General features: G+C 42.1%; 2 protein-coding genes across 3 annotated transcripts; both read left to right on the forward strand.

Annotated features, from left to right (window-relative positions):
- The first annotated feature begins 9070 nt into the window (after positions 1-9070).
- rab11fip4b (RAB11 family interacting protein 4 (class II) b) lies at positions 9071-47959 on the forward strand. The gene is made up of 13 exons (XM_079499046.1): positions 9071-9631; positions 25471-25712; positions 26785-26973; positions 31203-31337; positions 32538-32573; positions 34295-34394; positions 36009-36112; positions 37888-38028; positions 39332-39413; positions 41779-41916; positions 42295-42453; positions 45674-45817; positions 46012-47959. The coding sequence occupies exons 1-13, from the start codon at positions 9575-9577 to the stop codon at positions 46126-46128; spliced, it is 1644 nt and encodes a 547-aa protein (XP_079355172.1). The 5' UTR covers positions 9071-9574; the 3' UTR covers positions 46129-47959.
- Positions 47960-48716: 757 nt separating this feature from the next.
- On the forward strand, positions 48717-56014 carry LOC306922328 (uncharacterized protein). Of its 2 annotated transcripts, none has more exons than XM_079499846.1 (6): positions 48717-48841; positions 49766-50231; positions 50779-50873; positions 51007-51142; positions 51893-52020; positions 54167-56014. In XM_079499846.1, exons 2-6 carry the CDS (start codon positions 49831-49833, stop codon positions 54340-54342), a joined length of 936 nt encoding a protein of 311 aa, XP_079355972.1. In that variant the 5' UTR covers positions 48717-48841; positions 49766-49830; the 3' UTR covers positions 54343-56014. The 2 variants fall into 2 exon arrangements, with proteins under 2 accessions (XP_079355972.1, XP_079355973.1); XM_079499847.1 differs by lacking the exon at positions 54167-56014 and adding an exon at positions 52812-53188.
- Positions 56015-70447: the final 14433 nt, after the last annotated feature.

The following is a 70447-nucleotide window of genomic DNA, read 5'->3' on the forward strand; positions in this document are numbered from 1 at the left end:
CGGCTTCTACCTTACTTCAGCCACTCGGCTACATGTGGTAATAGAAGGAGTATTGGTTGATGTCTGGCAACAAGAAATGTTGTTTATAAGTCCTGTGCTCACATGATTTGCAGGGGGAAAAGGATTTCATACTCAAACATGTGGAAAATACAGTATGGCTTTACTGAGCTGCTGAAAACTCTAGTATATCATACAGTATATTAACTCAACTGTTTGAATGTGGTTTTGTTGTGTATGTGTATCTTTCTGTCTACTGTACATCAATCATTTTGTCTGAGCATTACGCATGGTTATGTGATTCTTTTAAATGGTGCGTGTGTGTGTGCATGCGCGTGCCGTGCATGTCCTTTACGTCTAAGCTCAATAGAGGCCATTTCATCAACTTGATTAATTATATTACTGTAATTGTGCCATGCATCTTTCCATAATTTTTTGCTCTCCAAGCATGTAAGAAGTAATCAATATCTCTATAACAGCATGTGACTTCCCCCCATGGGCAGTATACTAACCCAGCCTGGTTCATTGTACTTTCATACAGCCACATACAGCCAGTATAGGTCAATATCTGACACTCTAGTCTAGTTGCATACCTACAGTATAGCCTGAGGGAGTACAATATGCAGTAAATGGATTTGATGTGGCCCACAGACACAACGTGGCACGTTGCACAAGCTATTGTGTGCAAAACATTCAAATGAACCACATTAACCCTGCAGGGGTGCCTGCAATGTGATGCGTCGTGAGTAGTCGTGATAGTGTATAGGGAATAGGGAATAAGTAGGCTAGTTAAATCACTCCTCAAGGCTCAAAGGAGAAAAGGCAGCCTTTTATACAGTGACAAGGCGAGGCCAATGACAGAAGTGGATGACATAAACAGAAATATCACATTATCTTCTTCATGGTTTGCAATTTTACCTTTTGCTGGTCTTGAACCTTTCTCCTTGCTTCGCAGTCACGTTTCAATTCACACTCTTTGATTTATTTATTCCCTCTCTCTACCCAGACACACCCAGAGATGTTATAGGAAGGACAGTGTTCCTTGCTTTTAGCTTGCATTTAGTCTCATTTCACCCCATATCGCTCCATTTCTCTGCCTGTATTTGTCTCTCTTTTCTTTGTCCCCCCCCTCTCTCTCTCTCTCTCTCTCTCTCTCTCTCTCAGAACCATCTGTCTAACAGTAGAATATCTGTACAATGAAACTATAAGTATACTGTATACACTATAGAATGTCTACATAATAATATGCTATCATGCTTTGAAGAAGTTGCAGGTGCCCGGTCTGTAGCCGGCCGTGGGCTGGGGGGCGGGGGATCCGGGGGCCTCTGGCCAGTCACTTGGTGGCGGGCTGGGGGTCACCGGAGCTTCTGTCTCCTCGGGGTGCGAGCAAGGGCTGGATGCAGGCCGGGCTTGTGACAATTAATGTTGGATAAGCTGTATATTATGAGTCATGTCTCCTGCTGTTCCCTGCCTTGCCTTGTACTGTCTGAAAAATGCTGTATTTTTTAAGTTTGTCAAGCTGTTTTTCTGTTTTTCTTTGGATTTCTTTTATTGTCTCTGTTTTTGTTATGTATTTTTGTTTTCTTGCATTCACATTTAGTTTGATTTCTGTTTCATTGTTCATGTTTCATTTTTTGAAATAAAAAAGCCTTGTATATGCCTGCTATAAGGTCATCGAGTCTAGGGCAAGTTCTATGGCAAGTTCTACGGGCTAAGGTGGAGTGTGGGTTTTCAGACTACGGCGGAACATTGGGAGTGAGTCTGCAGTTCTGATCACAATGGGAAGTTCATTCCATAGTTTTGGAGCCAGAACTTGAAGGGAAAAGAGTCTGGGACGTGTGGAGCGTCTTTTTAGTGAAGGTTCTGCCAGCCTCCCACCTCACAAGGGCTGTGTGCCGGCACTGACAGTACATGCATTGACATTAAATAATACACAATACACAAGAGAACAAGGAATCTTGCACACAGGTGCAGGGGGGTCGGGGACCGACCAGGGCATTGTATTACTTTAAATATAGGACTGTAAAGGTCAATACATAGCAGTAAGCAAATAATGGCAATCCCCATGACAAAATACACATTTCCATTGTTCTGTAAGTGAACCAGAAATAACCAGAAACAATTAGACCAGACAAATTGCATACATGTGTCTTTGAAAACTACTGCGTACAAGTATCTGAATCATGTGACCCAACATTAACATTCATATTTAACTCTGAGAGTGTACAAATGGAACCACATGGATTTAGACACTTAATCACTTGAACCCTAGCATCCTGGTCAGGGGATCTTCCTTGTTCTGTCAAAATAGGCAAACATGTAGTGAAAACAGGAGATCGCAAGCTCACAGAACATTGTGAGCACATTGACAGTTAGCACAGTGATGTGCTGCTCATTATCATTATGCACATTCAATCCTAAATGAATTAAATTAAGTTACACGATCAGTTTAGGCTTGGCAGCTCTAATATGAATTAAATATTAAAGCACACATCTTCTGGCTCCACAGATGCCAGTGTAAAAGTGTGTCAACGAAGTACAGAATAACAAATGTCCATGGTGGTTTAGGTTGAGAAGTATCAGCCACACATGTGCTCGTACTTATACACTACTGTTTCTAAGAGAATATTCTTGTGATCAAGAATGGCATCCCTATAGGCTGCCTCATACATACGAAACCTTTTGGTTTTGCTACTCCTTTTCCATCACTTTCTCTATATACTTTATTTCTCTGCATGCCTCTCTCTGCGTAAATGAAGTTCACAGGAATCAAATAATAAAATATGTGAAAGTCACAGCTCAGTGATCTGATCAATGTATGCAATCATCTTGACTAGATCAGTCAGTGACTTATTGGATACCCAAAGCTCTGACTGGTGAACAGCAATTCAAGCACATTGGACAAGTCTTGAAAGCATGCACTTGCAATACTGTTGCTCTTATCTTCATTAATGCACTGGTTGTCTCCACCAGGCCGATCTGCGTGAAACGTTGCATGCACACTCCCTAGAGGCCAAGGACAAACCGTTGACCTGCATTTTCCGCATCTGCCTTTTATAGCGCCACCAGGAGGCCGACTTTTGTAAAACACATTTTTTGATATTACTCCTCCAGATTCGGTCCAAAAATCTCACAAATCGTTACACAGTATCTCTATGGTCATGTGCTCAAGTCGGATCTGTCCGATATTTCATATTCCATCCTAATTGGCTATAATTGGCTTTCACAGTTTGCAAGATTGCCCTGTTTTGAACAAAAGCCTCAAATCATGAACGCAGCATGCAATTTACGTGAAATCTTTCACACATTTTCTTACTAGGCTGAGGAATATATCCCACCCTTTTCACATTGGCCTGTTATAGCACCACCAACAGGTTGATTTTTGCAAAACACATTTTTGGAACAAAATGCCTCAAAAACATGTTTATATTAATCCTAAACATTTCACACAGTCCTATCCTCCTGGTGGAGACCTGTGCCCAGAAGGGCACTTTTTCTAGTTCAAGAATGTTTTTGAAGTAAGGCACAGTAAAATAATTGACTGTATAAGTTTGTACATGAATTTGTGTGAATTGTGCATGCATAATCTCACACTCTTTATTACTTACAGTACCTTCATCTAACTTTAAAATTATGACAGGCAGTTACTGCCGTCAAAATATTAATCCCCAGTAAAAAAGAAAAAAGTGAAATAGACACTCGTGCTTACACATTTAGGTAACACATGCTATGCATCCCAAATAAGCTGTATAATGTGTTATGATAAAGTTCATTATTCTTTTTATAATCATGACCTTTTTATAATAATTTAACATTTAACATTTATAATAATTTATTATAAATGTTTGAGAAAATTATATTGTCTTATAATATTTTTTATAATGCGTTATAAACATGGAATACATAGCAAGTTATGAAGTATTATAATACTTGATATTATAAGTCATTATAATAAAGTTTATAATGTGTTATGATTAAGGTTATAATGTGTTATGATTAAGGTTATTATGATTATTATGATTATTTATGAGCACTTATACATATAATTATACATGGTTATGAAAAGATTATAATGTCTTATAAGTGTGTTCATAATGTGTTATAAACATGGGAAGCATCGCAAGTGTTACCGGGGGCTCTTGTCTTAGGAATGCAACAAAAAGAAAAACAAATATCCATGACTTCAATGGGGTGGGTAATCGATAGGAAAACTATTCCTTTTAATGCCTAAATGTCTAAAAGCCTGTTGAGAAAACTGTGGCCCTAGGCCCATATAACTCTGTGTTGCTGCTTGAATGAGGCAGGTAGACATGAATAGAATTGCAAATGCCTTCTTTGAAAAAGGAGGGGGGAGGGCCAGCCCTCTAACAAATTACACATAAACAAATTGCCACAGGCCATTGGTTGACCCACTGCCAGTGTCTTTGAGAAGCGATTGTGTGTGTGCGTGCGTGTGTGTGTGTGTGTGTGTGTGTGTGTGTGTGTGTGTGTGTGTGTGTGTGTGTGTGTGTGTGTGTGTGTGTGTGTGTGTGTGTGTGTGTGTGTGTGTGTGTGTGTACATGCACGTGCATGTGTGCACGCACGTGAGAAAGCGCGAGATGGGGAAATAAGACTAGGAGGGGTGCATTCCTTTCTACATAATTAGTTTTCATTTGGGTCCCTTAGCAAGCAAGGATCACTTATGCTGACCCCCTCCCTCCCGTTCTCTTCCTATTTCCTCGTAATTCCTTCTCCCTCCTTGCTTCCTTGTTCCTTCTGATGCACAGCCACTAACACATCAAATGTCAATTCTTTATGAGTGGATTATCCATCACATAACCTAGGAAAGACTGAATATGGTCCCAGGAGAGAAAATCATGAAGTTGCCAATAGAAAAAGAAGAAAAAGCTCTCTGCATGGATACCAATGAACGTGGGAAGATAGAGAGAGAACACAACAACATAACATAAGCTCGGGGCAAAAGAAAAACGAGAAAGCCACTGACATTTCGCTGTAATTTTAGGAGGATTAGGTTGGACCGTTGGAGTGATGATAAACCTGAGGGAAATGGATTAGCCAGCTTGTATTGTGGCAGAAACATAGATCTAGAAATGTTATTGTTGTGTGGAATGACTTACTAGTTACTACTATTTGTAAAGGCCTATTCATAGTCCAGTTGTCGGTGAAGAAGTGACCACCAAAACGGTGGTTAGTAAAAACAGAGATGTGTTGTGTGAGCGGTGACCACCGTGGTGTGATGTCATGTTGTCGTTTTTGGTGGTCACCTCTTCACCGAAATAGGCCTTTAGTGGCATGTTACCTACGGCAATGGTTCTCAAACTGTGGGTCGGGACCTCCAGGAGGGTCCTCACATGATATTGGTGGGGTCCCCAGGTGACAGTGAAGTGACTATTTAAAACCTAAATAAAATCACACCCGAGTGAAATGAGGGGTGCTCTTCCCGTCTAGAGTTTGAATGGACAGGTAGCAGTCAAAAGGGAGACGTCAAAGAGGAAGGACGGGTGGGGGTGGATCAACATATTATGGAATGTCAGAACAGGTCAGCTCCATATATGGAGATCTAAGGGTTTGAGGTTTGAGGTCAGATGCTGGCCGGTTCCATATATGCAGATCAGATGTATTCTCCATGGCTATCCAGGGTTTCATGAGGTCAGTGTCGTGATCTCATACTGTATATGGAGACGGCTATATATGGTGGCGTGACGTGTCACGAGGTGTGATGTCACGAGGTGTGATATCACGTGACGTGACCATATATGGAGGCGTGACACGAGACATGACACAATGCGTGACACGACTGACTGATGGGATATGCAGGTTTTCATAGTAAACCGTGAACTACAGTCGCAATAAAACCTGTCAAACATTGGCTAAATTGTCAAATTATAATTAGAAACAGGTAAACATTGTGAAAATAGCAGATCTACAAGCCTCACGCCTTGTGAGCTTGTAGATCTGCTATTTTCACAATGTTTATCTGGAACTGAAAATAATGCCTCAACTCAGACAATCCAAGTGCTTGTCATGGTGGGGGGTCCACAGTTCAAATATGATTATTTTGGGAGTGTCACAGCCTGAAAAGGTTGAGAACCATTGACCTATAGTCCTATACTGTACCTAAAGTTGGCTAGGATGACTGTGGTAGATGCACAAGGAGGGGCAGCTAAAGAATGACAGAATGGAGAAACATATAGATGGAAACATATACATGGAAAGCAAGGAAACTTCTATCCAGTCTTTACTTCCAACAGCCTCATGGCAATTGATTGTGCTGGCAGCAGTGCTGCGTGCAGTGTTTCTATAGGGGAGTCAAATCCTATAGTATAGAGTTTAGTAGGTCAGCAGCAATATAAATCTATCTGTGGGAAAGCCGATAGTGACAGCATATCCAAGCCATTGATAAAACCACTCAGAGCCATGCAGGAAAATTACCAACATCTATTTCCATTTAGAAGCTGCCTTCAATCACCCCCCTAGAGAAGGTATGGTTGAGATTAGACTGCCCTTTAAATGTCCATAGCAATATCAGAGCAGGAGAGAATTTGAATTGAATTTCTAGTTCAAGAATTTGGTGGCAACTTGCAAGACATAAAACACAGTACACGTGCTATACAGTTAGATCACCTAATGGTGCATTTATATAGCGCCTTTATTCAAGGCGCTTTACATAGATCATGCATTACATTCACCCTTCACGCACACACTCATACACTGGCGGAGGAAACCATGAAGGCACCAACCTGCTCATCGGGAGCAATTAGGGGTTCAGCATCTTGCGCAAGGACACTTCGACACTAACTCTAGAGGAGCCCGGGATTCGGCCGCTCTACCATATGAGCCACTGCCACCTACTGTAGTAGAAGGTGACAGAAGCTCTCCAGGATTGGTGTGAACAAGGTCATAGGTCTGGACAACACTAACCAATTAAGGTGGACCGCTAGCAGCTAGAAGCACCCCTTCAACCTCTCCTTGAGGCTGAGGAAAGTGTGCCAACTCTGGAAGACATTGCATTGTCCCGGTACCCAAGAAAGGTCACCCCAGTGCAGGCAATGCATGCTCTCAGTGACTACGGACCCAATTATTCTGACATCGCACTGCACGGACATTGAGAGACTGAATCCCTTGGTTATTGTGACTCCCTTGACTCCCTGCAGTTTGCGTATCAGCCAAAATGATACGTATCATCTACCTGCTCCACAGAGCCAACACTCACCTGGAGAGGCCACACAACACTGTGAGAGTCTTGTTCTTTGAATTTCTCAGCGCCTTCATCAGCATCCAACAACGCCGGCTAGCTAAGAAGCTCTCAGTGATGCAGGCTATACTCTTGTGCAGCCCTCAGTACGTCACCACAGGGCTATACCTGTCAGATGTGCTGGTGAGCAATCGTGCTGTCACTCACTCTTCCTGTTCACCCTGCCTCTACACCTCTGACTTATATGCTTTAACTATGGAATGTGGCACCGGTAAGAAGTTCTCTACTGCAGTGGTTTCCGAACTTTTTAGCTCAAGAGTAGACCCAAAACAGAATTTTTGCCCGGGACCTAAACTAGTGAAATAGCAGATCTAAAGTTCACAACGCATCACTTAATTTGTGCCACACTGTTGCGTCATTTTGTCACTCATGTCAACCTGGGGTATTTCTGGTAATTTATACATGGCCCATTTGCCATTTGAACTGCCCTGCTCATGTCACCATTACACAGAAAGTATATCTCTGTTGACTGAATTTTACTGAAATGTCCTAATAACATCTGACCCAGGGCGCCTCGAGACGTCTCCAATGTGATAAGATGACCAGTCCAGCGGGACAATCGGACACGTGTGTGATAACAAATTGTTTGTATAATAATTCTGTCTTTGTTTATGATTCATGGCGTCTGTACAATATCATCTAACTACAGTATATGATAAACATTTCCCAATTTCCCCCATAAAACAACCAGCACTTTCCATTGTAAGCTCAGAGAACACTTCATACTCAGAGAGAATCTTGTTGGAATAAACCATCCTTAACCTGAATCCTGGTCAGCGTCGTCTCCATTTTTGGCTGTGCGGTAACTTCAGTTCTTATTCGTAATATTTAAAATGTGATCTTGTATTATTTCACACCTAACATAGATTGTTCTGTGGCCTATATTGTTAATTATATTCACTGCACGTTGACTGCACATCTGTCCATATTCTCACTGTGGAGACGGCTGACATTGTACAGCAATACATCCAGTGTACCATATGTACATATCCATGTATGGATGATAGATGTACAGTTTGCCCAGGTTAAATACAAAAAACCCTACCTATTCCATTTCTCCCCCTTTCCAATTCCAAGTGCATTTGTCTTATGTAACGCCGACTCTACTATTCTAAAGCCCCCTCAGGTATTATAAACTATTTTCAGCAATGGTATAATACTTTTGTCAGTGGGTAGATCTTGTTGAGCTGGTCATTTTGAAAGTAGCTCTCAAGTCTAAAAAGTGTGGCCACCCCTGCTATACACTGTAAGGAAAGATATATTAATAGTTTATAGTTCAGTTTATTATGCTAAACTGTTACCTGGTCAATGCAAATGCTACTTATTAGGTCTTATATTTATTTTTAGTTCTTACTATTTTATCTTTGTATTCTCTTTTTAGCCTGCCGACAGACAGACAGACAGACAGACAGACAGACAGACAGACAGACAGACAGACAGACAGACAGACAGACAGACAGACAGACAGACAGACAGACAGACAGACAGACAGACAGACAGACAGAGGCAGGTAGGCAGGGCATTCAACATGCAAATGTGGCCTGAGTGGGCGGCGGCCAAGCATAGCGGCCAAGGGAAGAGTCTGCAGCTCCCAAAACCCGCCCCCTGAAGTCAGTTGCTAAGCAACCACCCGAGAGGGAGGAGGGAAGGGGGAGAAGGAGGGGCGATGAATTCAACAACTGTTGCCTCTCTGATCAGTGCATAGACTGTAGTGCGGCGAGCACTGTGTGTGAATGCGAGTCAACCGGCGAACGAGAGAGAGAGAGAGAGAGAGAGAGAGAGAGAGAGAGAGAGAGAGAGAGAGAGAGAGAGAGAGAGAGAGAGAGAGAGAGAGAGAGAGAGAGAGAGAGAGAGAGAGAGAGAGAGAGAGAGAGAGAGAGAGAGAGAGAGAGAGAGAGAGAGAGAGTGTGAGTGAGTAAGCAAGCGTGTGTGTGAGTGCGTGTGTATGTGTGTGTGTGTGTGTGTGTGTGTGTGTGCGTGCCAGAGCCTGTTCTAGTGTACGTGTGTGAGTGTGTGTATGTGCGCCCAGGCGGCTGCAGTCTCTCCCCGGTTGCAGTTGGGAAAACCCATCCCAGCCAGTGCAGCTGGTTACAGCGATACAAGCGGCTCTCCTCCGGCTAGGCATTCTGTGTTGTTTGTGGTTTGGGACTACAATACCAAGCCTCAGGAGTCAGGACTTTACCCTTTGGACTATCTATCCCTGACAGACACCTCCTCCTCCTCCAGTCAACTGAACACCTGTATGTGGCGTTGTGCGAGCAGCGTGTGTTGTTCGCAGTGGACTTAGCCCTGGTGGACGGGGCAAGTGGATGACTTCAGCGAATGTCTGGCGGAGAGTGGAGGCAGGGGCACCATGGACCCCCCTCACTAGCACACAGGGTAAGAGAGACCACTGGCTGCCTGCTGCAGTCCGGCCGGCTAAAAGGGGTCGGGGGAAGGGGGTGTCAGTGTCACATTGGGGGATTATAACGTGGAAAGAGATGGAGAAGTGAAAGAAGTAAAGGGGGGGAGAGAGAGGGGTCGGGGGAGTGTGTGTGTGTGTGTGTGTGTGTGTGTGTGTTTAACCATTATATGACCCCAGCTCACCACAACACCAGGCTGGTGGTGTGTGTGACCACCACCACACTGTGGTGGGCTGATCTTTTCTACTTTTAGTGTTTCTGATAATGTTGTAATATTGTCCCTTTTCAATGTCTGTCTGTTGTCTCCTCTTCCTCGTCTCCTTGTCTATCTGCGATTCTATCTATGTAGATATAGTTGTGTGTTTCTCTGTGTGGCTGTGCTGCTGGTGGTGGCTGCAGGGTTTCCGTCTGACCTCGGCTCTCCATCTCTATTAATGGGATTAATTGAGCGCTACCCTGCATGAGGACAGGGAGCGGATGGGATAGACTAGACTAGTGTATAATGGGGAGAGAACAGGAGACTGAAGGAGAAACAGATGGAGGAGGTATATAGGGACAAACCCCAGGAAAGTGAGAAAGACAGACATTTAAGCCATGACAAATCTCTGCTCTGGACCATGTGATGTCTGTAACTTTGGTTCTGTGTCCAATGGCATTCTGCCTGGATATTATGATCACAACTAATGAGCTAAATACTGGTAGGTTTCAAATGCAAGGAATACTATTGACGTGTTGTAAAAGCACTGTGATAAAACCCTGAGAATAAACATGTTTCAGGAAGACCTTAACCCAAAAAATTATATACCCAGTAAGATGCCCTAAGGGCGAGAAGACCTAAAGTGCCCTAAAGAGCAAGGTCGCATGCACACATCCGCCTGGGTGACGGCAGACTGCTGGGCGAGTGCTGGCACTTTGGCATGGGGGGTCAGATCAACATATGGAATGTCAATACAGGTCGGCTCCATATATGGAGATGATCCAGTCTTCTTCATGTATCCAGAGTTTGATGAGGTCAGTGTCGTGATGGAGACGGCCATATATGGTGGCGTGACCAACTGTCCAAATATGGAGGCGTAATGTCACGAGGCGTGACCATATATGGAGATGATGGGAGATGCAGGTTTTCATAGTAAAAAGGATATTGGCATTTTAAATGTTTTTAGCATACATACAATACATTAATGCCATTGGCATAAATATTGAAGGAGTGATGTTTTTAGTTTATTGTTGACAGTTTTCTTTTTTTATTTTGCACCATATTTTAAAGAACAATATGCACTTAAAATGATTTGGTTATTTCATGTCTGCTGTGCTGTCTAAGAAGTGACGTTTTGAGTCATGTCCATCAGTATCACAGTCCAGACTCAGAGTTAACCGAGGACAGTGGCCTCTGACCAGATCATGTTACTTAATCCATTTTACTCATTGGCTTGTTATTGGGCAAATATGTCATTAATACTACTTGTGGTAAACCCTCTGGGTTATTTACTTACTGTAGTACAGATTTCGATGTATCCAAAACAGGATTTAGTTTTTAGATGTATCTAAAACTGTGTGCAGAAATGCTGCCCTTTTGTCTGCCAGACAGTATACTGTATTTGTACCAGGACTAGAATAACTAGATTATCAGCGCTGAGCCCTGGATAAATGGCAGCTAATCTGCATCAGTCAGAGATGGGAACCTCTCTTGTATAGTGTGTGGGTTGGTTCTTTGACAGAGAGAGAAACCGGAAGACAGAGGGAGTGATAATAAGAAATCTAACATAAAATAATATACATTATGCCTATCCTCCTTGCATATCTGTTCTCTTTGAATTGAATTACTTGACCGTGGCTGTGTACGCACACAGCCGGGTCAAGTAATTCAAAGAGAACAGAACTGTGTGTGTGTGTGTGTGTGTGTGTGTGTGTGTGTGTGTGTGTGTGTGTGTGTGTGTGTGTGTGTGTGTGTGTGTGTGTGTGTGTGTGTGTGTGTGTGTGTGTGTGTGTGTGTGTGTGTGTGTGCGCACACACACAGAATTACAGAAAACAGTTACCACCTTCAAGTTTGTCATTGAAATTAAGAGATGTAGTATTTTGAAGGACCCTAAACACTGTCAAACATCATGTAGGCTTTAATTTAGAGTAGTTGTAAAAAAGTGACAAGGCGTTGGAGCTTTTGTCCAAGCCTTTTACGATAATGTCTGAAACAGACAGCTGACGACCACCAGCTGAGGGTCTGCCCCTCTAATCCTCATTCAGTGGATGGCAGCTAGAGGCCTGACAAAGTTAAGAAAAAGACAATGGACTTTCTGTAAAGAAAGACAGACGGATTCTTTTCAGTGGACAATTGTTTTCATTTTTCCTCACTGGCGTCATGGAGGACAGAACAGAACACACTGCAGCTCACACTTGGCTGTGAGACGATGGCCTTTTTTATTCAGCCATATTACCGGCTAGCGTCTGCTCATCTTATTTTCTCCTTGTTCTATTGTAATTTACCTAATGACAAGGGCAACAGTCACAGTGGGCAATGTGTTAAAATGTAACGTGTCTTCACATTTTTAATTCTTACAAAACATTCCATATCACAGTGGTTCCTTCCCAGACCCAAAACTAGTGAAAATATGCATTTATTTGGGGGGGGATTGGGGTATGAAAATCTTTGGAAAAATAATAATTCAAAACAAAACAAAATGTAGGAAACCAAAAATAAAGGGGTATTTACTATTTACCCATAAGAATTGGTCTGTGACTCACACTGGAAAACAGTGCTTTATCAAATACAAGACTGCAGATTTGCGTGGCCAACACTGCACACACACATGTATTAATGTTTTAATGATGAAAACAGAACTGTACAATTTGACCCAACTGACGACTTTGGTTTGACTCTGTCATGCTAACATTGACTTTGTTCCTGAACTTGTTTTGATATGAGGGAGGAGTCTGTTGGCTGTTGTTTGAACAGGACTAGTTGTTGCTCAGCACTTGTTGCTCTGTGAGGGACCAGGGGGTTGACACCTTGAGGACAAACGGATGGATAATAAACACAAACACACACCAGGGTGTGTGACATTGGTGTTGGGTGTGACATGTTCCCGCAATATGACACTTAGTTGATTCTGTAGCTTAAGCTTGGGATTTAGTGAAATGTGAATGCACACATAGGCTCGAGATGTACAGCACTTGAGTGAAGAAGTAGCTCCCACAAACATGTTTTACAAAACAAATTCTAGTCTCACACGTGGGGCGGTGTAAAATAACACACCGATAGATGGATGGATAGATTGATCTGGTGTCATCGCAGCATGATTCTATTCTGTGCATGATGAAAAACAGAATAGCTGCAAATCCAGCAAGTTAAAGAAAGTTAACTTTTATTAAGCAATGAACAGTCGGATCTGCATTTGCATTTATCACAGCCCCTGTAACAATGAACAATTGAACATGCAACATCATAGCACTATTTGTATTGTTCAATCTGAGAAAAGAATCACAAAACATAATACCATGACACTGGTATTGATGTTTTCTCGCACACAACATTCGTGCACACACGCACTCGCGCACACACCACACCACACACACACACACACACACACACACACACACACACACACACACACACACACACACACACACACACACACACACACACACACACACACACACACACACACACCCTTACACTTGGCTGTATTGATGGATTGTTCTTGGACACCATACACTGTTGCCACTGTCCTCGAGTTTCCCTCTGTATGCACCCTTGTACACCATTATTAATTATGCTCCATTCATCTGTCACGTTGTGAGAGACCATGTCTGGGTGAATAAACATTTACTCTCAAACACACCCTGCGTACACGTACACACACACACACACACACACACACACACACACACACACACACACACACACACACACAAATCTGCAATATGACCTTTTTAAACAAGGCGTGCATTTCAAGCTCGACACACACACACACACACACACACACACACACACACACACACACACACACACACACACACACACACACACACACACACACACACACACACACACACACACACACACACACACAGTTCAGTTATTATTTCACCCTGAGGGATATGCTATGCTACATGTGCTTCCACTCTCTACACAGGTTTCATAGAGAATCCCTGTAGTGGTCCCCAGTGTTCCTCTGCTGTCCTACATTGTCCATTGTTCAGGACAACATTCCTGGTAATCCAAGTAGTATAACTACCTGTTCCCCACAGGACTCAGGTGGAAATGTCCATTAACCACTTCAACCCTCTATACTTAAGTTAGTAAACTGGACATGGGTTGCCTCTGTTCTTGGCCTTACAGTAATTACTTATTCATTGTATGACAAATAGCGAAAATAGACTACATACAAGCTCAGAATCAGCTCAAATCAGCAAGCACCAATACTGAATTCATGTTGTCATCAGCTGACTGAGATATTACATGAAAATGTAATTTTATATGAATGTACGTACGTAGGTTGTAGGGCTTATAGGTCTGACGGAACATTTGTACTGTAACTGTACCCCAACAATACCCCAGGCATGGAGCACTATGGAGCAGATGCAAGATTTGATACCTGGTGATTGAATCACACCTTGATGTCTATTCTTGTATATATTGACTTAACTGTCCAAGATTGTTGATTGACACATTGCACAATGAAAATTCTGTTTCAAGGAATCCCTTCAAGGAAGTATAGGAAAACATCAAAACAGTATTGATTGGTATCAACTATCAAGCTGAAGCACCTAACAGTTACCTAACAGTGGCTATGTGCCAAAAGAAAACAAAAATTACATTCAATCTTTGTGACATTCGGCCACATCTAATGAAGACACAGAGCTTGTGTGAAAATGTAACTTATGTATAGTAAGAGAGTGGGTATGTAGAGTCGTTTGAGAGCTGTCATTTAAATTTCTTTAAGTATCTCTGTGCCAGTGGAGTGGCGAGGGTGTACGCACTGTACGCGTATGCCCAGGCTGAACGTCTGTCTGCCTCAGCTTAGCTGTCAAAAACCAATGTGCTGACAGTATTTACTGTGTGAAATTGTGGCCGGATTATGAGTCATTAGTTCCTCCTATGTGTGTCTGTGTGATTGTGTCGGGGTCAACTATTGCTACAGGAGGTGAATCAGCAGACAAACTGTACATAGACAGACACACAACCCACACTCGTAACTAACTAGACATACATGAGTGTATATATACTGTACATAAAATATAAATGCATGCACTTGAAAAGAGAGCGATCCGAGAAGAAAAATACAGTGCTGAATCGATCAGTCTGTGAGGCTAAGGTTTTTTATTCAGTGGCCAAAGTATTAATGTATTTATAGTGAAACACCACACCTGTCTGTACAGTAATTCAGTAAAACTAGGGGAAGCCCTATAGTGCCCACTAATGTTGTACTACCATTCACTGATGTTGATGTATTGACAAACCCACTTATTGAACACATGTGTTGTATTTACTGATATCACTCTTTTCATTTAGTAAATCCTCTGATGGCCCCACGAGATCTTCTGAGGAACCAACTATGGCCCAAACCGCACCAATACAACTCAAATCATTGGTATGGTTTGGGCATTCGTCGCAGCGGTCTGACGTCCCATAGCACTTCGGCGCATGTTAGTTACATTGAGTTGCAAGTGATTCAATTCAAAGGAGCTTTATTGGCATGAGAAAACGCTAGTTTCCGTCGTGTGTGTGTGTGTGTGTGTGTGTGTGTGTGTGTGTGTGTGTGTGTGTGTGTGTGTGTGTGTGTGTGTGTGTGTGTGTGTGTGTGTGTGTGTGTGTGTGTGTGTGTGTGTGTGTGTGTGTGTGTGTGTGTGTGTGTGTGTGTGTGTGTGTGTGTGACTCTATAGATGGTGCATTAAAGCTGACTGGACATTTTATAGTTGAACATACAGTAGTTGTGGAGAGAGCACTTAAGCTCTTGAAGAAGAAATGAGACAGTGTGGGAGAGATGGAGAGAGCTGTTTTGACAAATGGATGGAGAATGCTACTGCAGAGAAGCATTTCTTATCGGTGGAGTCCAGGCTGACATAAAATGATCTCTCCCTCCCCCCCCCCCCCCTTTTCTCTCTCTCTCTCTCTCTCTCTCTCTCTCTCTCTCACATTCAATTCAATTCAAAGGAGCCCTCTCTCTCTCTCTCACTTTTCTCCATCATTCTCTTTAAGTAAACATTGTTTGTCTGTCTGTCTAGGTCTCTTTCTCCCTCTGTCTATGTGTCTCACTCACTCGCTATCCCAACCCAGAGTTTTCGTATTTTCTTCTGAAATGCTATAAATCAAAGCTTCGTCCATTGAATCAGATTGTTTATTCCCTTGGCTACATATCTAGCCCACCCATTGCATAGCTCTGTCTGCCTGTCTTTATTTACATCTCTGTCTGTCTCCAACACTTTTGTGTAAGCTGGGATGTTGAGGTAGGCTGTCCATTTGAGTATAAAAGCCCTGCTAGCAGCCCCTACACCGAGGCTGGACATTTTGGCAGAAGCACGGTGCTAAAGGAAAAGCTGTGGGCTCTCCAAAATCACTAGCTCATCTTATAATCCAGCCAATCGTTTTGGAGAAATCTTGTTTGAGAGTCAAATGTGATCCGGTGGAAATTCTGGCCTAATGGTGATGTTGGAGGAAAGGGTCATGGGTCACCAAAATCAGTAGCAGTCATCCTCTGGGGGCTATGAAGCTGCATAGTAATTAACATCCAGCTAACAATTTGTGCGATATGAGGCGATACAAGTGTTGTAGTTTTCACAAACCCAAATTATGCAGAAAATTGTTACACCGCACATTTTTCCTGAAGTATGAAATACAATAGCAATACAGTACATAGCGTAACATTATAAATTGTAGGACATGCCACATTGTTTCACTTGAGGTGGTTTTCTCTCTTGTTTTCTGTGCTTTTGCCATGGCTGGGCAAGTTCAAAAAGCCTCTTCTCTTCTCCACTAACATGGATTGATGATGGCTTGAAATGCATGGCCATCCACATCATTCTCCACGGGGCCAAGGGGGCAAATTAATGATTCGTTCAGCACAAAAATTGTATTGACCCACAGCACTCAGTCTGCACTGAGATGAAGAGAGAGGTTCATCGTTTTAATGTTGGCCGTAAGAATCTAGCTCAACTGGATGATATGAAAGGAGTTTAACACTTGAAAAACTGTGTGTGTGTGTGTGTGTGTGTGTGTGTGTGTGTGTGTGTGTGTGTGTGTGTGTGTGTGTGTGTGTGTGTGTGTGTGTGTGTGTGTGTGTGTGTGTGTGTGTGTGTGTGTGTGTGTGTGTGTGTGTGTGTGTGTGTGTGTGTGTGTGTGTGCGCACGCTTTACCATTTGCAGCAGCAGTGTAGGGTCACGGTAAGAAAGAAAGGTGAACAAAGCACTGAGAATAGTTTGTTTGTTTGCCCTTCCAGACTGCGTGAATCTAGTTTGCGTCCGAGCATAGGCATGGTGGGAAATAAATAATACAAGTACGGTATGATACAAGAGAACAAGAAACACTTTATTTAGAACACACCCAAATCAAATCTCGGACGCAAACTAGATTCACACTTCCAGACTGCCGGAGTCTTTAACACAACCTCTAATCTGCCATGGATCTCAATATACTCTGAGCAGATGGCCATTTAAAATTGAAATGGCTCCACGCTCCATCGTTGCTAACTTCAGGCTGTTAGAATTGGCCAGCATCATTAAGAGGTTTCCCTGATAGAATGTTTATTGCGACCGAAGGTCTTCGATATCTCCCTTTTGACTGATACCTGTCCATTTAAACTCTAGCCCCAAAGTTATTTGTTTAGCCGCGCCTGGTAGCCGGCGAAAACTGGAGTTCTCAACAGGCCTGAAAATTAAGGCCCGGCCCTACCTGTGCCCTCATCAAACCATGTACACTCAAGACACTGCCAACGCTGACATGAAGACTCTTCTTCATAGTTATGATTTGATTTGGCTATTGGTCAACTGATATAGTCATCTGAGTACGTACAACAACGTACAGTATTGATTGAGTAATAATTCAGCGTTTCACCAGGTACATTTCCACAACTTCCTTCTGCATTACTCAACAGCTGTGCATTACTCACTATTTGCGTTTCGGTTGGTTACACAACATTAATCATTAACATAATCATGGTTCATCCCTCACAGAACTTGTCTGTCACACTATGAAAGACAAAAGGTACCATAGACAGCGGCTAGTTGAAGGTGAGATTAGTGATTCATTATTATTTTTAAAGATGCACTGCGAGGTTGTCGCTGATGTCGCTGTGTGTGTGTGTGTGTGTGTGTGTGTGTGTGTGTGTGTGCGCGTGCATGCCAAGCATTTGTGTATTTTAGATTATTTGATGCATTTTAATCTTTCTAAAGGTTTCCTCCACCTTTCATGCAATCCATTTGTTTTCTTTTCCTAGAGTGAAGGTCCCATGCTCACGCACGGGTCGCACGCACACTATTTCCCTCTTCTCTTGTTTTGTCTCTCCTCCTCTGTTCCTCTCTCAGCTGCAGTGGCTGAATTATAGATGTTTCACTCATCCTTACCCCGTTTGGTTGGCTCAATTTCTTTTTTGCTGTCTTCACACACACACACACACACACACACACACACACACACACACACACACACACACACACACACACACACACACACACACACACACACACACACACACACCAGAGACAGAGTTTGCTGAGCACACATGCTCTCTTTCAGCTGCTGATGAGCTTCATAAAGCTGTAAAGAAGAAAGACGGGCTTCTCTTCAGAACAATAAGGTTAATAAACAGGGTCGGATGCACAGGCTGCAATCGATTGAAATGATTGTGTAATAATTGCGAAGCCACTGCGACACTATCTTTGTATTCTCCACTGATCGCTAATTTTTAATGATAAACTTTTTAGATTTGTTTTTTTTAGACAAGCACTTTGCAATCTTGTTTTTATAATGATATTAATCAATGAACAGCTAACCTAGTCGGCTGGCTTGTCTCTAAGCAACATTAGAGCATTTGGAGAGTAGTAATTTCATTTACACACACACACACACACACACACACACACACTGCCCTAGTTTGGGTAAGGCATCGCATTAAAATCCTTAGTGTTCATTTAACTCCAAGTGTCAAACTGTGTACATTTCTACACGCTCAGAGTTAAACTAACACAGCAGAGAGTTGTAAAGCCCGGGAATGGTTTTCCCGGACTACTCATCCATTCTGTCTCTCCTCTTCTCCATGCCCTGCCCTTGGTATCACCTGGGAGGGAGCGTAAGAGAGGCAGAGGAGAGCAAGAAAAGGAGGTTAGAATCGGGGTCTTTTAACTAGGCCAGACCCTGTGGGGGATCCCTGTTAGGGCTTCATATAAACCGTTGTAAACCGCTGATGGGTTTTAAATTCTATTTAATCTATTAAAGATATGAATAAGGGATGTGTTTTCACACCCTTTAATAATGATGTTGAAGCAGAAAAAACAGCGTATAAAGGTTTATGTCTTCAGATAAGGCAGGTTGTACCATTCATTATCATCAAAGCATAATGGATGGATCTTTTCATCACTTTTCACTTTTCATCACACTTGAAGTGGATTTTGTTGTCCACTAAACGTGGGCTCTAAAGACGGCTATGTCTGTCTCTCTTCAACAAACTGTGACAGTGTGTGTGTGTGTGTGTGTGTGTGTGTGTGTGCGTGTGTGTGTGCGTGTGTGCACGTGCACGCGTGCGTGCGTGCCGGGACTGCGGGTGGGAGAGAACGGGAACTTCCTGTCTGTATCTGTTCGTTGATCACTTTACACCCTAACAAGATATCTTGAAATCTAGACGCTAGATTTCCTTTGAATTTACTGCGCTCGCTTAATGTGCTCCCTGGAGGATGATCCCTAACCATAATATTATTTGTGACCCCATAGCCTTTCCTCTAGCACTAGCTCTGCTTCATAGTGTTAAGGATGAGATGTCCTTAACGCTATGGACCAGAGCTATAGCACCAATATCAACTTTGTATACAAAATATCTCATAGTAGGCAGATTGCAGGATGAACCCTATTAATTTTGGTCGCCAACCTTTTCAGCCCGTGACCCCCCCCCCCAAAAAAATAAATAATCATATTTGTTTGAACTGGGGACTCCCAAAAATAATATTTGAACTGGCATTACATTTAGTTTGACTTGATCCCACACATCCACAGGTAAATATTACGATGGCCTATCTAGTCTACAAGCTCACAGCGACTCGCAACGTGAGGCGTTGTAAGCTTGTAGATTGGCTATGTTTTCCCTCTTTCTTATATCATTTGACGATGTGGCCTATATTTTACCAGTTTTTATAATATACTTTGTTGATTACGTTTGATGCAGTTATGGCCTTATTTATTTTCATTTTTTGTAGGTATTGAAACGGTCCTTTCTTAAAACTCCTTAAATTGGCACTTCACTGTCATCTGGGGACCCCTGCAAAATCATGTGGGGGACCACCCTGGGGATCTGACCCACAGGTTGAGACCCACTCCTCTAGTGCCACCTTTCTGCCAAAATGTCATTTTGGCATTGTGTGTGTGTGTGTGTAAAAGCTGCTACATTTAGTTTCGTGGCAGCTTTTGGGAAGTTCAGAAATGAAAATCAGTTGAGCTTTATACAAAACAAAAATGCCGTTTATGTTGTGCCTTTATCCAAAGCGTGTGTTATGTGTTACATTCACCCAATTACTCGCCAATGGTGGAGGCAAATGTGTATGGCTGCCTCTAACCTACTTATACAGTATCTGGAGCGGTTAGGCCGGGTTCAGTGTCTTGCTCAAAGACGCTATGACATGCAGCCATAAAGTGCCAGTGATCATTCAAACCTTGGGATTCCATGACAGCCTCCTGAGCTTCTGCCGCCCTTCTAGGTTTTTGTTGAGCCATCTGTGTTTGTGGTCTAGCCCAGAAGTCATCAACACAAAACAATGTTGTGGCAGTTGTAGCTCCCGGTCATCAGGACCCATGGTGGTTAGATCAAGTACACACACACACACACACAACACATACTCACATTATGTGTATGCACGCATGGCACACACACATAAACACACGCACGCACACACTCAATCATCACTCTGTTCCCTCTCTTGTCAGAGCGGCTCAGGAGTCACTGGCAAGGATCCAAATGAACTAATTCCTAATCCACACACACCCTCACGCGTCACACACACACACACACACACACACACACACACACACACACACACACACACACACACACACACACACACACACACACACACACACACACACACACACACACACACACACACACACACACACACACACACACACACACACACACAGAGCTGGGGGATGCCACCATTTTCCTGCCAACTGTCACTTTGCCGTTAACAGACTTCTTAGCAAAGCTTTATGAATGCAGGGCCTTAATGATAGTGTATGTACATCATGTGTCCTACAGTGTGACATTGTAGCATTCATACATGCGCACAACCTCACACACACACACAGCAACAACTGTTCTAGCATATCAAGTGAGGGAAAATCCCTGCATCTCTCCTTGCCATGAGATATTTTATGCACCATGCTAATGTTGTTATGTCTATCTAGCTCATTTCTCGTGTACATAGAGCTGGAGTAGAGATTACCGATGATGGTGAACCCGAATTCGGAGAGCCCTACCTAGCCCACCGGTTATCGTTTTTGACTGATGTTTTGTCAAAAGGTTTTGTCAAACCTATTCTAATCAATTAGCGAAACTATTTTATTTCAACACTAAAGCCCTATTACACGCTGCGTTGTGAGCTAACCTATACGTTTCAATATTTTGAAAAATAAATGTAACAAGAATGATATGCACCGGGAGGCAGGTTGAATGTAGACACATCGGCTGTCGATAACAATGTTGTCCAAAAAGGCAAATACCGGCCAATGTATACTGTACACTGTACAGTATGTTCAAGGTTCAAGGTTGTACTTTATTGTTACATCTTGTGTACCGGGACATAAGAGTAAAACAGTTTGGTTTCCTTCAGACAATGCAGCAGCATAGATGACAACAGCAAAAACGATAGGATAAAGAGTGCAAAAAAGAGCAAACAAAGAAGAATTAAAGTATCTTAGTATCATCATATGTATCATTGTATGATATGTATTATACATGATGTATGTATCATCATATGTATCATTGTATGATATGTATTATACATGATGTATGTATCATCATATGTATCGTTGTATGATATGTATTATACATGATGTATGTATCATCATATGTATCATTGTATGATATGTATTATACATGATGTATGTATCATCATATGTATCATTGTATGATATGTATTATACATGATGTATGTATCATCATATGTATCATCGTATGATATGTATTATACATGATGTATGTATCATCATATGTATCATTGTATGATATGTATTATACATGATGTATGTATCATCATATGTATCATTGTATGATGTATTATACATGATGTATGTATCATCATATGTATCATTGTATGATATGTATTATACATGATGTATGTATCATCATATGTATCATTGTATGATATGTATTATACATGATGTATGTATCATCATATGTATCATTGTATGATATGTATTATACATGGTGTATGTATCATCATATGTATCATTGTATGATATGTATTATACATGATGTATGTATCATCATATGTATCACCAGGAACCGCTTAATGGAGATCAATGACAGGTCATCGTAGAGGTTTTCGCTTCTCTTTCTGTATATCAATATATCAGTCAGGCTCTAGTAGAGAGGAGGGGAAACGGCTGTTTCTGTTCTTCACACTGACTGTCATTTAATTTGTAGGCCAGGGAACACGGAGGTACGGGGAGACCCCCTGGCTGTCCTGTCCTGGCTGGAGAATGCTAAACAGACCTTTCTGCTTGGATTTGTTCTCTTTGGCTCTATGCCCCCCAGACCCCATGTTGGCTTGTTTTAGTAACACTGGGCCTCAGTGTGTTGAAAGGGTAATTATCGTGTGTGTGTGTGTGTGTGTGTGTGTGTGTGTGTGTGTGTGTGTGTGTGTGTGTGTGTGTGTGTGTGTGTGTGTGTGTGTGTGTGTGTGTGTGTGTGTGTGTGTGTGTGTGTGTGTGTGTGTGTGTGTGTGTGTGTGTGTGTGTGTGTGTGTGTGTGTGTGTTCTCTCTCTCAGTGGGAGATATAACAGTAGTTATACAGAGTTTATACCCCATTTGTTTGTGTATATTTGTACACAATACAGTTTATTGCTCAAACTTTTATTGTTGGACTACTGTCTCGAATACCTTCTTACATAAGTTACTTATACTTTGATCCCCGGCCCGGGTGAAAATTCTTCTCTGCTTAGTTTTGACCCTTCCTTCCTACATATTGTACAACCTGGAGTCCTGGACTAATTATTTAACTTGAAGCCCTTACGGGTCTGTTTGTAACTTTCTATCATGGTGTGGCTCTATAGGAGACGAGCCGCGTAGAAGAGGGTCTGTTTCAAGAATGAATCAAAGAATAATATCACTGTCACTCATACAGATGTAAGGATGTCTCTGTGTCTCTGTAGTCTGACTCTGGAGTGGAGTCCTACGGGTCAATACTTACAGTGTGGCTCTTATCTGTTGGCTGTCTAGAAGAGGGTCTAGTGTCTCTGCACCTAGGGCCCTATTTTCACGGTGCCTTAACCCCTTATCCCTAACCTTCTATGCCTTTTTTTTTTTATTACTATTTTGGGAAAAAAAACATTTTAAAATGCTTCCAATAGCAAGTTTACTTCGACACGTTGTGAGCTTGTAGATCGGCTATTTGAACTACCGTATTTAAAAATGTTTTTAAATAGTAAAAGTAAAAGGAGTTTAGGGATAAGGGGTAAGTCACCGGCGAAAATAGGAGCTCAATAGGCTCCAATGTAGCCTAACAGATTTCGAGTCCCGATCCCGACTGCCTTTGCTGTGTGTAACTCCCCATCCCTTCTCCCCCTTTTCACCTCTCTCCCTCCCTTTCCCCCATCCTTTTCACCTCTCTCCCTCCCTTTCCCCCATCCTTTTCACCTCTCTCCCTCCCTTTCCCCCATCCCCTCCTTCCCTCTCTCCCTCCCTTTCCCCCATCCCCTCCTTCCCTCTCACACACTCCTTACCTCTCTCCCTCCCTTTCCCCCATCCCCTCCTTCCCTCTCACACACTCCTTACCTCTCTCCCTCCCTTTCCCCCATCCCCTCCTTCCCTCTCTCCCTCCCTTTCCCCCATCCCCTCCTTCCCTCTCACACACTCCTTACCTCTCTCCCTCCCTTTCCCCCATCCCCTCCTTCCCTCTCTCCCTCCCTTTCCCCCATCCCCTCCTTCCCTCTCACACACTCCTTACCTCTCTCCCTCCCTTTCCCCCATCCCCTCCTTCCCTCTCTCCCTCCCTTTCCCCCATCCCCTCCTTCCCTCTCACACACTCCTTACCTCTCTCCCTCCCTTTCCCCATCCCCTCCTTCCCTCTCACACACTCCTTACCTCTCTCCCTCCCTTTCCCCCATCCCCTCCTTCCCTCTCACACACTCCTTACGTCGTGCTGTTTGTCGGTCACGTTCTCTTTAGATTAGACCAGATTAGAGCCGTCCAAGAGTCTAAATGAATGGAGAGTGACGTATGACCTTTTTTTGACTACGTGACCTTTCACCTCTTTGCCTCCCAACCCCCCCTCCCCCCCTTTCAGACACCCTTAAGAACATTCCCACACAAAGGTTTTACTTAGAGGGAAAATACCCCCTTAAATACAATTCACATCTTTACATTGATGTTGGATGTAAAAGCATACACAACATTTATGCAATATTTGTTGTTTGCTATGTTTTTAACCCCTGCTATGTATTTAACCCCCGACTATGTATTTAACTGTATCAGTTTTGAGAGAGTAGACGGTTGTACGTTGAAAGGGAAAGGGTGTCATTGTGTTACATAACTTGCTAAGCCCATGAAATTCTGTGAAAACGGGGGAAAGAAATGTAAACTTCAGAATTTGAGTCACAAGGTTTTCACTAATGTAACAGTGAGTGAAAGGCAAAGAGGCAGTTGATTCACACAGAATGTAAGATCTCAGTAATTGCTACATTCTCAAAGGTAAAAGCATGTACAACATGTACTGTACAACTTAAAATCAGGGGTCATCGCCATGCTGGTTTGTGGTGGACGTTTTTATCAAAATTCAATGGCCAAAATGAGTGGACAATAATATTACCAGAAACACAAATAGCCCTGAATGAACATAACAGGTCTGTAACTCTGAGGGTGTTATGGAGGACTTATGGAGGACTTGCAAATAAAACGTTTGAGAACCACTAGTACTACTGGAATCATAATGTGCCATAGTGTTGTAGTAAATCAGTTTCATACTGTACATATTCTGAAGAAAACCTGGAGACTGACATTCAGTAATTGTGTCTTCTGAAATATCAAATTATAAACATTTTAATGGTGTGTAAAAAAAGAAAATATCAAATTTGCGACAGACAAGGTCAAGTCCTCAGGGTTATTTAAATCCAAAGAGTGTACACACCCTTCTGAGTTAAATGAACACGAGAGCACGGGGGTTCGATCCACGGCCGGGTCATACCAAAGAAAAGGGACCCAATGCCTCCCTGCTAATCAACTATTATCAAATGATTCCCGAGCGCGGCACGGCTGCAGCTCACCGCTCCTTGGCTGCGGCTCATCCGCTCCAAGAGATGGGTCAAATGCGGAGAACAATTTTCACTGCGGTAACGTGTGTGACAAATCGTATGACTTTGACTTTGACTCTCTCTCTCTCTCTCTCTCTCTCTTCCTATAGCGTGATAAGGAGGCGCAGGCTCGTCCGGTCATCATGTGCACGCGGGCAGTTCCTGACACCGTTCCCGAGTGCCAGCTGTTCCAGGGAGAAGAGGAGGGGGTGGCAGAGGACGGGAGGGAGAGGGAGTCAGACCGGGACAGTGCGGTGGAGAGCACCCACGGGTCAGACTCCTCTGGGGAGGGGCTGGCCAGACCCGGGGACAAGGTGGACGTGCTGGGGGAGCTTTTCTTCTCTGGAGACAAGTAAGTATAGTTCTGACTTCCACTGGTTTGACTTCTTAGTGTGTGTGCGTGCATACATGTGTGTGTGTGTGTGTGTGTGTGTGTGTGTGTGTGTGTGTGTGTGATTTTACACACTGTAACCCAGTCATCCTGACCAGTATGTTGCCGAAGGACAGGTTACAAAACGCATACATCCACCTACAAAGCGAAGACAATGAGCACCAGGAAGACGGCATCAGTTAATTATCCGTATTTAGACTATTTTAGTGCATGTTAGTGTATCATATCGTTTGTATTTAATGTTAATTAAAAGAGGTTTGACGTGTGCGTGGACCGCACATGGGCACGGATTTTGCGGTTATAGATATACTGACATTTAATGGGTGACTACTTACCGCTGCTGGTGGGGTCCTACCTTGCTCCTATAGTGCTCGGATCCGGTGTATTGCCCGCCTAGTGTTTCCTGCACTCAGCGTTTCTGCTTCCCTTTTCATTTCACGCATTTTAGCGAACTAAAAGCTAACGAGTCCATAACAAGGTCTACTGGATAATGCAACGTCCATGCTCTTCAAATGCTCCCGCATTACATTGTGGAATGTATCCAAAACCTAGCGAAGTCCATTGTACAGATATTGCAGGTAATCATTTCTTAATGGCATTGCAAGAGAAAATCGGTAACAGACGCGAGTACTGATTTCGCCACAGCCTAACAGGGCGCCGCCATCTTTGTTTACCTAACCACACGTGAACGCACAACCGTAGATTGTAAGGGAAGCAAAAGGGTTCACACACACACTAAGCTAGCTTAGCCACTTCTAGGGCTGTAATACAGTGGTTTACGATAGGTTACAAAAACACCTGCGATTAGTTAACCTGGGTTCCAGCCTGATTCGCTGTGTTCCGCGGATCTGAAAAAGTGACATTTTCAGAACCGCGGAACGATAATCTTTAAAGTTTTCAGAATGATTTAGAAGGCATTTGTAGTCGGCCTCTGGTCTTAATTGGTTAATAAAGTGAATTGATTGATTGATTGGTTACATCGCTAGAGTGGACGATGTTGGTAGAAGAATGACCTCACTCTGCTCCCCTTCAGGTGTGGACACACCAACATCTCAGTGACCTCTGACCTATCGACACGTTCCTCTGCCTCTCTGAGTGAGGAGCAGTTTGAGGACTACGGAGTAGGAGAGGAACCGGACTATATCATTCCCAGCAGCCCCTGCCCCGACGACGAGACTCGCACCAACGGACATTCCGATCTGGGCTCCTCCGTCCCCTCCAGGTGAGAGAGAGAGTCTGAGGCAGAGGGAGGGAGGGGGGGGGTGAGAGAGAGAGAGAGACGGGGGAAGAATATCTGTCTGTCTACAGTTGTGTCTGTGTGTGCGTGCGTGCGTGCGTCGTGCTCCCCATTGTAGTGTGTCTGTCTGTTCCCTCAGCCCTATGTTCCCTCAACCCTAAACCTGTGGTGGAGTCTCCACCACAAATATAGCATACGGGTCAAATAAAACCCATAGATGACCGGTTGTGTCTTGACCAAATAACCGCAACGTCCACCAAGTCAAAACTGGTCTTCCTTTTGTTTTAGTTCCCATTGATCCTAGAAGCACCAACCTAGGTTTTTAACCCAACTTTTATCTCCATTGAGCACATGGTTGATCTCTCTTTCTCTTTGCAGTATAAAATACACTGCAGTGTATTACAGTAATGGTAGATCACATTAAAGGCATTTTGATCAGAAAAGCGTGTGTGTGTGTTTGCGCGTGCGGCCGCCTGCGTGCAGATAGATAGATACTGTAGATAGATAGATAGATGGATAGATAGATAGATAGATAAGAGAACATGTTTAACTCAAATCTTTGCTTCTGTGGGTCCCTGGAACAAAATATTTTGAGATGGGGGTCAAATATGTACTACATAATTGTGGCGGTCTTTGATGTGAAAATGTTTGAGCACCACAGGTATAGTTAGGATTTAGATTTAGAATCAGCCAAGGTCTTAATGGGTTGAATGCAGAGCTTAAAGATGAAGAAATGAAAAGGCAAAGTATGAAATGTCGGAGGCTTATTATAAGCCTGATGTATAGTTATTAGTTGCGTGCGGGTGAGCTTGTTGATTGGCAATATTTGGTGCACCCACACACAAATAACTCGATGAACCTGAAACTCCTGACTGCATGTAGAGTCACTGGCCATCAAGGAACACATTCATATTCAGCATCAAGCCTATGTTGTGGGCTAACTAATTATTAACTCTCCTATCCTAATAGACTGGCATCACTGTTGCATACAAAATGCTAATTGAGGACATTTTCCTTATAAAATAAGTTTTGAATAGGTTAAATTATTCCAATAACTAGAGGGACTTTCCAAAGAGAGAAGAAGAGTTATTACCAAAGATTCAAGATAGGTTTGAAAAAATGTAGGTATTTCTTAATTCAAGTCAATTAAAATGAGCTTTATTGGCATGAGATGTTTACATTGCTGAAGCAAGTGTCAAAATATAATAAAAACAGTTTAAGTAAATGGAGAAAGTACAGTTGGAGGTTGTACAGCATTGTGTTAAACATAGCTATGTCACATTACATTATTAATTTGTTATACTAGACCTGTACGTGCCCGTTGGCCACCGGCCTACTTGGGAACGATGCAACTTGGGAACCTAATAATATCCGTTGTCATAGCACCCGTTTTAACTGTCTGTTGGTGTCCCACATGTGTATGTGTATGTGCCTGTGTCAAACAAAAATCCACAATTTGAGACGTGTGTTGCTGTGTTGGCTATGTAACGATGGCTTGTTGTCAGCCTGCATGCATTTGACCCAGCAAAGGTGTTCTGTAACTGAGTTAGAGTGCGGGCAAACTGCCTGAAAAGTGGACTTGGCAATCAATTAGGCCAGGGGATTCGCACTGAGGGGATTCCCAGAGCAGCCTCAATTGCCTGAGCCTCAATTGGCTGAGGTAGAGTCTGGCAATTGCACAGGTGAGGGGATTCCCACTGAGGGGGTTCCCAATGGCAGAGCCTGGCCAGAGCCTTTTGTGGTGGTTCTGGAGAACCGTGGGTCCAACCGACTCGATACCTGGCACTGCACTCCCTGTGTGTGTCGAATGTGAAGTCAGTGGGTCAAACGGTTCTCGAGTTACGTACATTACAACCGTACACACACGTACGCACGTACGCAGAGACGTGGCACATTTATAGTAGGATGAAGCTTTTTGAAACAAATAGCAGCAATCATTTGCACTTACTTTGGGACGATTAGCAGCATTTCTTTCTCAAAACTATTTAAATGCTATATAAAAAATCACACCGATGTGAAGTGAGGGGCGCTCTTATCATCAAACACCATCTCATTCTGGCCAATCATAATTTGCGTCCTCACTTTTGTCTTCAATGTTTGTGCTTGCACACTTTTGTCTTCAATATTTGTGTTTACACACTTCTGTCTTTAATGTTTGTGTTTACACAGACCCTCAAAGCTGGACATAGGAGGGGCTAGTGGGTGGCTAGCGCCCCTCAAAATAGCCTCAGATTTAAAAGGTTTAAAGGTAGCATAGCAGTTCTGTTTGAAATAGGACTACTAGAAGTCTACTCTGTACAAATAGATAATCCAATGCACTGGAAACTAAATATTTTAATACACCAACGCGTGTCAGCTTGTGCCTGCTTCAGGGTGTAGTGACAGAGAAATAAACAGAGTAATTATAGTTGCAATCACAACAGGTTTACACAGGTGAGTACATGCAACATTTTTTTCTGGCCCTCAAAGGGCATCACACAGTGAATTATGAAGTACAATAACAAGGCCAACATCATTTGTAGCTATGTTTTTAATAAATATCTTTAAATATATTTAGTCCAAAGTCATACAAATCTTATGAATTGTATTTAATGCATTTCTTAATGGCTTAAAACCCAATAACAAAAATAACTATGAAACATTTTTATTTCTATATTGATTAAAGGAATTAAGTTTCAAGTTTTCATCCGGTACTATAATTAATGGAATGCAGTAGAATCCTAATTCCTCAAAAATCTTACAAACTACACGTGCCAGACGAGCAGTAGTGTCCCTTAATAAGGTTCCCAACCACTGGTACGTGTACCTGTGCTGGTACGCGGGACATGTCCCACTGGTACGCAAGAAGGGAATCCCAAGTTTTCCCGACCGTGAATCTATAACCGTGCGGCGTGTGTAACCAGGATCAATGATATGGTTCATGCCAAGATATAACATTATGTTGTGAATGTGATATAATAATACAGCAGCAGGTAGGCTACTTGAGGCCAGCCAACTGTCTTCTGTGTTTTGGTACGATGATTCTCTACCACAGGTTTTCTTACTGTACTGGGGCACGTAGCACGTAGCAGATCATTATACCGAAAGTCTTGGCACCAGTTATATGATTTTATAACAGTTTTTCAGTCACAATCTGCCTTCTAAACTAATGGAGCTGTTAATAGCATGCTCACAATTATGTAAACACTACTATACACAGCACAGGCACTGATTGTCAACACTGAAATTACTTCTTCTGCATGAGTGCATAGGGTTTTAATAATTCTCTCTCTTTCACGTGGGTGTGTGGTTCTACAGTGTTTTATGCATCCTAGTGCCATTGTATAATTTCCTTTGCTTGATGTTCTGTGTAACAGTGTTGATTTTGACTTGACAGTGTTGATTTTGATTTTTATTTAGTCATAGTCTTGAATAAAATGTAATTTACTTTTAGTCATACTTTAGTCATCTGAAATGTTTTAGTCTAGTTTTAGTTGACTAAATCTACAGTTGATTTTGTGGACAAAAATGTAGTAATGGCAGATTTTACACCTGGTTACATGCTGAAAATAGCCAATCTACAAGCTACTGTACATACCATTCGATCTACAAGCTTGTAGATCTGCTATCTTCAGAGTGCAGCACCCGAGCGCAACCAATCTTCTCCACTAGTCCCTCCTGGACATTTTATTTAGTCATATTTCAGTCACCATAGCTTAGTTGTTACTTTGTTTGAGTCAGTGATAAAAGGTAGTCGAGGAAGATTTTTCGTATTGGTTTTGGTCAACACAATCAACATAATATATGGGCTCTATGCACACAGAATAACTCTTCCTACTTCCAGGCCGCTTCCCTACTTCCTTCACAGGTTTAACCGATGATACTAATTAAGGCTCCGTTTCATTTAGTGTGCAATTATCCTCAAACTTTTTAATTTCAAGGACCCCCATCACTCTGAGAGTGTACAAATGGAACCCACTCAAGGTCACTTTGAGACACACTGGTGTAGCAGAGTGTTTCCAGTGAGCCTACAAGCAACACGCACACTAGCAGTAGCGGACAGCGGTACCCTGACTCTGTTTGACCAGAATGGAACAGAGCCTTCATTAGTATCAGCAATACACATGTGAAGGAAATAGGGAAGGGGCCCAAGTTCTTTCCAAAATGGCGTGTGTGCATAGAGCCTTGTTGTTGAAATGTGCTACACAATAAAACTGCCTTTCCTTGCCTTGCAGTGCGGGCCAGACCCCTCGTAAGGTGCGTCAGCTGTGCAGCGGTGAGATGATGGATGTCTACTGTTCACAGTGCTGCAAAAAGGTCAACCTTTTAAATGACCTTGAGGCCCGTCTCAAAACCCTCAAAGCCAACAGGTAGACACACACACACACACACACACACAGTACATACAATAATATTTGTACACGTACACATGCACACAGACTGATGGTTATATAAGTGACTTTTACAATAGGCCATCTTTCTGGTACTTCCTCATCAACCTTTATAAGAGGGAGTAGAGGGAGTCTATTTTTAGATTGTACATAATCCTGACCCTGTGTGAACATTCATAGCTGCTCTACACACGCATGCACACACGCACACACAATCAATTCCTGTATGTGAGGGCTCTTAAGAGGTCATGACATCTCTGCGTGTCATTGATCCATTGTGATTTATATGGTTTATTCACCCACTGGATCAAGCCACCAGGGTCGCTAATGTGTTTTTATTGGAGATGTAACAATACCAGTTTTTCATTCGGGATACCGATTCCGACATACAAGACTATACCTAGATGAACTTCAAGGTGCAAAGACATTTCGTCATGTCTATTTTATGCATCCTTAGTCTAACCGCTATGTCTCCTGTATTAAATATGTTCAATGCCCAAAGCATCTTAATTTGTTTTTCTTTAAAATGTTACTGTGGTCAAATTGACCATGCCTTTTTTTTGTAGATGTCCCATTGGTTCCATTTGTACACTGAGTTAGTGAGTTATGAAGGTCCTTGAAATTAAACGTTTTGAGAACAGAAAAATCCCATTAATAAAGTGCAGCTACAAGTTAGTAAAATAATAATGCAAATAGTACAGTAATAGCATAAAACAGTCATGCAATGTCAACTAAAGCATTAAAAGTCTTACTGTGAATGTAATCATATGATAAATGATGTGGTATCAGACTGGCATACTCGCCGATTCCTTCATGTCCAGCCCTCCAATCTCACTCTGAATAGAGGTCTTGGGAAACTCGCTCGCTCATTGGAAACGGTGGACAGCGTGAGTGAGCATCTCACTCACTTGGGTGTGGCTAAACTGTGATTGAACTCGTGGTAATATAGAAGAGCGTTAAGGCCAAATTATACTTACCATGTCCGTCTGGCTGTCCGTGTAGCCTCGTCTTATAACGTGCATTTCATCACGTCATATGATATCTATTTTTTCCATCCCAAAACTGATATGCCTCCTGTATGAAATATGTTATTAATTAATGTAGTAATGTTAAATATATAATATATAAATATATGTTAGTAATGTGGCTGTGATAAAGACTTTTGTTTTTGTTTTTCAGCCCCAATAGGAAAATCTCCAGCACAGCCTTTGGAAGGTACGTCACTTTCGTGTGTGTGTGTGTATGTGTGTGTGTGTGTATGTGTATGTGTATGTGTATGTGTATGTGTATGTGTATGTGTATGTGTATGTGTATGTGTATGTGTATGTGTGTGTGTGTGTGTGTGTGTGTGTGTGTGTGTGTGTGCGCGTGCGCGTGTGCGTGCGCTTAAATGAAGGTTATCCATATATGCTGATGCTTCACTTTTCCAAAATTTAGGCTGTTTTTAATAACATCTTTGCCACAGGCTATGGGATGAATGTAGGCTGTTTTAATAGCATCTTTGCCACTTTTGGAGCTCGCCCCTTATGGAGGCTATGGGACCCGTAGTCATGGCTGCAGTACCATAACCTGGATGGACTTGAACACTGTGGTGTTATTGGTTGTAGGTTGATTTTGTCAGGGTGACATCATGACCAATCATTAACCGGCATCCCCGGGTATGGAATGGTATAGTTAATTAGTAACAATACTAACAAAGCTAATTAGAAGAACTGGAGAACTATTTGTCTTGACAGCGAGGTCAGTAAGTACTTTATGACTGTGTTGTAGACAGGTCATTTAGTATTCTTTGCAGTGATGCTTCTCAGCTGGTGACCATATAAGCACCACAGCTGTGTATCTGCAAATTAGCCATGTGAGCTCTCCTTAAATTAAATCTGTGTGCCTGTTGAAATGCCAGTGTGAGTGCATTGCAGATTGGTGCAGTACACAGTAAAACCCATGGAGTCAATGTATCCATTTGTAACTCAGAGAGTGTACACACATGCAACCAAATCTATTTGGTTATATTTGTACGCTCCGTGTTAAAGTAACACTGAGGATTTTACGGCGTAGTCACAGTAACGGTGGACCCAATGTAGGTCTTTGTCCTATTTCCCCCTTTCCCGGTGAGTTATTGTGGTCTGCCAGACAGTCCTGATCTATGAATGCTATATGAGGGTTTGTTAAACTGTGCCCAACCCTCTTCTGTCCTTTCTGTCCTTTCTTCCCTACAGCCAGCCCTTTATTGTTTCTGTTTTAAAACAATCCTCCTCCTTTTGACTTTTCTTTTCTTCTCTTCACATCATGTCCCCTTTTCTTTGTCTCCTTTCTTCTTCTCACCTCTCCTGTCCTCTCCTGTCTTTATCGGCAATCTTGGTAATTGAATGGACGCTTGCTGCTGTGAAGTCATTCCATTAGGTAGAGAAGGGTAGCTATAGTGACACTGTGTGTGTGTGTGTGTGTGTGTGTGTGTGTGTGTGTGTGTGTGTGTGTGTGTGTGTGTGTGTGTGTGTGTGTGTGTGTGTGTGTGTGTGTGTGTGTGTGTGTGTGTGTGTGTGTGTGTGTGTGTGTGTGTGTGTGTGTGTGTGTGTGTGTGTGTGTGTGTGTGTGTGTGTGTTTTCCAGTCATGCTAGTAAGTTTGTCTATAATGCAGGATGTATGGGATCAAAATTTGGGTGTGTCCTGGCCTGGGTGAATGTGTACGTGCGTCTGCAAAATGCACACACATTTACTGTAATAGCTGCCTCCAACTCCTCTGCTAGCTCATGGAGCCACAGTACTACTTCCCTGCTATGCTGCGGCAATCTGTGCAGGATGCCCTCTATCTCTCTGTCTTTATACACACACACAGGCACGCACGCACACGCACAGACACGCAGGACCAGCTGCATCTCACCTGGCCTTGTTCCTCTCTCTAAGGTTGTGTGTGTATGTGTGTACGTTTGTTCGAGCAGGCAGCTGCTCCAGAATAGCAACTTAAGCAGTAGCAACGGCAGCACAGAGGATCTGTTCAGAGACAGCATCGACTCCTGTGACATCGACATCAACGAGAAGGTATGCATTTTTGTGTGAGCGCGTGCACGCATGCATGTGTATGTCCTAGTGTGACTGTGTTTTTATGCACGTGTTTGTGTGTGCTTGTCATTGAACATTATGTTCTGTACCTCATCTTTTGGCTAGTAGCACAGGGCAGACGCTCATTGGAAGTGCGACGCATGGCTGCAGCTTTTACTCTAAAGTTCTGTGTCATTTCGATCACTTGAATAGGTAATTGATCATCAACCGTACAATGTTTTCAGATACAGCAGGTGTTTCTCAACCTTTTCTAGTTGAAAACATTGAAACTTGAAAATATTGAAAGCAGCCCACCCATCTGACCACTTGTAGTCAGGTGGGTGTGTCACGTAGCCTGACACGTTTCAGCCCTCTCCGTCATGGTTATATATAAGCTAGAGAGCAGACAGCCCCGCCCCCACTATTCATTTCAATGGAAGTTTCTCAGTGGCGTTTGAAGGACCCAGAAGAATGCTCTACTTCCGCATTTTGTCGATTTGACCACCAACGTTTGGTGTGCAAAATGCGGAAGTGCTAACGAGTGCTCTGTGTTAAAACCCAGCTGTGCTGGGTTTACGCGTGCTACATGCACGGGCAAAAACCGTCCGCTTGAAGTTCCAGCTTTGGCCAGTAGAGTTTGGTGGTTTCAGCCTTGGGCAGCCGCCCTGGGGGCTTGCTCTTATAGCGCCCGTTTTCTGAGAGGGGGGGGGGGGGGGGGGGGGGCAAAGTGGGACTCTTTGGTGTTTGGTTCATACTGGATCATCCCCATCCCAATTGGGCCGATTACATTTTCAACCGAGAAAACCGTGCCTTCGACAGCGGCGTGGCTAGTGATTTAGAGGCGGGAGCCAGGCTATGTGTCGCGTGCATTTCCAAAGCATGTTTACTTTAACTAATTTACGCCAGAGTAAATAAATATATAATTTAGCCCCTGCCAGCGATTTTTTGTATTACCTTACCTTTAAAGTAGTCACAGAGTATTTATCTCCAGGACGATAACCAGAGACCCTCGCTTCTCTATTTATCATCTGGCCAAAAATGGAGAGGAAAACACGGAAGCCACGTGATTTCCTGCTAGACTGTTTCACTGTGAGTCAAATGGTGACTCATATGTTAGCAAAGAGCGCCATCCAGGGTAAACGCTGAACACACCAAAACGCGCCCTTGGTGGTATGGGCCTTGGATGGACGGTCGTCAAAACACGTCCTTGGCAGTCAATATGATCAATAATTGCTTGTGTTCCACCTTGGTCGGATCAATGAAATCAAAGTAGTATCACTTTTTAATATTATTGTCATATTATCGTTAAAATTGTAGTGTTTTGCCATATTATTTGGGCGCCCACTTGCAGCACCCTCACTGCCCACTAGGGTGTGAGCCCCGGACCACAGGTTGAGTATTAGCCCTTCATGCCAAATTCAAGTGTTGAGGTTTCTGATCAGTGTGAATGTGAAAGGTACACTCACACTCTAACTTCTAAACACTGACTGTACTCTCTCTTTCTCTCCCTCTCTCTCTCTCTCTCTCTCTCTCTCTCAATATCTCTGTCTCTTTGTCTCTCTCTGTCTTCGTGTCTCCATCTCTCTCTCTTCCTCCTTGCTCTCTCTTTGCCAGGTGAGCTTCTTGGAGAGGAAAGTAGCGGAGTTGGAAAGTGACAGTTTAGTGAATGGTGAACTGAAGTCCAGGCTAAAGCAGGAGAACACACATCTTGTGCACAGGTACAGTACTGTACAACAAGAGAACACACACACATGTGACAAATCTCATTTGTCTTGTCTCTTAGTCTCTCTTGGATGGAAGCCCATTTTCCCCCTTGCATTATATCTAGTTTTCTTTCTTGTAATTATAACATGATATCTCAGAATTCGGTTCTTCTTTCTTGTAAATCCGAATTATGTTATAATAATTCAAATTTCTACCTAGCGACACAAGAGTGTTTGAATGAAACAGCAGCACTTGTGGAAGTCCCCTGTTATAAATCTATATCTGTCTGCAGTGTGTTAATAATGTAGCGACTGCGGAAGCTTGTGGTTTCTCAACTGTTCCAGTGTACTACAATACATGATGTACTGTAGAGAGCTAAACAATGCATCTCCTGCTGTCTGACACATTTTCCTAACGGTTCCTTTTGTACATTCTAGGTAAATAGGCGTTACTGCTGCAGTACGTCTCATTGAGAGCAAAACATTTTAAATGAAAAAAATCTGTTTATTTGTTTATTTATATTTTATTCTGTATCCCAGTATGCATTTTTAAAAGAGAGAGTGTTGCTCTCGGTTTGCTCTTTTCCCTCCTGGTAAAAAAAATAAAGGAAAAAAAGGATTCTACATATTTAATAATAATTATTAAATAATAATATTTAGAAGACAGCAACAGCAAAAGAGAGGGATTGCTTTTCTAAACAAATACATTTTAAGTTGGGATTTGAAGGATATGATGGTATCCACTGGTCGGATACTCTTGGGTAGGGCATTCCAGATTTTTGGGGCACGAACACAGAAGGCTCGCTCTTACTTGGTTACGACTCCGAGGTGTATTTTCTTGGGAACCTCTATCTGCTTTATCTATATCTGTGTCAGAACGATGGCTCGCATCCATATTTTATCCATCAATAAATTCTAAATAACTCTATGGCAGTGGTTCCCAAACATTTTAGCCCGTGACCCAAAAGAGAAATGATACATTCTCCCAGAACCAACTTAGTGAAAATATCAGCTGTACCAGCTCACATCTTCATGCCGTGTTGTGAGCTTGTATATTGGCTATTTTCACTACTTTTTTTATTTGTTTTCTAATTTATGGGATTTCTTTGATTTTTCCTTTATTTATTCAAGAAATTACTCATTTAATTTAGTATTAATTCATGAAATATATTTCAGTCAGGACAACTCAAGAATGGATGGAATAGATATTTATTGAATAGAAATGAGCAATATGTTTATTATGGTTTGGCGATGAATTGGATCTGCTTTTTAGGTACTCAGATCAAGCGCATCAGTCCCGGCCGTAGGGACTCCGATTCCCCTGTACCTAAACAGTAGATCCAAAATGACAGGTGGTAGCTGGGGGTGGAGGAGGGTGAGCAGCAAGGTTTATATACAGCAGTGCAGCAGATATAGCAGCAGCAAGCAAGCAAGCAGGAGGAAGAGTGCAAACCTTCCGGTAGCCTGTATGAAGATGGAGTGAGTGTGTGTGATTGGCTGAGTGAATCATGTGGATGAGAACGTGATGCTGAGGCGGCCCAATTAATGGCCGGCAGCGACTGCACTGAGGTTTCCTGACTTGCTCTGCGCATGTCTGTGACAGGCGCGATGCTCATATATTTTTTTAAACTGTTTGAAATTATAATAATTAAAAACTAAATGTAGGAAACAAAATATTTAGGGACCCACAAAAATGTGTCCGCGACCCACAAATGTGTCACGACCCACTGTTTGGGAAACAGTTCTCTAGTCTATGGTATTTGATGTATCCTTCATGTTGTTCTCCTCAGAGTGCACGAGCTGGAGGAGCTGCTCAAAGACCAGGAGGCTCGTTCAGAGCAGAGCATGGGCGAGGAGCTGAGACGTCACCGAGAGGCTTACAGCAAGATGGAGAGGGACAAGAACACACAGATAGAGCTGCTAACCAACCGGTGAGAAACGCACACACACACACACACACACACACACACACACACACACACAAATTGTATAAAAAATACTCATTATGCAGAATCTCACAAGTTTTCAAATATATAAATTGTATAACAATCTTTTGAAAATAGCTGTTCGGCTATTTTCAAGTGGCTGAAATATAGGTCTGAAGTTGTTAATGTTAGTCTATGTTTTGTAATAATATAATAATCTAAATCTACAAAGTAACTAGTAACTAATACATAATAGTAGTGGAGTAAATGTATAATATTGGCCTCTGAGATGTATAGTGGAGTAGAAGTAAAAGTGCTGAAAACTGGAAATACCTCAAAATTGTACTTCACTACTTGAGTAAATTCATGCACTTTGTTACTTTACACCACTAGTATATAGATAACGATCAACAGGCAGGGGGGTTGAACGGCGGTGACCTTCCAGTTCTCCCTGCCTACACTGAAACATGGCTTCCTGTGTCTCTATTCTCCCTGCCTACACTGAAACATGGCTTCCTGTGTCTCTATTATCCCTGCCTACACTGAAACATGGCTTCCTGTGTCTCTATTCTCCCTGCCTACACTGAAACATGGCTTCCTGTGTCTCTATTCTCCCTGCCTACACTGAAACATGGCTTCCTGTGTCTCTATTCTCCCTGCCTACACTGAAACATGGCTTCCTGTGTCTCTATTCTCCCTGCCTACACTGAAACATGGCTTCCTGTGTCTCTATTCTCCCTGCCTACACTGAAACATGGCTTCCTGTGTCTCTATTCTCCCTGCCTACACTGAAACATGGCTTCCTGTGTCTCTATTCTCCCTGCCTACACTGAAACATGGCTTCCTGTGTCTCTATTCTCCCTGCCTACACTGAAACATGGCTTCCTGTGTCTCTATTCTCCCTGCCTACACTGACACATGGCTTCCTGTGTCTCTATTCTCCCTGCCTACACTGAAACATGGCTTCCTGTGTCTCTATTCTCCCTGCCTACACTGAAACATGGCTTCCTGTGTCTCTATTCTCCCTGCCTACACTGAAACATGGCTTCCTGTGTCTCTATTCTCCCTGCCTACACTGAAACATGGCTTCCTGTGTCTCTATTCTCCCTGCCTACACTGACACATGGCTTCCTGTGTCTCTATTCTCCCTGCTTACACTGAAACATGGCTTCCTGTGTCTCTATTCTCCCTGCCTACACTGAAACATGGCTTCCTGTGTCTCTATTCTCCCTGCCTACACTGAAACATGGCTTCCTGTGTCTCTATTCTCCCTGCCTACACTGAAACATGGCTTCCTGTGTCTGTGTAGACTTCAGCAGGTGGAGGACGACAACAGTGACATGTCCATGAACATGTGCCGGCTCAAGCAACAGACAGAAAAACTGGACGAGGTAAAGCCCGATTATATAAGCCCGCTTTGGTTGCACTATTCCTGTGTTACTGCCACTACCGTTGTACCCTAGTGGCTCACCTGCCAGTGAGTGAGGAGCCCGCATCGGTAAGAGGACGGGCGCTACCCAGCCTGTAGGGTAGGAGACGGAGTACATGCAGCAACAAAGATCAATCTCCCCCTATCATGAGCCAATTATGTTCGTATAGAACAGGGTTTTCGATTTATTATGAACCAGGGACTACCACCCTGACTGAGATTCAACCTGGGGACCACTGTTGTGTTAGGAGGGGGTTATGGGCATGGTGTGGGGGAAATTAACCTTCCAGATTAAACTCATGATGCTGTTCATTGCAATTTATGTATGAGCGAGCAGACATGACATGGGGAAATGTCCTTATAATGGTGACTCAACCAGGCAATCCGGTACAGTTTCCCATGAGATTCTAACTATTTTCTGTGTAAATTCTTGACGTCCGACTTTCCAGTAACTGACAACATTTATGCGATATCATACACCTACATAATACTTTCCTACGTACTATATGCATGGTCAGGGACCACATGCAACCACCAGCTGAAAACCCATGGTATAGAGTAGTAGACCAATGGGGTCCTCAGATGACAGTGAAGTAACAATTGCTGCAGTGAAGCGAAGTGACCATTACTGCATCAAAGGTAATCTACAATAGACCTACTATAAAAACATTGGCCATATGTTTGGCTTTTTTCAGCTATTTTCACAATATTTTTAATTGGAAAAGGGTTGAAAACCACTGCGACAGAAGCATGAAGCGTGTTAAGCGTTTTAAATGTGGACGTCTTGCAATACCAGATTTGACGACCAAGCCACGATAGCTTCAATAATCCATTGCGGTGCTGCCTGGGGGCCTTGGTATAGTCACTCTGCCATAGCGGCTCACCATGTCTTATTGCGTCAACTTTCTCTAACACAGACTGTCTGTCTGTTTTCCATATTAACACACTGTCAACAGAGTCTTGTTAGTCCAGTGATTGTGTCCCTGATAGTCAAAATAATTCTCAGGAATAAATGAGTGTGTACTGAACAAGTATACAGTGTACACACACACACACACACACACACACGGAGGAGGAAAGAGAGATGGAGAAGCCAAGAGTGAGAAAGCAAATTAACTAATGAGTTGTGTGAAAGGGAGGGTGGAGAGGAAGTGGTGCTTTAGAGCAGGTGTGAGATCTGGGTTGAGATGTGAACAACACTTCTATTCTCAGACTGTACAGTATACAGTATGTAGGACGGCAGCTATCACTTTCAGCCCCTACACTACAGTATGACATTTGGTTTTATGGCACTAAATGGAAATGTGTTTGTAACATGACTGTATATATGTGTGCATGTACATGTACATTTGTATGTGTGTGCATGAATTTTAGCACAAGATGTACTGTATAGATTAGGTTATGCATATTAAAGCATATCAAAGATTTATTGTCACATGCATGACACTAGAGCAGCATGATGGCAAGCAGTGAAATTCTCGTGTTTAACAGTGTGGAAATGTGGTAGATAAAATGCATGATGGAGGACAAACAAGTCATATCTGTGATAAGATACTACCAGCTCTCACTTGAACGTTTTAAACGGATAAACCGACCAACAGTGTGGCTTACAGTACAGTATACTTGCTGTGTCCACAAAATGGTCACAGCCAAATCAAATTAGGAATAAAAATAAATAAAAAGTATTAAGTATATTCAATATATTTTGCAGGTAAATAAAGTGTGTGTAGTTTTTATGTTCACGAATGACTATGAGCTAGAGAGACTTTCTCCCTATACTGTTTTCCACCTTTTGCGTTTCTAAACCAACATGTAATCATGTCTTTGTGGCAGCCTGGTGATCATTCTCACCAAGTTGTATAAAAATCGTTGAGTTATTTTGCCAACAGTCAGACCGTGACCGTAATTTTTACATTTGACCTTTTGACCTTTTTGACCCAAACATTAAACATCTCTTTGAGGCAGCATACTGCAAAGTAACAACCAGTGTTGAGTGCAAGAAGACCTTAAAAGAAGAAAGAGGCCACACTGCTCTTAGCCACAATGCAAACAGGATTTTACAACCAACGTTTGGACCAGACAAAGGTCTTTATCTGGTCAAAACATTGTTGTTTATCATTAAAATACTGTTTGCATTGTGTCAAAGTGCAGTGTGTCCTTTTCTTCTTCTTTTGAATCATAAGTCTAGCCATCTGTTCTCTTGTTATTTTGCTGACAGCCAAACAAACAGAATGGGGGGAAAGGTTACACAACCCTGTCTAACTTCACTCGAGGAGGCAACCATGTGAAAATAAATAGCAGTAAATTGAGTGTTTGTCTGTTGTCAGGAGAAACAGAGGATGACGGACAAGCTGGAGGACACAAGTCTGCGTCTGAAGGATGAGATGGACCTCTACAGGAAGATGATGGACAAACTGAGACAAAACAGGCAGCAGTTCCAGAAGGAGAAGGAGGCAATGCAGGAGGTGAGGCAAAATGACCAACACACACACACACACACACACACACACACACACACACACACACACACACACACACACACACACACACACACACACTCAACTTCTCTCTCTCTCTCTCTCTCTGTGTCTCTCTTCTACAGTATGTCTCTCTCTCTATTTCTATCACCTTCAGACTACCCTCACTGCAGACTCATGGACTGAGTCCAGATACTGTACAAGCGCACACACACACACACACACACACACACACACACACACACACACACACACACACACACACACACACACACTCTATTACTTCTGCACCGCACCACTCCAACCAAAACAATACTGCACTGACCTTGCATAACACTCTTCCTTTTCCTGTGTGTGCGTGTGCAGGTGATTGAGGATCTGCGTCGGGAGCTGGAGCACCTCCAGCTGTTCAAGCTGGAGACAGAGAAGCCCGGCCGCGGTCGCAGCTCTTCCTCCAGCCTGTCCGACATCACCTACAGAACCAGGGAGATGGAATTGGAGCACGAGGTGAAGAGACTCAAACAGGTACAGCTCCACACACACACACACACACACACACACACACACACACACACACACACAGCAGTACAGCTATGGCCATGGTGGCTTTAGAAAGATTTAAATGAAACACACCATCTGAGACGTATACATTGTCATGTTGAAGAAAAGGGCCATGCATGCTCGGGTAGAACAGGGGTCAAGCACCTGTCCCGTGTCCACCACCACAGAATCTAGGAGTGTCTACACAAACACAACTGGCCTTTGTTCAGGACAAGGAGGGATGATCTTTGTAGCCATAGACATAGAAAGGTAGACACCTCCTTCGGCTCTGGGGCGTCTGTATCTCACAGGGAGGGCAAGCTTCCGCATGCGTCACAGAGCGGACGTTCGGTAGGCCAATCAGAGGCAGGTGGGGGCGTGAATGGACATAAATGCGGCTCGGCTGTATGATATTTTTATACAGCTAGATTAAGGCACACTTCCGACCTCCCGTGCGATACAGGTCGCTCCAATGAACTGCAGCGGCTAATGGCTAAGGCATCTAGATTTTTATATCTAATCTATGTTTGTCGTTGCGCTAGCGGCTCCTACGGGCTGGGCTGGCGCCTGACCGCGATGAATGGCTCCTTCCTTATGGGCATGTGAGCCAATAGGGTAAAACTTATTAGCTACTCTTAATGAAAAATAATAAAAGAGGTGCCAAGTCTGCCAACAAGATGGAATCTAAATGGAATCTAGGTACTCTTGAGAAGCATATAGTACACAAATACTTTATTATCTTCTGTTGGGGGGGGGGGGGGGGGATTCCCAATTATGCCTGATTCCCAATTATTCCAAATGGCAGTGTGATGTGGGTGTGCTATAATATTGACTTTTATAAAGCCATGGTTTGAAATGAATATATCCTGGAGACCCTGACATTAAAAATAAATAAATAAAACATTGTTGGTTTAAATGTCTGAATGTCATACTTGTTCATTTGGAATAGAATAGCTTAACAACGGCCATATTTAAACATGTTAGAATAGTCGCACATGCATTTATTTGTTTTGTGTAATGATTATCAAGTGATTTGAATTATGGTGAAATTAAACTGCTCCTCATTTGGATGGGGACCTCCTCAAGAACCCCTGAGTTTCCCCAGACTGCTTTCGAACCTTATAAACGAATAGTACTGAAAGACATAAGGGATGTTTGTGTTAGTTATTATAATTGTGCTGTACATTGTACTTTATTGAGGTGAGTATTGATATGCTCCATCAAATAGCATGAGGCTTATTTCTTTTTTTAAACTCTTTATTTTTTGAATTTTTGAATATGCAAGAGACACAAAAGACAAACAAGGCATACATTAAAACAAAAACATCAACAGAAGAAACAGAATAATAATTAAAAAATCACACCCGTGTGAACTGAGTGGTGTAAGGTTTTATATAGCATGATCAGCTGTGGTCTGACGTAATGTCTGACGTAATTAAATCACACCCGGGTGAACTGAGTGACTCCATGAAGTTGATTCAGCTGGAGTTTTTGTCTGATGTGAGGTATTATATAAGGTAAGGTATTATATAGCCTGATCAGCTCTGATCTGACGTAATGAAATCACACCCGGATGTGATTTCACAACTGGCTTTTTTTGTGCAGAAAAAATGACCATGGTTGCTACGGTCATCCAGTTCACCCGGGTGTGATTTAATTACGTCAGAAATTATTTTGAACATAGCAACCATGCTCATTTTTTTCTGCACACAAAAGCCAGTTGTAGGAGTGGTTTACACCACTCAAAAACAAACAAACAAACAAATGAGGTCATGGGATGTACAGCAACAGGCAACAACAATACATATTACAGACTTTTGGATTCATTGACAACCAGAAAGACACAGCCCATATTCACTCCATATCCGCCCCCCCAGCTAAATACTCTATCCATTTCTCCCATCTTCTTTCACCCAGCTTTTTTTGCAGTCTTAAAGAATAGGTCATCTGTTCTAGGAGATGTAGTTACATGAGGCTTATTTCTGAGCCGTTATCAACATACAAGGTCATTTAAATCGCAAAATAGAATTTCTACGTCACACTACCACTACTGTATCTGTACCATTTAAGCCTACACTAAAAAGCTTTAGAAAACGCATACGTAGGGTCACTAGGGTGACATTGTCTCAAGATAAATGGCTGCCAAGAGTCAAGATCCCAAAGGCACTTAAATGTGTTGCTGTTGTTTCCAGTTCCCACTAAGTGAACATTAGAGATAAGAGATCAGAAGAGCATGGTTTTAAGATGTCTTATAAAAAGTAAACCATTATGTTTTACATTGAACAGACTGAAGCCATCATTGACTGGGAAGTAGTTGTAGGTCTCTCTCTTCTCTTAATAGAATATCCACCTGTCTCTTGCATTCTCTGTCTGTCTTTCCTTTTTCTTCCAATGTTCTATTATCTTTTACTAATTTAATTTCTACAGGTCCACATTTAGAACTGTCCTTATTTGAAATGACACGCTTAACACGTTTCAGACAAACGTGTTATGCTGCGTACATATCGAGTGCCATGTGACATCAAGCAAGTGAAGGCTGAACTCATGACCTTAAACACATAATCTTTGTATTTATGTGTGTGTCCAGCGATTTGCATCCCAGGACTTTCTCCCTCCTGAATTCCAGCATCTGGTGCTGGCTGGGGCACGGTTCCGTCCTGTTCCAATGGTAAAATCTGTTGCTTCGTGTGAACTTTGACTTCCTGATTTAACCACTAACTATAACAAAGTAGAGAGTGAACTTGCCCCCAGAGGTTGATTTGGGGGTCAGTTTTGTTCAAAAGTGGAAAGTGGGCAGGAGAGCTGATCCCTTGTCAGTGCCCATGGGCAACTTCATTGTGGAGCAATCATAACACCCGTGGAAAACGCACATAGAGAGCCACATCCAATAATACAGGTGACCTGTTTGTGACATAACACCACATAACCCCTGTTCTGTCCTGTGGGTTGTTGCCCAAATAATTGTGTGTCGGTGTGTTTGCTTGTGGTACCAAGAGCAGTGTGTTGTTGTGACTTGTTGTGTGCGGCTTGATAGTTTCAGACGCTACAGTACTAACCAAGCGTGGATGCAGAGGAGTTTGGCAGGAGCAAAAGGAGTAACCATTCTAAAACATCATCGCTTTGGGCAGCCTCTAGATGGCACTGTAGAGGTGATGCTAACTGCTCCCCCCCCCCCTTTTTTCTCCATCTCTTCTTCTCACTCTAGGAGAATCAGAAGTTGAGGGAACAGAACGACGAGTTGAACGGTCAGATCCTCAGCCTGAGTCTTTATGAAGCCAAGAACCTGTTTGCCACACAGACTAAGGCCCAGTCTCTGGCTGCTGAGATAGACAACGCCTCCAGAGACCAGGTAAAACCCTAGGCTATATACTGCCTAAAGGTGGTAAATATATCGCTATCATTAAACTATTTTTTTTATTCTGTATTTTAAATGTTGGTGTGATATGCTCTGCAGACTTCAAACAATATAGATGGAAGTACGTCATACAAGAAGGCGAACCATGTAAAATCAGATTAATCTGATGCATTACACTCTGTCCCTAGTTAATGGATGCCCTGAAGGAGCAGGAAGAAATCAATTTCCGTCTGCGGCAGTACATGGACAAGATCATCCTGAATATCCTGGACCACAACCCCTCCATCCTGGAGATCAAGAACTAACAGTCACACAACTAGCATGGAAATCATTCTATGGTGCTAGAATGAGGATCGTGTCTAGTTGTCTGAGCAGAAACTGAAAACCCCATTTTGAAGGGGAAAGGAAAGGGAGTGTGAATGCAGCACTGGAACACTGGACCAGATACAGGCAATTAGTGGACAGACATCGCCCTCTCCTGTTAAGGGGTTAAAATGCGCTTTTCTTGCAGTATTCATTTTTACTGGAATTTCTGTACTAAACTAAAGAGAGTTTCTCAGTTACTCACAGACTGACAGACTGTCATTCTACTGTGACTCTTCAACATTATTGGTCGGTCATATTTGTGCTTTCTTTCTCTTCTGCCATCATGGTTTCTTGCTGTCACTGGAGTCATTTTTATTTCATCTCACGACACTGGAGAATTATTCCTGGGAATATACGGTACTCATGTTGAAATAGTACAGAATAAGAATACTGCCGTATGTTGTTTCCTGAGGTGTTATATATGTCCGGAGAGATGCTGTAGGAAAACCTCACGATGCACATGCAAGCTGGCATGCTGAATATGCACAAAGCCGGACAGATGGGAATCTGAAACGGCCTGCCTTCTTTTTTTTTGTCATTTCAGTTGTTTGTGGAAAAAGGCCTAATGTGGATTGATTTAGAAATAATGCATGTCGATGAAGTATAGTAAAGAGGTACGTGTTTATCACAAATTAATTAAGTCATTTGTAAGGAGGAGAGGGAAAATATACCTTCTCACAATAATGAATTGGAGGTTGAATAAGAGTGGTATAAATGATTAAGATGGTCTTCCCTGCTGATGAGAAGGGGGTTCAGATGATTTGCCACGAAGGTCAAGGAGAGAAGTGTCATGATGAGGGTGTTCAGAGGATGATTTGCCATGACGGCCAAGGAGAGAAGTGTCATGAAGTCAAAGAAAGTTAATTGAAGGTCAAGTTCTTTCTTGAAATGATGTCTTCCAGGATCTTTCAGGAGCATTTGCATTGTCAATCAATTCAACAGAGTGTTGTTTTGACACACACACAAACACAGGCTTGATGTTGGTGGGTCAGAGAAAAGAGGAAGTGTAAAATGTCACTTTATAGAGCGGAAGCTGCAACCAAGGAGTATTTACTGCTTCTGTGGACGCAAAATCCTGATAAAGAGTGAGCTTTTGATAGTACACTGTATGTGCAGTAGCAATAGACAATAATGATGCACAGAAATGTAATGAATGTAAAGAATGTGTTGTGGATTTCCATTGGTGTGGATTGGACAACTGAAAAACCAGTTAAATATGGTTTGCTGCATAACCCCCCCTCAGTGTACTGTACTGTATGTCTCAAAGAAATCAACAGAAAGAATTATACTTGATTAACCTAAAACTCAATATTCAGTGAGGTACCACAAGTGTGTAAGTATACACGAGACTCACACAAGACAAGACTGGAATAGAACACTGAATCAATTGAAGCTTATAGGTTGTGGTTTGTGCCCCAGTGGCTCACATAATACTGTAAATAACATGAATGTATCACTCAGCAATTCACTTTCTGTGAAGTCTCAAAGGCTGTTTTTGTGTATGAACTGCTTTGGTTTGTCATGGTATGTTCTAAACTTCTAATACATGTGTGTGTATTGGCAAGGTGGGGGAAAACATTCTGCTGTATTACACAATTGCTCTAAACTTGAGTTTTGCTTCATTGCACAAAAAGATGTTAGTTTCATTCTGCATGGTTTGGTTCATCTTTTCTCCTGTCTGTGCCTTTTTGAAGACACATTTTTTTCAAGATGATGTTGCTATAACTTGACTAAGTTCTTGATGGTGCATTAAAGTCTGTCTGAATTATTTTCATGACTTGTAAATGTTGTACATATAGTGATGATTTGTATTCATGTGCCATTCGCCACTCTTTTTCAGATACTATGACATTTTATACTGTTTTGTCAAGGAAGACGTTGTGATAGTTTAGCTGTACTAATAGTAAAACTTAAACAGGCATAGCACAATACTTTAAAGCAGATTAGTGAAGTATTTAATCAAGTAATGATTAATATTTGAATGCAAAGTAATATTTCTTGTTTTGTTTCATTTGGAGCTTAGTTTAAGTCCTTGATTTCCGGGTCGTTTGAGATGGGATTTCTTGGGTATGATTGTCTGTCTGTCTTCCTCCTAACTTACAGAAAATAATAAATGGTGCATTATGAGCAATATTAAATGTGTTACCAATGGTCTCCTCACTGACTCATGGTCAGATTAAAACATAAACAAATACATATTCATCACATATGCATGTCTTTGGCCATCTTTTAGTCATTCAGCTGATTCAGAGGGAACAATATTGAGCTGCATTTGCTCTGTCACAAGGTCACTGTTACAGTATGTTCAGTTTTTGGCTACTGATGTTCATACAAAACATGTCAGATGTCTTCAGTTATGAATGATTCATATTTTCCCATGATTGTGCTGTCAAGCCTATGAAATCTATGAAAACGTTTAATATGCAACACAATTTTAGACAATATGTAGTGTTGTGTTTCTCTTACTAGAAACATAAGATCTAAGATTACCTGTTGCAGACTTGAGAATTGCAAATCCACCTCAAATGTTTTGTCTTATTCTGGGCGTTTGGCGCCCTCTGCCGTGCTTGATCCACCATTCATCTCCCTCACACGCATGTCAGTCATTTCTGTACAGTACAAGTCAGCGTCCTGGAGGTAAGGAGGTTGGAGGTGAGTACAGGTCAATGAGGAACGATATTTGCTTAATTCGCCTGATTTCAGATGAATATTAACCCCTCCCACCAAAATAATCCGTAAAAGTGTGTGTATAGGATGTTTGGTGTTGTGAAACGCGACAAAGTAATCAGTCATTGGTTTTCATATTGACAGGCCAATTTCACGTAATTGAGGTTAGCTTGCTCGCTACAGAAATCCACTTTTTAACACACAGAAAAGGATAAGGTTACATTCGTTTGCACTTTGCCAAAAATGAACCTACCTGCGTTTACTGTGTGCTGGATGCTAAGTTCTGAGGCCTTAAACTTCATTTTAATGATTGCACCAAATCAAGGGGCTGTGTTGGAAAGGATAAAGCAGCCGCGGTCAGGCGGCCTACATCAAACAAGGCTCCAGTATTTCTTTGTAGCCATTTGTCCCGACATGACAAGTCGCTGGCTACCAAGAAACGCTTTACAACGAAACTAAATTAGTTTGGTTACAGTTAACTGCAAGAATGTTAAGTTAAATTAAGCAGAAACAAGTTTGAGAAACTAAGATAGTTAACAGTCAACAACAGTTTAATGAAACTAGATTCATTGTGTGCGTTACTTTAAAGGACGACTTCCCCCATTTTCCACCTATCTTCATTATAGATTGTCCTCACATAAAAATGAATGTTCAAAAATATATCACATATCCTCCTACAACTACAAGGCAATTGAACTTCAAATGCCATGTTACCCATGTTAATCATGTTAGACTCATTGAAAACACTATCCCTGGTTGAGATTCTTGGGGGCATTATTGCTATTTTTTTAATTTCACACAAAAGCCTGGGTAAATATAAAATACCCATTTAAGACCCTCTAATGCAGGTTGTTTAAAACCTAATTATTATTTGGTTTATTGAGTCTTTTTTTCCTTTACCCATTCAAGGTTACATCAAATTCCCAAAACCTTAGACTCCAGGGTGCACAATATCTCACTCTGCCCACAACATCATGGGCCGGAGAAGAAGGTGGTATTGGAACCAGAATGGCCACATTAAACCAAATGGCACAGTCAATGGTGAGACATCAGCTGCAGATTTGGTTAATGGAGTCTGTGTCAATGGAGCTTCTCCAGTTGCTGCCAGTGAACCTGTTGTCGTACAAGGGTGCTGGGTAAACCATGGGTATGAGTCAACCACAAGGATGGGTGAAAAACCAGCAACACCCCCATCGACAGCCACTGTGGTCAATGGGAATGGAACGTCACCTCTCAGCTCCGAAGGGGATAGCACCAGTTCAGACACGTCTGCTTTGTCTAACTGTTCAACTACCTCTGATCCGGTGACACCAATGACAACTGACCCAGCTGGACCAAAGAAGAGATGGCGCAACAAGTACAGGTTTAAGAAGATGTGGGTCCCTACACTATTTATTTATTTATTAAGAAATGCACCACATAAATCACAGAGGCAAGCATAGTTATGTTCCACAAGGAACACAGAAAATACACACAGTCACTGTCTATATAACCCATTAAGACCTGAGGCTAATTCTACAGTGTCAGTGCCAGGTGGAAACCTCATTATGTCCCAAACGGTTACTTTTCAGGATTCAAGTTAAAAAGTTTTGAAAAAGTAGCAGATCTACAAGATTGTAGATCTGCTACTTTTGATGCTTATGTGTGATGCTGTAGTGATCAAGTATAGGGCATTCATTTATGAAAAAACACAAAAAGTCTGAATATGGAGATAAGAGGTTTCTGCCCGACACAGACAGCAACAAAATGCCTTCTAAATAAGAGTGTTCTGTAAAATGTAAGATGCTTTCCCGGTTGTAACGGTTTTAATGGCTAACGGCAAGCACCATTTTTGACTGATTAAATTGCTTAGTAGAAGAATGTTGTGAAATGTATAATTCAGTGGTAAAACATGAGTTCCAAGACTGTCCTAACTTTTGTAGAAATAAGGTTTTGGAAAACCCAGCCGTCCACGTGGCGCCACAGTCGAATGGTATTGAAGAGGTCGCAGAAACGATCTATTACAGCCAATCCTATGGTAAGTCAAATATAGTCAAATCATTGATCTACTTTTTTCCAAAATATTGTAATAATTCACTGATGTCAAGTACCAAAATCTTTATTAGATGTAACGAGAACAAGAAGTTACAGTGTTTGAATGTCATCAACAGGGAATGGAACGTCATCTCGTAGCTCAGAGCAGGATAGCACCAATTCGGACGCAGCTGCATGGTCTTGGGGTTCCGATCTGGTGGCACCAAGGAGAAATAAATGGAGAGACAGATTGAACAACAGGTGTAAAAAGAAGTACGTCCCCTAGAGTTTATTTCCCAAACAATGGGTCGGAAGGAACCCATTTGTGGGTCACGGACCATTTTTATGGGTCATGACTCGAGTAAAAATGTTTTCCTACATTTAAAAAATGTGTGTGTGTGTGTGTGTGTGTGTGTGTGTGTGTGTGTGTGTGTGTGTGTGTGTGTGTGTGTGTGTGTGTGTGTGTGTGTGTGTGTGTGTGTGTGTGTGTGTGTGTGTGTATAACGTTTTTTTTAAATAAAACTAATCCAAGTAATTGTATGAATTTTAAAACAAAACTAACAAATTCCATGAATAAATAAAAATATAATTAGGAAATTGTGAAAATAGCCGATCTACAAGCTCGCGATGCGCTGTGCGCTTGTAGATCGGCTATTTTCACTAGTTTGGGAATCACTGCCCTAGAGTGTGTCCAACTGTCCATTTATTTTAAAATAATTGTACCACTTAAATGACTGAGGCGTAATAGTTCAATGGAACACAGAAAACAAATTATTATATATTTGGATAAATATTCAAATTATATTTTTTAAATTAAATATATACTATATTTAATAAATACGCTTTTTGCGGTTTTCAAATCAAATGTTTTATGGTCATGATTCACCATAATTAATATATATATTTTCAGAAATCTATGGGGAAAAATGAATGGGCCTATCTGTGGGAACCACAAAATGCTCTATAATATGGTAGACATGTGAAAAATGAATTACAAGACTCTGGTTTCCTTACCTTTTATAGGAAGAAGGTTTCGGAACCGGAATACCCAGCCTTCCCCGTCCCCATAGCCCCACGGTTAGAAGAGGAGGAGGACTGGTCGGATGAGATTGAAGAATTCACAAGAACTGTCTACGAGTGCTTCCCCTATGGTAAAACCAAAAATATATACCTTCTTACAAAAGATATGAATTCACTTAGTCAATTATAAAAATATTTAAGGAAGTGATTCAATTTGTACAATCGCAAGCAACTTTCATTATAACATGCTGCAGGATGTTATGTAATATTTCACGTCTACCACTCGTTATTGGATATACTAGACCGGTGCCCGGCTGTAGAGCACGAGAGCACTGGAAGTTGGAGATCCATGCCCCACCCAGCTATGCAATACCCGTTGTACCCGTGTCAGAGTACCCGTTCCACCCATCTGCCTGTGTCCCTTTTATGCCCATACAGTATATGGAGATTTTTGTATCTGTCTCTCTGTGTCCCTTTATTTCTGTATATGGAGTTCTGTGTCAAGCATGCCCAAATATGAAGTGTTGTGATGTCAGAACAGGCCAGCTCCATACTGTATATGGCATGCCCAAATATGGAGCCTGGGCACTGGGCAGGGGCCCTGTCCAGAGCCCGGGTAGAGGCCTTTTGTGGCAGTTCTGGACAACCGTGGATCCTATCGACTCAAAACCGGGCCCTGCACTCCCTGCAGGGGTGTGAAATGCGTGTGTCGAGTGACATGCGTGTTTGAAGTCGGTGGGGCGAACGGTTCTCAAGTTACGTGCATTACAGCCGTACACATGTACAGACAGGCGTACAGAGACATGGTGCATTTATAGAGAGATTAACGTCAGATTGCGGTAAGAAAACTGCTACTTCTAATTCACCTTTTAACAGCTAATTATTTCCGCTCATCACCTTCATGTGGACTGTCACTGTCCAGTTTTAGGGATGGGGCCAGTATCCTGGAGGGACTGTGAAAATACAGTTGGAACGGCAATCGGTTGCAGCTCTTGAGAAGTCCAGTTTTATAACATTGCAAACCACACTTATTGGATTCCGTTGCAAGTCTGAACTAGCCATTAAAATGATCTTTTTGAGTCGGTCATACAACTTCAGAATTATTTCATACAGAAGGATGGTCTTCCTGCTTTCTTTGTCGCACCTCCAACGCTGCCATACTCTATGCATACAAAACAAAATGTCACTCCATGAAGGAAAATGCCTAATTAACGGAGCTTCTGTGACTGCAGTGCAGTCTGTTGTGTTGTCAGTCTATTTTGTGTTGGTAAATGGTGAAATAAATAAATACATGCGTAGGCTATACTGTAAATGTAAATGTATAACATCTACCGACAATATTGTGTTACAAATGCTGCCGTTGGCTTTGTTTGGTTCTGTGTATAAAAAAGTATATACAAATTATCTGGTTAACATACATGTAAGTACTGGTTGTTACATAATACATTACAGGATCTGTGCAGCCATAACCCCCTCAAACCAATCCCTGAAAATTGGTCAGTCTTTGTACAGAAAATGGTGTGTTAAGATTTGTGTTAAATTTCTCTCTCAGTGGTATAAAAAAGGACTTAAAAAGGCTTACATTTAAATTTCTGATACCTGCAGATACCTGATTTTTGAGTGATGTTAGTTGGCTGCCTCAAAGATTATTATAATAGATTAGACATATGGGTTGAAACGGTAAAGGCCAAAATTATATAATCATTCATATCAGGAACAGAGAAATGTAAAATAAGGTGCAGTATTGGTTCCGGGCAGGGTTTGCACACATGCTTTTTTTCTATTGGTCAGACTCTGACAGCTTAAAGCTGCACTATGTGCTGACATTTTTACCATTGAGCTAATAGAGCTGGCCTGCTTGCTCAGAGGATAAATCTTGACCATCGGGTCAAAATCCGTGTCAGAGATCCTGTGTCTGTGTGAGACATGACCTTTGACACGATTTAAATGTCTCCATAGAAGAGCAGGGAGACAAAATACAACCACGCCAATTGTAAATGTTATATTGTATTAATAATATTGGACAAAATTACATTTAATTTATTAAAGTTATGTATTAGTATTAAAATACTGTGTTTACTCAATAATTTCTTTTCCATTTATGCCTGCGTTGGTTTGAACCTTACTTGACCTAAAGCCTGCAGTCAGTGAGCAAAATGTCTCACTAAATCCCTTGCATCAACCACTTGGGCTCACAATGTTGGACATGTCATGCACAACTTTCAAGTTCAGCTTTCTGAGCGTACTGTCTCAAATGTTCACAATGCGTGTCCTCAGGTCCAGAAGACATCCTGACATCTGAGCTACAGGGTCTGAGAGTGTACCAGAACACCTCTCCCAACCCTAGAGGGATAGACAACTATGTCCCAGCCTCACACCACCGCAGGCCAGTCAGGTGGACTTGCATCTCCATCAGCCCCGCTGCTGAGTTAGACCAGTTTGCCGATGTGTAAGATGAGTAAGGAATGGTAATCGACAGTAGGTGTGCATTTTATCATTGTAGTCAGCATTCCTATGCATCCACCATTTAGGTCATTGTCAAGTTGCTGTGGGCATGTGCCCAAATGACACTACTGTAGATATGCCTGATTTATACTTGGACACTTCCTGTCTCGTACCAAAAAAATGATAGATATACAATCTTACATTGTGAGCTGAAGATTGGTTGTTTTACAAAGTTTAAGGTCCTAGGTACTCTAATTTTGCGACACAAGTTTCATCAATCAAGTGATGTTCACGTTCACGTTGGGTTGTAAGGGGCTTTCTTGCTGTGATTCCAGTCCTAATATTGTATCATCTTTATTTTACTTTTCTGTCTCTCACAGCATGACAAAAAGGCACTTTGAGCATAGACATGAATGTTTAAAAAAAAAAGGGAAAAAAGATTCTGTTAGTTTTTGGGAAAGTGAAATGGCACTTTAGATGTTATATTATACTGACAAAAGATCCAGTTTGCGGTTTATGTCAGGAATTGCTAGACTTACTTCATGCCCAGATAACTAAACAACCAAAGGTTCCACCAATGTTCTACATCACTTTCAAAATTAGGGGTGTGTGGTGTAAATATTGATTCTTTGAACTGTTGCCTCATCCCCATATTGGCCCTGGGACAGTTTTAGTTGGGTAGTAGTGAAGGTTTTGAGGTCTTCATATTAGGTTTCATTTTAGATTTTATATTCAAGATTTTATATTAATTTGTTGTAACTTTGCAAGGTCTTATTAATTAGTTACTGAATTGTGAGCTCAGAGGATGATTTTATTTGGCCTCTTTCCAACATTGACTGTTGCTTATGTGATGTATTTGATGTTGTGTTTGATAACCCAAAAGTTTTCTTTATGTCCTACTCAATGCAAGAACTTGAATATTATCATCTGAAGGCTGCTTGAGTAATCCCCTCTGCCTTTTCCCATGTTGTTACATAGTTGATTGTAAATTATTTATAAATAACAGTGTGTTCATATAACTTCATATTAATTTTTCTCCATAGATCTATGTCAACTCTTGTTAAAAAAAAAAGCTATGATGTCACATGGTTATACGTTTAAAACTCATATGTTTGGATCCCCATGAAGGTAATGGTTCTTTCCCATCAAACCTCTTCAGAATTGATGGTGAAAGATGAAAAAACTAAACCCATGGCCCATTTCCATGTTACATACAGTTGATTGTAAATTATATAACTGTGTGTTCATATTAATTTTCTCCATTGATCTATGTAAACTCTTGTTAAAAAAGGCTATGATGTTACTAGGTACCGTTATAAGTTTAAAACCAATACTTTTGGATACCCATGAAGGTAATGGTTCTTTCTCATCAAACCTGTTCAGAATTGATGGTGAAAGATGAAAAAACTAAACCCATGGCCCTTTTCCATGTTGATTGTAAATTATTTATGTTTTCATAACTTAATATTAATTTTCACCTTTTATCTACTATGTCAACTCTGTTGTCAAAAGCTATGATGTAACTAGGTTATACATTTAGAACAGTTATGTTTGGATATACCCATGAAGGTGTAATGATTCCCTCATCAAACGTGTTCAGAACTGAAGGGTTGGTTGTACTGCAGTTCTTTACTTTTCATTTTCTCAGCCAAAAATAAACCATAAGTTTCAACAAATGTACCACTTAGTATTGAAGCTTTGTATGTACTACTGGTATTTGCATTACAACGATTTAACCAAACCCCATAAAGTTTCTCAATTCCCATGTATTCCCACTATGTCACACACTTTTGCAATTTTGATTCAATACTTCATTTGACAAACAGCATGAGGTACAGTCACACATTTGGGCTCAACGGAAAACAAAAGCTTCTGGGGAATTGTTTCCAGAGTTGGAAAACGGAAAGGGGGTTGGACTTGGAGGGGGCGGGGTAGAGGGTGGTTGTAGCAAAGATGGTTTATGTATGAAGATGGGCCATCTTCATTGGATCCACTAGAGGCTAAATGGTACACAAAGCCTACAAATGGTCTCCTAAATATAGTAGGCGTGGTTTGCTTCTCCCCGACCCCCACCCTCCCCCCCCTGACAACAACACTGTTTCCACACTCAGTCTAGTAGGTGGCGGTAATGCACCATTTAGGTTTGCCAACCGCCATGAAACCCGATAGAAGAAGAAGACAACAACACTGACAAGTCATTTAACAAAGTACATTGAAAACAACTGACAAGGTGTACTTTTGAAATAGTCGTTTTAGTTTCTCGAAACCTCCAACCATATAAATTCATGATTCATTAAAAAGTCTCTCCCTAATAGAGTTGTAGAATGGACAATAAAAAACTAAATGCTTTTCATTTTTAATTTCCTTTAGATCACACAGACTACACATAATCTATCCTCCTCAACCGTGCCTACATATCTGCCTGTCTCAATATGCAGACCAAGTATGCCAGCTCTAATTTGGGCACATAAGGATCATTTCTAATCCTTTTAAATATGTCCATTCATTTCACATTATAATATTCACATATTATCATCTTAATTATGGGGTCAGAGCCCCCTATGTGTTGTCCGTGAAATTGCAGATGGACAGAGAGAGGCTTCCGGACTCATCTCAAATCTCGCGAGAGTTTGTTACTGGGATAAAGAAATCTCATTAACAAAGTAGATTTTCTCCTGATTTGTCTCGCTAAAAGAAGCCATTTTACTATGAATATTTTGTAAATATTGTGTGCCTTGTGATGATTGGGTCCAGTATTTAGTGCAGTGACCATGGAGTTAAGGAATGGTTCAGAAGCTGTGTTCACGTTCACTCTCCCATTGGAAATGAATAGACTCCAACATTCTTCCTGTCTCCTAATAATGTTACCGCCCACCTCACGCAGATACAGGAAGTAAAGCAAAGTGGTCTCTCTTGCTAATTCTCCTCTTGGGTTGTAGCCAGTGTATGCCATCATCTTTCTATGGGAGAGGCGACTACTTCCCCCTTTGACGTCCTGAAAGATGGATTTTCAGCCCTTTTTTTTGAAGGATGCCAGTGATCCACATCATACAATTACAATTTAGGCATTTAGTAGACGCTTTGTGGCCGTGGGTGTCACAATATGAGGCAAGTCTTGGTAATCAAAATGGATAGTAGAATTCCATCAGACCATCACTCACATACATGCTTATTCATTGTGCATAGTTCTATCACTGAATCAAACTAGCAATTGATATAGTGACACTCATACACTCATAGTGAGACTACAGTGTTGAAATTCATGTTATTTTTTCTCACAGTTGAAAGTAACCAGTCACATGCTGGCTGCCAACCTCCCCTCACAGATGCAAATCTGTACTGCAAAGTTAGTGATTTCAGTGAATTGTGTTGCTGAGAAAATAAGCAGTTGTCACTCAGACAGGGACAGGATGTTTATGCCAATAATATTCGCCCCACAGTAGTCAACCGTGGCCTCTTCTGTTACTTCAGTAATGTGGACATAAATGAAAAACAGGTAGGCTATGTGGTTATACATTATTTCACTGCTACAAACTCGGATACAAAGAATCCATTGACATTGTTAATCAGTTTATTTTGTTGTCTTTATTAGAATTGAAATGCTACTACATGCTGTTGGCAGCACATCCTGAGGAGCAGTATTTACACCTAAACAAGACATCATCAGTCAGAGACTTGGGCTATCAAGCTGGACGTGAGGTACTTGGTATTAAGCATCATGCACAATACAAAATGTAAGATGAACTAGTGGATGGTCTCTTAGATGAACCAGTTGTTGCAGGGATTTACTTAGGGTTTTCAGAATTTTGACAACAATGTCGCAGGAGTCAGCAATTGACATAATTTAAGTGAGGTGTTATTAAATCCAAACGTGATAACAGTTTTTCACCACTAGGTGGTAGTGTTACTTTAAGCATTATATTCCACCTCTGTGCCGAGTTATTTCCAGACACCTCTGGGAGTTCATTGAGTTCACTCCCAAGGACTCAGAAGATGTGTGAATTTACTTGCATGCCCCCCCGCCCTCCTGGAGTTTCATTTAGAGAACCATTTATGTTTCTCAACTAAAGGCCAGCTGTTTCCAAGCTGAATAATAATTAAACCTAATTAATCTCCACAGATGTTATGTCAATAATAGATGGCGGTCATAATCATCAGCTCTTATACTGCACTTGCAATGTTAAACAGAACTTTGAGTATTTCAGTGTGACATTAATTATTAAATTAAATCAAACTAATGAAGGTAATGCGGCAGCTTTTCATGTTGTCCCCATCTAATATGAGAGCTCATGATTTTCATTCATCCGAGGGCAAATGTGAGCTGAAGAGGTGCACTGCCTCACCACACCAACTAGTCTTGGGGAGTCACTTTGCATAGGAGTATTGTGAAGCACTTTGTGGATCAATTCAATTGAAGGCAATGAAAGAAATCAATTGTATTCTGACTAGGAAGTGGTGAATATTGGAGTAATTTTAGAAATTAAGGATTGGCTGAATGTGATCAAACTTGGTTTGTTTTTTATGCTTATTTTGTTATTTACAAACAGCCTAATTTGGTAATTTGGGCTGAACGATATTGGACAAATTTGACATTGCAATATTTGTATTTATGTATTTGAAATCTATATTGCAATATAAAAAATAAGAGTTGAACTCTAAATGCAGAATGTGTGTCTGCATGTGCAAGACCAGTTACCAAAAGGTTGTTAAATCATTGTGAGATTTATTAGACAGACTTTAATGTTTTACTTCCAGATTAGTCATGAAAAATACAAAGTGCTAGTACTGTAATTTATATCAATAATAATAATAATAATAAACTTTATTTGTATAGCACCTTTCATACATAAATGCAGCTCAAAGTGCTTCACAGGGCAGGACACAAAAATAGAATACAATAAAACACAGTCAAGTAGTTAAAATGATAGAACAATGGCAAAGAACAAAATAAAAGTATAAAAACATAGAGAAAAAATAAATAAAAACACAACATGCAGCAAATCAGTCAGGACAGAGTAGGAACGCAGATATTAAAACTCAATTAGTGAAGAGGTGAGTCTTGAGTTGAGATTTAAAAATGTCTACAGAGGGTGCGTGTCTGAGCTGGAATGGTAATTTATTCCAGGCTGTTGGGCCGTAGAAGCAAAAAGCTGCCTCACCATATCTTTTTGTGCACATCTTCCTAGGCACTTCAAGCAGGCCAGCAGTGGAGGACCTGAGGGGGCGGTTAGGGACATATCTAGGAAGGCAGTCACGGAGGTACGAAGGTGCAAGACCATTTAGGGATTTATAAACGAGTAAAAGAATTTTAAAATCTATTCTAAAAACCACTGGGAGCCAATGCAGTGATGTTAGAACTGGAGTAATGTGTTCTCTCCTTTTAGTTCTAGTTAACACTCTAGCAGCCGCATTTTGAACAAGTTGGAGTCTATCCGTCGATTTCTTTGGCAGGCCTGAGAGGGCATTACAATAATCTAATCGAGAAAATACAAAAGCATGGACCAATGTTTTAGCATCATCTAAAGATACATATGCTCTTATACGTGCGATGTTTCGAAGATGAAAGAAAGCTGTCTTGGTAGCTTGATTAATGTGCGCATTAAAGAAGTAAAAGGTTTTTGTACAATGTGATGACTGACCCAATTTTGCCATAGCTACATTGACTTGACTCAGTGTTATAGCTTTGGATTAGACTCAATTTGGACAAGTACCATATTTGATTTATGGCAGAATTCACCTACTGTATGCTGTGTGTTGCATCAACCGTGACTGTGTTATTTTGAGAGATGATGTGGCTGTCTGGCTGATCATGTTTTTTTTTATTTAATACAGTACTACCTGTTTTTTTCCACTGTACCTCTCTGCCAGTACCACATCCTGTTTTGGACATACTTCTAGTTTTTCTGTTGACCCCCAGTTTGAATGTCATATTCAGCACACCATGACCAACTGGTAATGTACAGTTGTCCGTAACTCTGCAAGCAATGACAGATGTTTTGCATAAATATTGAATCACAATTAAACCCACCAGTTGACATTGTAAACAAGGACCTCACACACTGTGTATCCTATAATTCAAGTTTGAATCTAGGACCAGATGCATTTCTGAAAACCAAGACCTTTAGTTCCTTTGAGATCCATATTTGTCCTTTGTGAATCACCATGGCCACCACGGTAATGGCCTTTTCATCTCTGTTCTCTAATCTATCATTCACACTTCTGATTGATCTGGCAACTTAATGGTTTGTTAGACTATAGCACAGGAAAAGACCTGAGAAGAGACGGGTAGAGGATTGTGGTTGGCTCACCCCAGTCACAGAAAACAAGAACAAAGAGGAGGGTTTTTAACCTTTCTGCCTCTCACAACGAAGATGATGAAATGATAAATGATGAACTCAGCCAGTGATTCTGGATGATTACTAAGCTGAAAGGCTTCACATAGGCACAGAGGGCATCTGTGTGGGATTTGTTAAACCTCCACCTTTCCATAGTTAAAAGGTGTGGTTGCTGACGTGGGTGTATGTACCGTGGGGGGCGGCATGTAATAATGTAATAATCAGTATGCTGTCAATTCAACAGCTTCCCCCCTCGTCGCCATTCCAGTAATCTCCTGCAGAGCATGATAAATTTACACCCAGTTTAGACAGCTAGGCTCCACATTTCTTCTCTGTGAATCACTCCCAATTATATCCTTTTCATCTCTGTTCAGTTTGTCCGGTCGTTTCGCCTTAATCCCCCTGATGGATCTGGTAATGGTATGTGTTGGCTAGTACAGGAAGCAGCTTGCGGTTAACTAACCACAACCATTGCCAAAGCTAACCAGTACAGAAAGGAGAGACGGGTAAATGGGGATGTGTCCACTGTTGAAAATTGGTAAAAGATGGTTATAGCCAGACTTTTGAACATCGGGTCAGATCTACATCAACGTTGGGATTTGTTTTAAATGAATTCGGCAATATAAGGTGAATTGCTCCCTGGCACACATTTAAATTACATTTGTCTCATTCTCTCAATAGTGGGCTGCTTTTAATGCCTGATCCTGACTTGTTAATCTCCACTGAAGAACACAAGTTGTAGTAATCTTAACTTGGCTATTCAAAAATAGCAGATGATATACAAGCTCACAGCGCATCACTTCTATTTTTGAACATTTTTGAAAAAGCTTGAAAGTTTGAGAACTACTGGCTTAGAAGGCATTTGTAGAATCGGGCCAATCGGCCTCAGGTCTTAATAGGTTTAAAAATCTTAAAAAAATCTTCGGATTTCTTGGTTTCCTTCCTTTGTCCCACTGTACAGGTCCCAGTAGGAAGACTGCCAGCCCAGGGTAGAGGGCTTTGGGTGACAGGTCGCTAAAACACTGTGGTAATAGCTGGCAGAGCAACTCTGCAATAGCTTAATGGCCTAACGTACTGCTTCTTAACCTCGCAATCACACAAATGTGTCACAATACACGCCATTGGACTAGCCTGGTTCAAATTCAACTCTAGACTAGAAGCCAGAGCCAGGATTTTAGCTTTGATAGCACAACTTCAGTGGTGGTCAGTGGGTTTTGGTATTATAGTGTTTTTGGCGGGTGTTCTGGAAGAAAGGTTTACCACATCTGGTGAACAAAGGAAAGGGAGCAGATTTAGCTGAGTCAGTGTGATTGGACTCTGTGGGCAAAGCCCTGCATCATTAACAGCCCTGAACTCCTAATTTCACATCCTGTGTGTCAGTGCAAAGCAATATGATTATGCCCATAATATGATATAGGTCTTAATATGGCTTCAAGTAATGATAGTAAAGGCACATCCATTAGTTTTAAGGGGGATTGCTACTGTGAAGTGAACACAGTGGCAGGTCATAGACCATTGTGCCTGAAAATGAGAGCAGTTTGTACGTCCTACTTACTGTATCTGTGATAGGCCTATATTATGATCTATTGTTTCATAGAGAATTATTAGGGGAGATGGAGAAGGTTACTGTGATAGTGTTAGTAAGGACAGTATATACTGTATAGATAGGGATAGACAGGCCCAATTGGCTAGTACTGCTCCATGGCCGTTAATTGGAAGTGATTATTAATTCACAAAAATCACAGTTGTCATAGACTGATTTGGAACTTGGTCAAGAAATATATAACTGATCGCCCACACCCTATAGGTGGGGTTGGTAAAAGGGCCTTTCTGTGTGGAGTTTGGATGTTCTCCCTGTATCGCCTATAGGTACCCTCAGAAAAAACATGCAGTAATCCTGGTCTCTATACTGCCTCCCCCTGGTCAGCCGCAGCGCCTGATGGTGAAAGAACTGGTTGGAATAACGTGTTCCTCCCACGTGCTATGTCCTACCGGGGAAACTTCCCCATGTCAGGTGATAAGGAGCTCACTCCTCATGCATTGAATGAATGAGCTCAGTTCGGGGCTCTCCTCAGGTTGGCAGATGGAGAGTAGCGCTCAAGATTACATCTTAGGCAATTGGCACCGGGTGAAAAAAAGGGTTACAAAATCGTGAGGGGAAAAATATATATACAGCTGATTGGCCGAGTGCTATATGAGATTAGCTACGGACATACTGACACAAAGACAGGAGGGAAAGCATGAATCTCCTAGTGGAGATCAAAATCTAATACAAATATAAAATACATCTTAGCTTCTAATCTAATTAACGACACCAGTCTGTTCCGTCCCCACTAAACAAGATGGGGTTTTTTTCATCAGGTCACAGAGTGTGTCCTACACTCATTGTGGTGTAGGGCTGAAGGATTCACTACTACTGTATGTCTATCATGCAATTTGTCCCTGCTGGCAGTACCCCTCCAGGCCCAGAAGGGGGCAGTGTTTATCAGTCGGTGGCATCTGACTACTGTCCTCTGGCCTGTTGGGATGCAGGGTGCATATTGTCTGGCTGCTCTGTACACTGGCCTGTGACGACCTGCTTGTCTGGGCACTCTACCTACCTGTCTGCCTTTTGCCTGTGCACTCACTGATGGGTAACCTGTGCCCATGCCTGCCCACCATCTCTATCCTGTTGTCTGGCTGCCGGACTGCCTCTGACTGCCTTTCGTCCTCTTCTTGCAAGCTGTCTGTCTGTCTGTCTGTCTGTCTGTCTGTCTGTCTGTCTGTCTGTCTGTCTGTCTGTCTGTCTGTCTGTCTGTCTGTCTGTCTGTCTGTCTGTCTGTCTGTCTGTCTGTCTGTCTGTCTGTCTGTCTGTCTGTCTGTCTGTCTGTCTCTCTCTCTCTCTCTCTCTCTCTCTCTCTCTCTCTCTCTCTCTCTCCTGGTTTCCTATATGTCAGTCTATCTGCTTAGCAGGTTGTGAGTGTACTGTATACTTACCTTCCTGTCTGTCAGTAAGGCTGCCTACCTTGTTGCCTGTCAATCCGTCTCCCATGGCTGTCTGGCTGTATGGCAGCCCCAGCTGGAAGTGTCTGGGTTAAGGTGCTGGATAACAAGCACCCTGCAGACTCGCCACACACACAGGAAAGGAGGGAGGAAGAGAGAGAGAGAGAGAGAGAGAGAGAGAGAGAGAGAGGAAAAGGCAGAGGAACAGGAGGACGTGATGGATGAAAGAAGTGATAAATGGAGAGAGGAGGGGACAACAAGGCAGAGAGGAAATGGAGAAGAAAGAGAATACAGGGATGTAAACAAGCGTGGAACACATGGAGAGAGAATCGCACAGTAACTGAGGCAGGAGGGAGCCAGACAGGAGGGTGGGGATGGGGGGGGGGGCGAAGCTGGCGAGACAGGAAGAGCGAGGGAGGGCGAGATAGGTGGGGAGGCAGGTAGTATAGACAGGAGGGATGGAGAGTGGGAGGTAGAGTGGAAAGAACGAGGGAGGTGCTGATGAGATGGTGAGAGGAATAAAGAACAGCAGAGTGGGGTTGACGATGGGGAGACAGACGGGGAGATGAAGCAGAGGCACAATGCTTATTAAGAGGCTCACGCTGCGGCTGTCGCTTTATTGAATTAACACACAGACGTACTGTTAGTCTGAGCAGCAAAGCTGTGGCTTTGACAGAGAGAGACACACATCTACATACACACCTGTGTCTCTTTTGCTGCTTAGCGTCTGGGTTCTTCTCTGTGTGTCTCTCTTCGCATACAGTCAGTAATTGTGATGACTGACTTGCAGATGAAACCTGTCCTGTGTTGAAGTGCTGTTTATTTTTTTATTCTATTTTTTTCATTTTTGTATAATCTACCTGTATATGTGTGGCAATCTTACATTCTGTATCTGTCTATGGTCAAATACAGCTGTGCCTTGATGGACCTTGGTTTAAAACAGTTGGTATGCCATTGTGTTGTATGTGAACCCGCTATAGGCATGATAGCTTATTATTAAGTCCAAATATTGTCCATAATCTTTATTATTTGCTTCTGTGCTCTGTGAGCGAGTAATGGATGTAGCGATTCCATCCATTGAGCAAGAAACGGAACCCCTAACTGCTCCCGGTGAGCAGGTGGGTGCCTTGCATGGTTTCTTGTGAAGAACATTGTAAGGCGCTTTGTAGAAAAGCGCTATATAAATGCAGTCCATTTACCATTCACTCTCACTGTTTGACAAAAAAAGATATCCAAATCACACTTACTGTAGTTAGTAAGCATATTTACGAGTTTCATTATTATCGCATACTCAATACAGCTGCAGAAAGTGTCTGTGGATTACCGTCAAATAAAAGATAGAAAGGTATAATAGTAAGTCTAAAAGAGGAATGATAACCAACCAACTAGACAAAAGAGCTATACAAATAGCCGTGTGTGTGTGTGTGTGTGTGTGTGTGTGTGTGTGTGTGTGTGTGTGTGTGTGTGTGTGTGTGTGTGTGTGTGTGTGTGTGTGTGTGTGTGTGTGTGTGTGTGTGTGTGTGTGTGTGTGTGTGTGTGTGTGTGTGTGTGTGCGTGCGTGCGTGCGCGTATATATATACAAAGAGTAACACATAGGCCTACTGACTAGTGGCGAGTTTATAATGAAGATTCTAAAATGCATTCTAAAGGTCCTTGCCGACTGTACGCATTTTTTGGCAATACAACCTGTTTGTTACTTATCCTTGAGCCTGCTGAATTGAGTCCCAATCCTCCAGTAGCATTTGCCAGATGTTAACAGAGTGAACAGTCCATTCTTGTGGTGACAAACTTAATCTTTGATGATTTTCTGGGTCTTTACCCTACTTCTATGGCCCATAGTCATGCAGGACCTTTATCTACACCCATAGAGGTCCTGCATGACTTCAACTTGTTGCCCAGTTCTGGCGATGTGCTGCACTGTTTTATCACCCTCTGTAGAGCGCATGGATTAAAATTCTCAGTTGCCACAACTGAATTGTCATTTGGAAGCATATCATCGTGCACCGGACATAGCTGATCTACAAGCTATTTTGGGCTTGTGGCCAAGAAATGCATGTAGAGGAACTGTATTTCACACTATGCAATCCAGTGTGTAACTGAACTGTGTTCATCACTGACTTTGCAGACTGTGTACTGACAGACTACACTACAGTCTACTGATTTCTATACAAATAGCAGGCGGTCTTCTTCATGTATAGTGAGATAAAATGGTCAGTTTACATAATTCAGCCACATTCCCTATGGTTTCCCCACACATGGACTGATTGCTCATAACATCGGTTGCTCTAACATACTATTTGCTGAGCTCGGTGTGTGTGTGTGTGTGTGTGTGTGTGTGTGTGTGTGTGTGTGTGTGTGTGTGTGTGTGTGTGTGTGTGTGTGTGTGTGTGTGTGTGTGTGTGTGTGTGTGTGTGTGTGTGTGTGTGTGTGTGTGTGTGTGTGTGTGTGTGTGTGTGTGTGTGTGTGTGTGTGTGTGTGCGGGGGGGCGAGGCGGTTGTATTAGCCTTTCTGTGTCTTTGATCAGCAGGGCTGCACCCAGAATCCTCATTCCCTACATTGCTCTGTGGAGAGATAAGAGGGGCACAAGCCAGCTCCCACGCCCAGCGTTACAGTCTGCACGTTGCATGTTACGCCCGCGCACACACACACACACACACACACACACACACACACACACACACACACACACACACACACACACACACACACACACACATGCGCGCGCGTTCTAACACAATATACTATACAGATACATCACCTTGGAATGTGCCCTTTTAAGATAAATTACGTTGACTTCTCTCTCTCTCCCTCCCTTACACACTCACACAATCTACCAATGTGTGTAAAAATTAAAGGTCTCTTTCTTCTTTCGGTTCTTTAGCCATCGTGTCATCCATTCAGACAAACTTCCCCTCCTCTTTTCCTCCCTCTGTCTAGTCCTGTGCGCTTACTTTTCCATGCCTTTTGTAGCTGTGGTCAGTGAGGCCATCTTTGCAGCTGTAGCTACAGTCCTAACTAAAGTTTCCATAGGGGAAGGCCCATCGGACAGCACATAACAATGGAATGTGACCTGGCTGTCACAGCTGATACAGATATCTCTGGCCTTGTGTATTATTCGGCTGTCTAGTGGCAGCAGGTGGGGATTTCAGCTGTTTTATCGTTCACTACCGTAATGGATAATTGTCCTACAATACATGACAGACCTAGTATAATGCAGTCAGTTGTCATAGGAAGCTGACGGCTGCCTGTAGAGCCTTTATAGCTCCCAGGTTTTTTCCTGAAAGCGATGTCTCAGGTTCTCTCTCACAAGGACTGAGGGAAATGTTTCTTGACACCTAGACTAAACCCGAACTGTAGGTAATGCATTTTAAAATGTCAGTGGAGTTGAATGGTGGCAGAGTGCCGTAGTGGTGTAATCCGGCTGTGCCAGTTTAACACACTGTGGATCGCGATTATCAGAAGTCAAGACTCAGGGCAAACAATAATTTAAAGAGTACTCAGGTTTTTGCAAGGTTCTTCTCCTTCACTGAAAAAGATTTAGTGTCCAAGGATGTCCAGCTAAATGTACAGATTGGCTATAACTTAAGTGACACTGAATCTCAGAATCAGTTGGGCACAAGTTCATAATCAAACCAGAAAACCAGGAGAAAGAAAGAAAGAAAGAAAGAAAGAAAGAAAGACACTATCAAACCAGACAAACAGATATCCAGTCATCCTGTAGAAATATAAATCCCATTCACTTTACATCTATCTGTGTTTTGCCTGGCCCAATGACAGACCATCCTGAAGATGATACACTATATTAACATAGAACGGAGTCATCGTCTAGAGGTGATTTCTTCTCTTTTTTTTAAGCACAGTACGAGCGCAGAATGTGCATCTGGCGGAACGGCACCTCTGCGCTGGTGGCATTGCAAACTTGGCACGGGATGCCGAGTGGCACAGCAGGATCATGGCAGGCAGACGAGCGGCGGGGACGTGCACCGTATTCAGGACAAGCAAGGTCGCCGGCAGGCTGATTGAGCGCTTGTAGGTGTGGGTGACCTCCTTCGCTTCTCCTCAGCAACAAAAGAGAGGAGGGGAGAGAGGGAAGAGCTCATATCACTACTATACGGGTTGTCCCACTTTCTGTCTCTCTCTCTTTCTCTCTCTCATCTGTACTCTGCATCTCTGTCTTGCATTCCTCATCCTCTAGTATACTTCAGGTGTAATTTATACTTGTTTTAGATGTACCACACAGTACAATATGATACAATGGTATAACTATTAATACATACCGTGTAAAAATCACAGATGTATCATCATTTTTTAATCATAATGGCACACTTTAAATCAGCCTATATTTGTAAATGCTGTATTCCTACAAAAGCATGTTGATCAGTGTGCCACTGTGCCTGCCAGTGACTACACACCGTACTCACTCAATGGTACGAAACTACCATCCAAGTGAATGGAGCTCGCTTTTAGATGTATCTCATAGCGTCAAAGCAGCACCCTGTTATATAAGACCTACATTATACTAATGTATGACTTTATCATCTGAGACACATTACCTTTGTCTTGGGCCTGGCATACAGGACCTCGATTAGCAAATTTAGCATACATCAATGATTACGCTGCAGCACCATGACAGTCTATAAGACGTCATGTCCTGTTTGTCAATTATTGTCACCAGGTTTTTGATTGTTTTTGCATATCTCTCTCACACTTGCGCGCGCGCGCGCGCGCGCGCGCACACACACACACACACACACACACACACACACACACACACACACACACACACACACACACACACACACACACACACACAGAGTCACACAGAGTCACACACATACATACCAAAGGTGTAAATCACTGACCTCACAAGTCACAACACAACGTTTGATTCGTTTGTGATTCTTTAGGAACTGGTTCAGTGCATCATGAAATCTTTTGATTTTAATACATGTCAATACAGGATTATTATTAAGAAGTGGAATAGAAAGTACAGCAAGCTTCAATCTTGGTCTACATCGACAAAGTACCACTACCAGTCACCGTACAGTCACCAGTTTATACCTGTACACCCTCGTGTCAGGGTGTGTCCTTGCCCTAATCGAAGTTGACCTTGAGTCACTGGTCGGCCTCCCTCCAACAAAGCCCATCACTGTACTAGCAGGCTGTATGTGCTGCTACTGTAGCAGTGGGGAGGTGGAGCTGTAGTTTAGCCCTGAGTGATTTGGGCGACTATGGCCTATGGATATCTCAAAATCTAACTGGCAGACTTGCTAAAGTATTCATGCTCCTTGGTAAGATGGTCCCTACTGATGTTGGGGACCTAATTGCCGTTCTCCTAGCACCACTGTAAGACCTTTCTCCTAGCACCACTGTAAGACCTTTCTCCTAGCACCACTGTAAGACCTTTCTCCTAGCACCACTGTAAGACCTAATTGCCTTTCTCCTAGCACCACTGTAAGACCTAATTGCCTTTCTCCTAGCACCACTGTAAGACCTAATTGCCTTTCTCCTAGCACCACTGTAAGACCAAAAGACCTTTCTCCTAGCACCACTGTAAGACCTAATTGCCTTTCTCCTAGCACCACTGTAAGACCAAAAGACCTTTCTCCTAGCACCACTGTAAGACCAACATTTCCAATTGCATATGATATCTCGAAATCTAATGGCCAGCTTTAGATTAAATTTAACAAGATTACATCCTACTCATGTCGTTGACCCCATGGCCTTAACCCCAGGGAGGTAAAGGGGGTAAATCTGCAACATCGGAGTTGGAACCGGAGACCAATTGGGTCTCCATTGACCCGCTGAGCGCTGTTCAGAGGTGGACAGCCGCTGCCCCCGCCGGCGGGGGCAATGGGGCTCAAGAGGTTTTTAAAGGGACATTTCACTGTTAATAGTATTTGTAGATAACAGGAGCACAATTTGAAATTTGCACCCTATGGCCAGACAAATAATGTAGTCTGTGTTTGACTGGATTGCTGAATTCCTACAATGACCATGATGCCTTGGTGCACTGCCCCACCTTGTGGAGAGGGCTGACAACATATAGTTCAGGAAGGAAGTGAGACCAATACTAAAATATCTAAAACCACATTACACACAAAAATCCCAGGAAAGTGTTCTAAATCTTCTAAACGCTATTAACATAATGTTATTTTTTTATTATTTTATGCAAAAGGGTGAAGTGGCCCCTTAATGCTTTCCCCCACACTCCACAAGGGATCTGACCAAGATGTCCTAGGTCCTAGGAGGTTGTGTTTGTGGACATATAGAATTGAATTGGACATAACTGAGAAACGCTGCTCTTAGACGCATTAACTGCATTTGTTATTTCCTCCCAAGATAATATGACATCATCTGCTCTGGGTGCTGTTGATTTGCTGAACAAGGACATCAGTTTGCTCTTGGGAGAATTTTTCCAAGGCTTGTCTTTTTTTTTAATATTTTTAAAATAGCCAATAGAGACCTCAAAATTATTTCCAAAATTATTTCCAAAATCTTTAAAATCGGTCACACATTTGCAAATTGAATTGTCGCCCGTCGTTTACTCATTGTAGGAATTCTATGCGAGCCAAGGTGAAAATAAAACATAAGCTTCATAGTGGCAAAGCAAGTTGCAGGTCAAAGGTTTGTCCTTGGTCTCTAGGGAGTGTGCATGCACCGTTTCACGCAGATCGGTGCAGTTTTCGTAAAAAATGTGAAAAGCTGCCTCATGGTGGCGCTATAACAGGCCGTTCTGGAAAATGTGGGGCAGAGGTTCATCGTTGGCATCCAGGGAGTGTGTGTGCAAAGTTTG

The sequence above is a fragment of the Electrona antarctica genome (genome assembly GCF_951216825.1).
Source record: "Electrona antarctica genome assembly, chromosome: 4".
Lineage (NCBI taxonomy): Eukaryota > Metazoa > Chordata > Actinopteri > Myctophiformes > Myctophidae > Electrona > Electrona antarctica.

What these genes read in the sequence shown, in the direction of transcription:
- rab11fip4b (XM_079499046.1), top strand. Translation starts at nt 9,575, where the DNA reads ATGTCTGGCGGAGAGTGGAGGCAGGGGCACCATGGACCCCCCTCACTA. An exon ending in ACATCGACATCAACGAGAAG is followed by an intron (nt 34,395 to 36,008) that starts GTATGCATTTTT and finishes TCTCTTTGCCAG; the next exon opens with GTGAGCTTCTTGGAGAGGAA. An exon ending in AGACAGAAAAACTGGACGAG is followed by an intron (nt 39,414 to 41,778) that starts GTAAAGCCCGAT and finishes GTCTGTTGTCAG; the next exon opens with GAGAAACAGAGGATGACGGA.
- LOC306922328 (XM_079499846.1), top strand. Translation starts at nt 49,831, where the DNA reads ATGGGCCGGAGAAGAAGGTGGTATTGGAACCAGAATGGCCACATTAAA. An exon ending in AAGTACAGGTTTAAGAAGAT is followed by an intron (nt 50,232 to 50,778) that starts GTGGGTCCCTAC and finishes TAACTTTTGTAG; the next exon opens with AAATAAGGTTTTGGAAAACC. An exon ending in CTATTACAGCCAATCCTATG is followed by an intron (nt 50,874 to 51,006) that starts GTAAGTCAAATA and finishes TGTCATCAACAG; the next exon opens with GGAATGGAACGTCATCTCGT.